Source organism: Mytilus californianus, unplaced genomic scaffold, assembly GCF_021869535.1.
Source record: "Mytilus californianus isolate M0D057914Y unplaced genomic scaffold, xbMytCali1.0.p SCAF_15, whole genome shotgun sequence".
Classification (NCBI taxonomy): domain Eukaryota; kingdom Metazoa; phylum Mollusca; class Bivalvia; order Mytilida; family Mytilidae; genus Mytilus; species Mytilus californianus.
This window is the reverse complement of record NW_026262637.1, coordinates 8509169-8581257: the sequence shown is the minus strand read 5'-3', so window position 1 is coordinate 8581257 and position 72089 is coordinate 8509169. Positions and strand designations below refer to the sequence as shown.

General features: G+C 33.6%; 2 protein-coding genes, 1 long non-coding RNA gene and 1 pseudogene across 3 annotated transcripts; 1 reads left to right on the top strand and 3 right to left on the bottom strand.

Moving 5' to 3' along the window:
• Nucleotides 1-8033, top strand: part of LOC127725953 (A disintegrin and metalloproteinase with thrombospondin motifs 18-like) — a 19988-nt pseudogene extending 11955 nt beyond the window's left edge.
• A 19789-nt stretch (nucleotides 8034-27822) lies between these two features.
• LOC127725322 (serine/arginine repetitive matrix protein 2-like) lies at nucleotides 27823-35541 on the bottom strand. The gene is made up of 10 exons (XM_052232251.1): nucleotides 35479-35541; nucleotides 34711-34836; nucleotides 34103-34144; nucleotides 33822-33890; nucleotides 33260-33328; nucleotides 31532-32344; nucleotides 30731-30900; nucleotides 30325-30389; nucleotides 29215-29309; nucleotides 27823-28365 (listed from the first exon to the last, which is right to left on the bottom strand). The coding sequence occupies exons 1-10, from the start codon at nucleotides 35537-35539 to the stop codon at nucleotides 28247-28249; spliced, it is 1629 nt and encodes a 542-aa protein (XP_052088211.1). The 5' UTR covers nucleotides 35540-35541; the 3' UTR covers nucleotides 27823-28246.
• Nucleotides 35479-42897, bottom strand: LOC127725321 (uncharacterized). The gene is made up of 4 exons (XM_052232250.1): nucleotides 42600-42897; nucleotides 40424-40513; nucleotides 36069-38045; nucleotides 35479-35680 (listed from the first exon to the last, which is right to left on the bottom strand). The coding sequence occupies exons 2-3, from the start codon at nucleotides 40451-40453 to the stop codon at nucleotides 36069-36071; spliced, it is 2007 nt and encodes a 668-aa protein (XP_052088210.1). The 5' UTR covers nucleotides 40454-40513; nucleotides 42600-42897; the 3' UTR covers nucleotides 35479-35680.
• Nucleotides 42898-45123: 2226 nt separating this feature from the next.
• On the bottom strand, nucleotides 45124-63298 carry LOC127725331 (uncharacterized). Its single transcript, XR_007992928.1, has 5 exons — nucleotides 63189-63298; nucleotides 55769-55834; nucleotides 52948-53217; nucleotides 47574-47742; nucleotides 45124-45673 (listed from the first exon to the last, which is right to left on the bottom strand). It is a non-coding gene; the product is annotated as an uncharacterized LOC127725331 (long non-coding RNA).
• Between the last annotated feature and the right edge of the window lie 8791 nt (nucleotides 63299-72089).

Genomic DNA, 72089 nt, shown 5'->3' with positions numbered 1-72089 from the left:
ATTTTTTGTGTTGAAAAAAAACAAGGATTTACCGACCTGAAATAAGAAGAGGCGAGGTCGTAATTTTACGTCCCAGGTTTTATTGGTATTAGATTGAAATAATAACTATGACGCTCGTCTTTGACTTGTATATAAAGCCATGATGTAATACCAATAAAACATAGAATGTGCGTGCGTGTCATCACATTTCTTATTGATACGTCAGTTGTATTTGTAATACGCCTAAACTGAAAAGGTGTAACATGATAAGAATCACATAAAAATTTAGTAAGTAAGTTTACACTTCAATTAACCGTGTAACAGTTAGGTTTCTAGAACATTTTTGCTTCGTTAAATCAAAATGAGTATCTTTCAGACGTGATTTGACTGTAGACTTCCTTCAAAGTAATGTAGTGATGTATTTTTAAGCCGGGAATTTGAATGTATATTAAGTCATAATTTTAATAAACCAAAGAAAGGAACAACGTTTCGATTAAAGAAAGCTCCTCTACGTTTTAGACAGATAACCTTTATTATATTTTATATTTGATCATTTCTTACTGTTACTTATATCTAAGAGTATTCGAGTATTTATGGAATCTTGGTTTTCCTAATTGTTGTTTGGAAAACGCTCCACACATGCTAAATACATAAAATAGACTGCTTGTTTCCGAGGGTATTCGTCAGCTCAGAAGCACGTGCTTCTGTTCATCCATAATTTCTAAATTTCAAAGTTGATTTTGAAAAAAAACAACTTATTTTTCGATTCCTTCATGCAGAGATGAGCTAATGATGATTCAGCTATCCATCTCTCTTGATTATGTATTGGTCCTTAACAATTTTGAAGAATTTCTGTATACTTAGCTTTCAAATGTTGGGTTTGGAGTTCCTGATTAAGGTAACCCAAGAAAAGCCATTCGTACGCACTTATTTGTAAAGTTTTATTCTCATACTAGTTCATCTTCGAACTTTGTCCTCTTTTCTTTATAGAGATGACCTAACAGACCCAAATGGAACACCAGTTGGTATGTGTCACGTGTCTTGACAGTTATCTGTCTGCCTTTAATTGTGTATCCCGTGTGTTCTCCTTTGTGCATGATGAATGATATACGAACAACATGTGGAATCAAAAAACACTCATACACGATCAACGAAAGCTGAAAACTGACCACGATTGACAAAAAGCTACAACCAACGAATCAATACACGGCACAATACAACTGTATCGAAGATCAAAACTTGAACTTTATTTTTGTAAAGAGCTGAACTGGATTTGGTATGTTGTTCCTAATTAAGCAATTGTAATATAATGGAGTATTCAACGAAACTGCATTTCCTGCTATCCATACATCAAATTCATCTTTCATTTACAAATTCTAATTTCATGATTACGGAATTTATTGGATAGTGCTAAATGTTGCGCTTCTTACAGTCATTTTCAAAGACGTTTTTATCAACAATAGTTATTGGTTGACATAACGATATCAAAACCCATAAGTCTTTACTACCACCTAGCGTGAACGTTAAATGAGCAAAAAATTACACATATGGTTATGTATATTAATATCTGCCTTTATTTTAGCATTCATGTCCAGTGTACAAAGTAGTACCAATATTGTCGACATCGCAAAGTAGACAATGTCGACACAATATTGTACAACGTTGTCGATATCGTTTCATACTCTTGTCTACATCGTTGACATTGGCGATATCGCAAAGTAGACAATGACGACACCATTCATGTCCAGTGTACAAAGTAGTACCGATATTGTCGACATCGCAAAGTAGGCAATGTCGACACAATATTGTACAACGTTGTCGATATCGTTTCATACTCTTGCTTACATCGTTGACTTTGACGATATCGCGAAGTAGACAATGTCGACACGATGTTGTACAACGTTGTCGATATCGTTTCATACTCTTGTCTACATCGTTGACTTTGACGATATCGCGAAGTAGACAATGTCGACAAGATGTTGTACAACGTTGTCGATATCGTTTCATACTCTTGTCTACATCGTTGACATTGCCGATATCGCTAACACATTACTCTTGTTTACATTGTTAATTTTGAATAAAACGATGTCGATATTGTGTTGTACTACATGTACCTTGTCGATATCCTTTCATCATCTTGTCTCTGCATGGTTGGCATTGCCGACATCGCGAAAAAGACAATGTCAAAACACTGTATTACAACGTAATCTATAATGTCAACATCGCAAAGATGTTGAGGAGGAGGAGGAGGAGGAGGGGGACGAGAAGGAGAAGGACGAGAAGGAGAAGGACGAGGAGGAGGAGGAGGATAGAGATTTGCAAACATTAAAAAACTGTCCAAATAAGTTCTACTATTAAGAACATCGACACAGGCGTAATATAAATACATTATTTGAAATTGAAATTGATAAACTAAACACTTCTTTAGTTAAAAAAACGATGTAGGCGATGTCAACAATGTAGACAGGAAAGGGGGACGATGTAGACGATGTCGTCACGATGTTGTTAACATCGCGATATCGGCAATGTCAACGATGTAGACAACAAGAAAAACATGTAGACGATGTCGTCACGATGTTGTCAACATCACGATGTCGGCGATGTCTACGATGTAGACAGGAAAGGGGGACGATGTAGACGATGTCGTCACGATGTTGTCAACATCACGATGTCGATAATGTCAACGATGTAGACAGAAAAGGGGACGATGTAGACAGCAAGAAGAACGATGTCGGCGATATCAACGATGTAGACAACAAGTAAGACAATGTTGCGAGCAGGTATAAATCATAAACGAAGTTGACAATATCGGCGATATCGTCACTACATCGTACACTGGACATACCCCCAATATTGTACAACGTTGTCGATATCGTTTCATACTCTTGTCTACAACGTTGACATTGACGAAATCGCAAAGTAGACAATATCGACACGATGTTGTACAACGTTGTCGATATCGTTTCACACTCCTGTCTACATCGTTGACATTGACGATATCGCGAGGTAGACAATGTTGACACGATATTGTACAACGTTGTCGATATCGTTTCACACTCCTGTTTACATCGTTGACATTGACGATATCGCGAAGTAGACAACGTTGTCGATATCGTTTCATACTCTTGTCTACATCGTGGACATTGCCGATATCGCTAACACATTACTCGTGTTTACATTGTTAATTTTGAATAAAACGATGACGACATGGTGTTGTACTACTTTGTCGATATCCTTTCATCATCTTGTCTCTGCATGGTTGGTATTGCCGACATTGCGAAAAAGATTGGCCTAGAGTTATAGTTTCATAAACTAAATAGACAAAATACGAAGTCGTACAATGCCAATTATGAAACATATACTGAGTGTATCGTATAACTAACACAGTAATATCGGCCTTAATTGTCAAAATGTAGACAGCAAGTAGGACGATGAAGACGATGTTGTAACAATGTTGTCAACTTCGCGATGTCGGCAATATCAACGATGTTGACAGGAAGGGGGGGGGGGGGGGGGACGATGTAGACGATGTCTTCACGATGTTGTCAACATCGCGATTACGGCGATTTCAACGATATAGACAGCAAGAAAAACGATGTAGACGATGTCGTCACGATGTTGTCAACATGACGATGTCGGCGATGTCAACGATGTAGACAGGAAAGGGGGACGTTGTAAACGATGTCGTCACGATGTTGTCAACATCACGAAGTCGGCGATTTCAACGATGTAGACAGGAAAGGGGGACGATGTAGACGATGTCGTCACGATGTCGGCGATGTCATTGATGTAGACAGGAAAGGGGGACGATGTAGACGATGTCGTCACGATGTTGTCAACATCACGATGTTGGCGATGTCAACGATGTAGACAAGAAAGGGAGGCGATGTAGACGATGTCGTCACGATGTTGTCAACATCACGATGTCGGCGATGTCAACGATGCAGACAGGAAAGGGGGACGATGTAGACGATGTCGTCACGATGTTGTCAACATCACGATGTTTGCGATGACAACGATGTAGACAGGAAAGGGGTCGATGTAGACAATGTTGCGAGCAGGTATAAAATCATGAACGGAGTTGACAATATCGGCGATATCGTCACTACATCGTGCACTGGACTGTGTCCTTTACTGATGACATTTGCTCCATAGCAGATGGGAAATTCTCATCTATTATTGAGGATCAAGGCGGGTATAGCTGTATAGGAACATTTGTACATGAAGTGGTCCACATGTACGTTGGTACAATGTTTTGATCAAATGAAAGTTATCTACTGTCTATGAAAAGCTTAAACTTTGTTTGTACTTTGAAGAGAATACTGGGTACATCATATTTTACTTATAAACGTCAATTAAATGTTAATAGGATGTAAAGTTCAAACTTATTAAGGGATATAGTGTACAATCTAGGTACACATTCCACATTGTTCTATCGTTTTTGTCATTGTTCTTTCATACACAGATCCAATGTTCAAGAAGTTCAATCATACATGTAAAGCTTTAGATAACTATGTCAAATAACAATTCATTTCTTTCAGATTAGGATCTGACCATGATGGATATTTTCGGGGAAAGAAATGTGATCCTTCTAATGGTTTCCTGATGGCGTCAATTAATACACTTGCGAAAACTGCGTTTTATTTCTCTCAGTGTACTGTTAATTCTATAAAGGAACACTTACTGTAAGTTAACTTTTAAATGATTAACTGTAAAAACACGTCTACTGCGCGAGACATCATAAAAAAGTGTGTTCATAGGTTACCATGCCCCGCTTGCACTATATATAAACTGTTCAGGTGACCATCAAATCGAGGTCAAATCCCGGATTTTACATATTGAATATAAGATGAAATGGTATTATTGATGTGATTATAACATCATTGTTTACTACTTTAAACAAACCTTTATAAGACGAACAAGGACGAACTCATTAATCGGAAAAGACAAAATCGTTCTACAATTGACATGTTTCATTTTCAATGAACTGTAATGTAGTGACTTTCTTTGAAAAGTATCGTTTTTGATGATATCTCTTGTAGAAAACCAAACGCATCCTGTGTATATGATACACCGCACATCAACCATCGATACCAGTCACTATCTACATAATTACCTGGTCAAATATACAATGCGACGATAAATGTCGACAAATATATGGAACATTATTCTGCTTGGTAAGTATTCTATCAGCTGAACTACTAATGAATATAGTTATCGGTAACGTTATTATAAAGTCACTTTTTAGGAACGTTAATAACGGTCGAATTATTTATCAAATGTATCGCCAGCGATCTTCTAGTCATAACCTCAAGGCCAAAACCGATATATTTTCGTTGATATATTTTAAAAATAACACAGAGTATTTGAAATATGTTTATTGTAAAACTTGCAGGTAATCTCTGTCTCATAATAAACAAATTTAACGTACAGCAAATTCAAATGCTTCCAAAATAATTATGTTACACTTGATTGATAAAGTATACCGCTGTTCGAAAATCATATATCAATTGATAGAAAACAAATCCGGGTTACAAACTAAAACCGAGGGAAACACATCAACCATAAGAGGATAATAACGAAACAACAGAAACACGGAAGTGCAACAAAAAACAAATGACAATGCAACACACACAGAAACGAACTATAAGATAACAACTGCAATTTTCCTGACATGGTACAGGGCATTTTAAGAAAAAATGGTGGGTTGAACCTGGTTTGATGGCTAGCCAAACCTCGCGCTTTTATGGCAATGTTAAATATAACACTAAAATGACAACATTACATGACAGGACTATAGAACAAATAAATGCAAGAACATTCAGGACAGAGAAATACACAAATAAACAATACAATAGTACATTTCGACATGCTTATAGCTATCAAAGGTACCAGGCTTATAATTTAATACGCCAGACGCGCGTTTCGTATAATTAAGACTCATTAGTGACGCTCAGATCAAAAACAGTAAGAAAGCCAAACAAGTACAAAGTTGAAGAGCATTGATGATCCAAATTTCCAAAACATTGTGCCAAATACGACTAAGGTTATCTATGCCTGGGATAAGAAAATCGATTAAAACACGCAAAAAGTCTTGATTCATTTTACACAACGTGTTATATTAAACGATTTGTGCAGGGTTGAGAGCATTGTTAAGGGAATAAAAGTGTAAACTTCCGGTGATTTATATTTTCTTATATGCAATGAAGAGTTGTTTGAAATTGTGTCTAGTACTTGACAGGACAACCCTTTATTCAAGCCAAGTATTTATTTGAAACAAAAATAAATTCTGCACTTTTTTGTTGTTGAAAAATGCCAATTTAACAAAGACTTGTAGGGGATCAACAGTGATGTTGTTACCTCTAAATGAATTACTGTTGAATAATTTGAGCAGATTATTCGAACTTCACCTGAAAATATCTTTTTATAGGATATACTTGGGCATTGTTGTTTCGCTTGTTTAAGATTATCGGTATTTTATCTGAAGATATGTGTTATCCGGGGATGATTTTATAGAGTAGTTTCCTTTGTTTAAAGTAACAAATATGTACTATATTTGAAGATACGTGTTATATGATGAGTTAAGCAGATTTGTTTCCCTTGTTTTAGAGTATCGGTACTAAACTAGAAGATACATGTTACAAGATGTATCGTTGGGATCCATACTTGTCAAATGTTTGTTCCACGTAATCATCTGCGGCTTCGGGTATCTCATGTGGACATAAAAGGGTATGTATAACAGACGGAGGTTAAGAAGGCATGACTAAAAGATAAATGTTTAAGTAAAGAATCGACGCAGGATAATTATTTCGGCAATTCACTTTCCATATCTTTTTTTTTCAAATGAGACTTTCAACAAGGGTTCTACAATGATCCCAAGTCCCCAAGATTTCATTTGATATCAAAACTACCCAAACAGTTTACTTGTTGACAAAGATACAGCTATGTGTAGGAACTATTTTGTATAAAATATGAATTAATTTCTTGAATGTTCTTTCACACCGGGTCCGCAGTAGTGGTCTATTCCAAAAGTATCAATCAGTACACATGAAAGTTCCAAGGGATTTTTTTGTAAAAGAGACGGTATTCCCCATGGAACATTCGAAACTGATAAGTCGAAGATAAACTTACAAAGCGACGTTAAGACAATTAAGTTGTTAAATACAGAGCAACGCAATCTCTACAAAACACCAATCTGATATAAATAAACATTCAACCTTTTAATTTAAAAATGAAAAGAACAGGATGTTCTTGATCTTTTATTGTTTAGTTTGAAAACAACACTCAATACTGTTGTGTTTCTTGATGGACAAACTAATTCAATACTAGTAAGAATGATTTTACGCTAGGAATTCAGGTACCGCTTATAACTATAAAAAAGAAAATGTGGTATGAATGCCAATGAGACAACTCTCCACAAGAGACCAAATGACACAGAAATTAACAACTATAGGTCGCTCTTTTCATCAATGGAATCATTGCAACAACTTGCAGATGGGTTCTGGGGTGGCTGTTGCCAGGAAAAATAACACACCTTTCAAAAGGCAGTCCAGAGTTTCCACACTTAATAATAGACGACCAAGCTTGCAGAACCTTACTATCTCATTAAATTGTGATTGCATGAAATAACTGCCACTAAAGCTTAGGCAAGCAACAATCAATCAACGATTCTGTCATCTGGTCTGGTGACAACAACCCATATACACAATGATGAGAAGAAACATCTATATACTACTCGTCAAATATTAATTATATTTACATTATGCATGTTCGATTTATATTTGTGAATCATACTTATGATAGCAGAGTTCAAAATAAAAGATAAACAAACTATTTTCTAAACTGTCTGCAAAAAAAGATACAATAGAAGCAAAAGCAATCAATGAGACAGTTGCATTGACAACATTACCATAGTATTTAATAGGTAAACCTAAACCAATATGTATTTGTTATTCATCATGTAACCTTTGTGCTGGTCTAATTTTTAGATATGTATTATATGTTTACAGTGGTGTTGAAATGGAGAATGTGTTTATGATGGACGCGCACCCTGATGCATACATTGCTTGTCCCGTTTGTATCTCCTTCCTCTTTTTTATGTGCTGAATAAAAGACTGTTTTTCTATTTGTTTTGTTTGAAAATATGTTTGTCATTTTGGAGGAGTCGATATATCCCTGGGTTTGCCACTTTCTCGGGAATGTAGGTTAGAAACCTAGTAGTCAATTATCGTTAATCATCTTAATAACCATATTTTAGATATATATGTACTTGAAAAGGCTTATAGTATTACTTTTATTAAACATAATTTTATAAACATTATTCATCTGTTAAATTTTACATTATCAGAGTTTGATTGTACTCGATGTACATGTATGGCTCAATATTTTTTTTGTATTCCCGATAAAAATGTACTGTTGTGGACGGCATAATACATGATTTCACCCCGGTATTTGGAGGGATTTGTTTTGCGCAGTCTTTAGTTAGTGTTTTCTATGTAATGTTTGTTATAATGATTTGTGTTTGGTCTTTCGTTGATTCAGGATCTCCGAAAGTTAATTTGTCGCGCCATTTATTCACCACCATGCGCCTGTCCCAAGTCAGGTACATCATCAGTACTTCTTATATGCCATATCTTTGTTATTTAGATAGTTTAGTTTTGATGGCATATATTTGATTGTTTTGATGTTGAAGAGCATTGAGGACAAAAAATTCATAAAAGTTTTGCCAAATTCAGCTAAGGTAATCTATTCCTGAGGTAGAAAAGCCTTAATTTTTCAAAATTTCAAAGTTTTGTAAACAGTTAATTTAAATTATAAATATGACCATATCAATGTTAATTCGTGTAACAAAACAAGTGCTGACTACTGGGCTGGTTATACTCTTGGGGAATAAAATCTCCACCAGCAGTGGCATCGAACCAGCGGTGGTTAATAAACTCATCATAGATACATGTACAAGGATTGACATTTTTTTTTGCGCCAGACGCGCGTTTCGTCTACAAAAGACTCATTAGTGACGCGCGAATCAAACAGTGTTAAAAGCCAAATAAAGTACGAAGTTGACGAGCAACATAAAATATGTTTTATTCTGCATTTATTAATCTTATATTCATTTAATTGAAACTCAGTCTCTTCACAACAGACACCATCTCCAAAGAGTTCATTTTCCTGGAAACATTTTGGACATCTTATTTGCCCTTCGCTGGTCACTGGACACACCGAAGGGATAGTGCAGCCAATATCTAAAAAAATTATTCAAATATGCGTAGATATTATAGAAGTGATAAACAATTTTTTTTTCTTTGCATATTGACATCAGATGTTCAGCCGATGCAAACGATCACGCAAACAATTGTTTTCCAACATTTTTACGAAATAGTTTGCCTTTTCTCAACTAAATATTGTTTCAAATTTATCATTATTTTCATTAATTATTTGAAATTTGGAGGCACATTGTTAATACACTTTTTTTAAAACAATACATGTAACATGATTTAAACTATGAACTTACCTGGTAATTGCACAAAAAACTAGATTAAAAGTACAGTTATTAACATTTCTTACTTCAATTTTCTTCTCCCAAAATGTTGAAATACGATGGAAGTATTCATGTGATTTGTATGTTGACTTACGCATGCATGCACTGCATTATCGATGTTCACCCCAACAAGGGTATTTGAATACAATTTGTCTTTTTTCTGTGTGGTATTTTAGTGTTTGCCCTTTTTTACCCTTCACATGGATGCTTGGTCATTTTGTGCAATTTTTGCATTTAATCAAAATTCTTATTTCAGCATTTTTTTAATTTTCTTTAGTTTGTAGATAGTTTAATATATGTACCACTGCTTTATAACATTGATGAATGTTAAGATGCCAATGCGCTGAATCGACGATAATATTAACTCAAATTCCTGAATAGTCTACTATTTCAGGAAAAGAAGAAATAAGCAAAAAGTGAAAAAATACAATTGTGGTATACAGTAGTCCAAACGTTTTCGCTCTTCTCTTTTTAAAACAAATATCAAAAAGACCAAAGGAACAGAAAATAACGGTTTCACCCTGTTTTGATAGAAATACCTACCGACTTTGCAATCTAAAAATACAACATAACGTAAACATATGTGTGTGCCGTTCCCTATAGGAACATTTTATTACAATTGCACTTAGCTGGTTTTTTTTATTGTTAACTTGTGAGGTTTTATAAGTTTCGCTAAAAAGCTGTTTTTTTTATTGTTCACTTGTGAGGTTTTATAAGTTTCGCTAGGTACAAATTGAAAAACAATCAATATGTTGCCAAAACAACAGACACAGATAATTTCCCATTTAAATTAGCTCCTGCTATGCACAAATAATGATAACATAAGATTGCAAAACTTTGGTATCATGTTAAAAATGTTATGACTGTACTGCATCATGTTTTTAATAATTTACAACTTGCATGCGAAGCTATACAATCACAGGTCTTCATTATAATGAGGTATTTTAACTTCTTAATAAAGAACTGAATGCAAACATAAAGTTGATTGATAATTGATTGATTGTTGGTGTTTCATGCAACTTTTCACCAGCATTGACTACAACCAAGCGGTCAGTTTTAATTGGTAAGGAAAGCAAGGAGAGAACCACCGACTTTCGGCTGGAAAACTTACAATCCTAGTCAATTTGAAAGATTGAATGAGGACGCACTTGCCAAGTGCGAGGTCAGAAAGTTGAAATAATTTTTCTCTAGCCATTAAACTCAACTCCGTCGTTCTATAGTTAATTTAAAATTTGAAAAAGGTTATCATTTCTTAAATTACTTCTTTTTTTTATGTTGACAAACAATAAATTTAACCCAAATGTTTACTTACCAATAACGATGTCTGAAATTATTAAAAAATATCCGTTTCAACATAATTTAATCAAGGTTAAAACACCGATATTTGACAATAGGTTTCAAGATGTATCAAATGTATCAAACTGTGTATCATTTTCTCTGTACGTGGTCGTTCAATAGTCTGGTTTTTAAGCACATTGCCAATTTACAAAATTGTTTGCCATTCCTTGGACAAAAAGCGCAAAGATAAAGAAAAACGTCTGACAAAAAGCTATGTTTACTAAGGTACAAAGATTACAGATTTACATCTGTGATTTGCAGAAAATCATAAATATATCAAATGTCATTGCCAATTTGACCACATTTGATAAATCATCAATCAGATGTGTCTCAATGGTAAGAGAAGTGAAATGCACCTCATAGCCACACAAACAACATCGAGAATATTATGCATCGTGATTGGTTCATAGTGAGTGTAAAGTGACAAACGACATACAAGCGGTATGGAAAGAAAAGACATTGTACAGATATTGTATCACTACACTATTCTACTAGTTTCGTATGCTAATTACATTTTGTATGTGTGACCATTTTCACAATGAGTGTCAGTTGTAAGTTCAGGAAAGCTGTACACTATTTGAACTAAGCTTTACAGAGTTTTTTTTTAATCAGAATAGAAGACTTTCATTTACACCAAAAACACATCGAAGCTTAATGACATCAAAAACATTATGCACTTCACTTCCTGATGAGTAGATCATTCGCGCGCGAGAAGTACAACATGTAGTGATACGTTTGATTTAGTGTCTATTGAGTAGGTTAACGGGTTAGTGTAATCAATTATAAATAATAATTTTATAATTTTAAAGTATACCTTTAACTAACTGTAAAGAAGGAAAATCGCCATCACATACATCACACACAGTTTGAGGAATATCAAAACGCTCTATAACATACATAAGTTTGAAACTCTTAGTAAAATATACATTGTAATTAATATATTCAGAATTACAATATTTGCAGCATGATCTATGACGATTATACTGGATGTCTTTATTTAGTCCTGCTTACACAAAGTATATATTAGTAAAATGAGATATCAATTTCAAAGTGTTTTTTTTTTAAAGAATATTTGCAAACGTTAAGTCGCAAACATGAAGGATTTGGATACATTTACAAGTTTTATTATATTTCTCAGTTTCATACCTAACAGAAACAATTCCTAATCCCTTCCAAAACTTAAAGATACTGAGCGTAGATTCATCATAGTACATGACTGTGCTGGTGTTTATTTACACACTCAAATGCATCTAATTTGATGGACTGCCATACAAGTCAGAGGTTTAGCTAGCTAAACAACCAGGTTTAATCCACCATTTTCTACATAAAAAAATGTCTGTATCAATGCAGGAATATGAAAGTTGTAATCCTTTCGTTTGATGTGTTCGAGCTTTTGATTTTGCCATTTGATAAGGGACTTTCCGTTTTGAATTTTCCTCCGAGTTTAGTATTTTTGTGATTATACTTTCTTCTGATTTAAAAAAAAAATCAGTATTGTTGGTTAAATTGTACAGCGCCAGTTAAAATATAAAAAAACCATCCAAACCAATTCCATCCATAATAAAAGGAAGTGACAATCATTTTGCTTGTGATAACATATAAACGATTTAACTAAAAACAACCCAACAGAAAAATTATCAAAAGGCTTCTGAACGGCTACATGTATATTCGATCATTTCTCTATAATACACTGTGATATGTATAGTACATCAAGTTATTATTCGTCTTATTTATTCTGTTAAAGATGTAATTGTCACGGTTTTGCATTTAACTAATAAAAATTAAAAAAATATTGGTTGTTGCTAAACAGTTGACCATATATGTAACTGTCTTTTCAAATAGTTCAAAACTGCTATTTATAAAGGTATAATTTATAAAATATTTTTTCGAAAAATTTTGAGCAGTTTACATCCAAAAAGTATTTGAGAAAAATATTCTGAACCAAAGTTTCTAATGAAAATAAATAATATATTATCTTTCAAGCATAAACTACATGTAATTCATATTATATTTAAAAAAATCCTACCCGTCAATGTGCAATTTTACAATAAATTGCAAAATGGACAACAAATATAAACAACAATATAAAGTGCAACTTCCACTAAATGTACTAACAATTTACTATGTAAAACATGTAAAATTTGAATGTTAAAGTGTAAAATTCGTATATTACATGTTTGTTTTATATTCAAATTTAATTAAGTTAGAACCTTGATATGGACACAAATAAGGAGGAAATTAAACCTACCACCTTGTACAAATTATATCTTACTTAGTGGTTTGACAAAAGATACCAGCACGTCCGGAAACCCATTTGTTTAAATATTCTTACTACATGAGTAGAAATTCCCACTTGCAAAAGTCCGTCTGGAAAATATTAAATACTAATCTTTACAAATGTGTTTCGATACTCTTAACAAAGATGTTTTCAAATTTTACGTGTTGTATTTGACCTGAAATAATAGATATCGTTTTTGTTTTTAATATTTGTGTATTTGTACATAATGTATATGTGGTTTTCATAGTTTTAAGATCACAGATGATAAAATGAGCCAGTCACAATTTTGATACCAGAATGCGTGAAATTGCACTTTCTCTATTTTCTATTTTATATGTCATTAACATTTTGTTTTAATTCAGTCCTCCATTGCGTATAACTGTCTGCTAGATTATGTTTCGTTGTCTATATATATATATATATATATCAGTAAAAATAAGCAAATGACAATTTGTCGTGTTAAAAAAAATATTTAGAATAATCTATGCTTGATAACTTTTACATCACAAGTATTAACAAGCAAATTGAATATCATTATTATCAGTGAAGACTCGCAATATAATTAATGTATATAATATAGAATATAAATACGTATCGAACTTATTATAAATACATATCAAACTTATTATAAATTCATATCAAACTTATTATACATACTTAATCACAGTAAATGGGCCTGATCTCGCGTAACATTCCTGTGTAAAAACAGATATACCGTTTACCGAAACTTCTGAAGTAGTCCGATTAGTTTTACTGACTGCGCCGACAAAAAAGTCATTTCCGTCTTTGTTTATTCTTGCAAATCATCGGTTCTGCTGCCAACATGAAAAAGCACATATTCCAAAAGCTGCAAAACAAAATTGTTGAAAATTCTTAGTTATGTTATAAAATTTTGCAATAATTCTAAATAAGGAAATTTACCTTTATGTTGATGTGCAGATTTTTACAATTCAGTAAAAATTATATTTATGTTTTATCAATTAAAAATAAACTTGCCATATTGAAACATTAACGATACACAAATGATGTTGAAAAATATTTCCATTTCTTGAATAGTATTTCAATTATAGTTTACAGCTATCTGTTCGGAGTCTGGTAAGATATGGTATCAATTATTAGCGCTTGCGTTGGTGTGACATTAAACTATTATAAACATGAAATCGAATTAGTGTTCAAAGTAATAGACGTAAAAAGATAAGAGAATGATTGGTGACGGCTGACTGGTGAAAAGATATCTTTATAGAAATTAATAAATAAATGTAAATATCTTCAACATGTTCAAGGGATTTTAAAATATGCATTAAAGATACAATTGTTTGAAGATGTCATAGTTGATTGTAGTTGCACTCCTTTATGTTTGTATCCGTGTCAAGGCAGTTCCAGGTGTAACAAGGGTAATATTTAATGTTGCAAAATAGAACTTTATGATGTTGTTGCAAAGGAGTCTATATAAAAAAAAAGACGGCGTATGGTTGCCAATGACACAACTCTCAACAAGAGACCAAAAGACACAGACATTAAAAACTATAGGTCACCATAGGCCGTTAAATGCTTTTATGCTCCGAAAAGACAATTCAAACGAGAAACTAACGGCCTGATGTATGGACCAAAAAAGGAACGAAATACAAATTTAAACAGGCACATACAGAATGTGACGGGATTAAACTAGTTTATTCATATGAAGAAGAACTAGAGGCTCTCAAGAGCCTGTGTCGCTCACCTGATTCTACTTTGGTTTTGGAAATCATGTAAAAATAGATTAAAATCATAACAGATACCCTAATAATGAGTGAGGCCAAATTTGGTTTAATATTGGTCCTGTAATTTAATGAAAAATCCTGGTGGCCATCTTGAACAGTAAATCGGCAACAAAGTAGCAACACTTCATCAGCACCTCATTAGAAACATTTATGCCAATTTTGGTTTCATTCCATTCAGTGCACCTCTAGAAGAAGCATTTATATGTATTTCCCATAGGGTCTTATGTTAAAGGAAGTCCCCCCATTGGCGGCCATCATGGATGAAGGATCAGCTTCAAAGTAACAAAACTTAGTCAGCACCTTATAAGGAACATTCAGGCAATGTTTGGTTTCAATCCATTCAGTATGTGGTTCTCTAAAAGAAGACATTTGTATGTATTTCCCATAGGGTCCTACGTTAAACTAAGTCCCCCGCTGGCGGCCATCTTGGATGATGGATCAGCTTCAAAGTAACAACACTTGGCCAGCACCTCATAAGGAACATTCATGCCATGTTTGGTTTCATTCCATTCAGTGGTTCTCTAAAAGAAGACATTTGTATGTATTTCTCATAGGGTTCCATGTTAAACTAAGTTCCCCGCTGGCGGCCATCTTGGATTATGGATCGGCTTCAAAGTAACAACAACCGGTCAGCACCTCATAAGGAACATTCATGCCATGTTTAGTTTTATTCCATTCAGTGGTTCTCTAAAAGAAGACATTTGTATGTATTTCTCATAGGGTCCCATGTTAAACTAAGTCCCCTACTGGCGGCCATCTTGGATTATGGATCGGCTTCAAAGTAACAACACTCGGTCAGCACCTCATAAGATACATTCATGCCATTATTGGTTTCATTCCATTCAGTGGTTCTCTAAAAGAAGACATTTGTATGTATTTCCATAGGGTCCAATGTTAAACTAAGTCCCCTGCTGGCGGCCATCTTGGATTATGGATCGGCTTCATAGCAACAACACTTGGTCAGCACCTCATAAGGAACAATCATTCCATGTTTGGTTTAATTCCATTCAGTGGTTCTCCAAAAGAAGACATTTGTATGTATTTCCCATAGGGTCCCATGTTAAACTAAGTCCCCCGCTGGCGGCCATCTTGGATTATGGATCGGCTTCAAAGTAACAACACTTGGTCAGCACCTCATAAGACACATTTATACCATGTTTGGTTTCATTCCATCCAGTGGTTCTCTAAATGAAGACTTTTGTATGTATTTCCCGTAGGGTCCTATGTTAAACTAAGTCCCCCGCTGGCGGCCATTTTGGATTATGGATAGGCTACCAAGTAACAACACTTGGTCAGCACCTCATAAGGAACATTCATGCCATGTTTGGTTTCATTCCATTCAGTGGTTCTCTAGAAGAAGTTCAAAATGTAAAAAGTTAACGACGGACGACGGACGACGACGGACGACGGACGACGGACGCCAAGTGATGAGAAAAGTTCACTTGGCCCTTCGGGCCAGATGATCTAAAAAGAATAAGAGAAATACACTTGAATTAGACAACATTCCAACAAGAAAAAAACAACTAAAATGTGTTAAAGTGAGCAACGTACAGTCATCAGAAATATATATGTGTCTTTAAAACATGTTTAGTTTTAAATCGACTAAAATGTGTTATAGTGAGCAACGTACAGTCATCAGAAATATATATGTGTCTTTAAAACATGTTTAGTTTTAAATCGTGGCTAGTCTATACAAAATGTAAATAAGATACATATTTGAATTTCTTAATTCTCAAAGTAACACAACATATCAAGATGTTACAGAAGACATTTAATGACGAGCTTATTACTCAGGACATAGTATTCTCACACATATGTATGCTCTTTCATGTAGTTATTATTTTCCTTTCTCAAATGTTTTATTATACGAAATTGATTTTGCTCATTCTTGCAGGCCATATGGTGACCTGTGATTATTCATATCATTGTTCTTTGATATATTGTTAGTTGTCTCTTTTGCGATAATACAAATCTACGTACTACTACTAATATTACTGAATACACAGCGGATTTAAACTATATTTTGTTACTCAATTCGCAAATTGAAATGATAAAACACATGGATTCAAATGTATTTTCAAAGTAAATTATTCAGTTAACCTCGATATTTTCGGATTTAATTAAAATCCTGAAAAATATCCATTCATATTTTGTTACGTTCACGTGAAATTCACGTGAAAAATGTGATGTGATCTAAAATTCATGTGAAATTCACGTGACATCTTTTGCCCATGTTTCATGTATAAGCTCGTTTGAAGTGAATTTCATGTAAACGTTTAATGCGAAGGTTCACATGAGCAAACGTTGCCTGTGTACTTGCTTGGTTTAAGTTTTATTATGAGCATGTTCCTTCATTTGCTTTTGGTTACATTTCATTTATGACATGCTTCAATACTTGCTTGGTTCAAGTTTCACTTTAAGCATGTTCCAATAATCACTTGTTATCACTTGTATTAAGTTTGGATATTGTTATTTATGTCATCATTCCTGCTCGTTTTTAGTTTGACTATCACTATGTCGACATAATTACTAGGTTTTGATTACTCTATTACGAGCCACTAGTTGCTTGGTTTAATTTTCACTATGGCAATGTTCCCATTCATGCTTGCTTCGTTAGAATTTCAATATTATCATCTTCACATTCCTGTTTATTTTGTGTTGCACTTCTGGCCGGTTTAGCTAGCTATAAAACTAGGTCCAATTCGCCATTTTCTACATAAGAAAATGCCTGTACCAGGTCAGGAATATGACAGTTGTTATCTATTCGTTTGATGTGTTTGAGCTTTTGATTTCGCCATTTGATTTTTTTTGAATTTTCCTCGGAGTTTAGTATTTTTGTGATCTTACTTTTTTCCAATAGTTGCCAGGTTTAAGGTTTACCGTTGTTGTAAACCCTTGCGTGTTTGGTTTGATTTTCACTACCGTCAATTTATCCAAGACTTGCTTGATGTATGCCACACTATTCTAATTTTCCAATAGTTGCTTGGTTAAAGTTTTACTTGTTATATGTTTACATTTGAGCTTGGTTTGAGTTTTACTATTGCGTGTATCCAGTAAATTAAATTCTCACTATTGTCATGTTCCAGTAGTTACCTGGTTTGAGGTTAACTATTGTCATATTCACATATTTGCTTGGTTTTAGTTTTATTATTGCATATTTCAATAGTTGTTAGTGTATGTTTCAATATTGTCATGTTCACATTTGTGCTTGGTTTTTGTTTGATTATTGTCATATTCCCACAGTTGCCTAGTTTATGTTTTACTATTGAAATGTTCCAGTAGTTGCTTGTTGACGTTTGTTTGACTATTGCCATATGCATGTTCATGTACTTGTTTAGTATGAGTTTTACTATTGCAATGTTGCCATACTTACTGGACTTTGTTTTTATTATTGTCATGCTTCCAGTCTTTGTTTTAACTGCTTAAAAACTAGCATTTAAAAGAACAGTATCACGAGAACATTCAATGAAGGTGAAAGCCTCCCTCAAAATGTCAAGTTGCTTGTAAATAACTACAAGATGGATTCCATTCATAGCATAAAAAGTAAATCCACAAAAATACACCGAGGAAAATTCAAAACGGAAAGTCCCTAATCATACCATTACCGTTCACTAGTACTGTTATGCATTTGAACAAATCCAACGAATGATTCGACAGAAATATTTTTACAAAATCAGTTGATAAAAAATAGTTTGTAGAAATGCCATCATTCTAGACCATATTATTATTAGTGGTTACTTCTTCAATGGCAACAACTGGTATGTGGAAACATGTCTTAAGCTTGTTTTTGATTTTTGCCATGCAAGAATTCCAAGATTAGACAAGCTTCAAATAGATGTTGAAAATCTGTTTCTTGACCAATATTTTAGTTATGTCTAATTTTTTTCATTACAAAATCGGTAAAGTAATGGTAAGACTTTGACCGTTAGAAAGTTTCACTTCGAAATTACCTAATATCAAAACCCAAAGTAATTTTGATGTTTAACACCAGTTATAGTTAATTAAGCAATTGGATATGAATAAATTGAATTAAAACGTATATTGTATGTTTAGAAGGTACAAGAGGACACCAATATGACATACAACAACTATTGATGAGGCTTTTTACTTTGGACAGTAACATCAAGGTGGTTGAAGTAATTTTTGTTTTAAATCTTTTGAACTCGATCGTATACTTATGAGTTTGAATGTCCCTCTGGTATCTTTTGTCTTTATTTAGAATCCTTTTTTAAAATGCAATTTTACAGATACATTGAATTCAAAATGATTGATTTTGAAAGCTCTTCAATAAAGGCTACAATAGTATACCGCTGTTCAAAAGTCATAAATCGATATGAGAAAACTAATTAGGGTTACAAACTAAAACCTAAGAAAACACATTAACTCTAAGAAGAAAACAATAGTGTTTTGTAAATGAAATAGGAATAAATGAGCACTCAGGTAACACCACATACAAAAAATATATCATTTGACAAGGATGAGATTTTGCCGAATCATAAGTCCTTCATGGCTTCAATAAACATTACATTGAACAACAAATCAAAGGACTTACCTTGTTTGTATTGGAAACCTAACCTTCACAAAATTCTGTACAAGCAACGGTACATTGCTGGCTCATCTGCATGTACAAACAGAAGAAGTGTCCATTAGATTGACAAAAATTCTGTCCGCAGTGAAAGAGGGTCTTCAGAAATACTGTGAAACTGTTAACTCGCGTAGTGGTATTAACTATATGTGGATTCTAAAAATCCCTTAAAGAACTTCTGGATAATTTTAAATCTCAATCTTTTTCTGAAATTAATTCTATCAAAACTTTTGATTTTTCAACCCTGTATAAAACAATCTCCCATGTGAAATTAAAAAATCGTCAAAAAGATTTAATCCGCTATGCTTTTCAAAATAAAAATGGTAGGATACGCTGTAAATTTATTACTTTGGGATATCATACGGCGTATTTTGTTAATAGTGAACAAAAAGGTAAAACATGCTAGTAGGGTGCCCAATCAACGAATTTGATCGATTTGTGTTTACGGAATAACACACGCCTATATTTTATATCATTGGAAAGGGGAGAATAAGCCTCATCGTAATATCGTTGTTGTCGTTGTCTGCAGTGGTCACGTTGTTTTTTAAATCAGGGTCAAAAATCAAAACAAAAAATTCCAGGAAAATGCAGAGTCACATTTAGATAGCTTGTTACTCCTACATATATGTGTTTGGAGCAAAATGAATACAACTAATTTATAGAACAATATCTTTTGTTTCTACATTTATAACGTATTTTATATTGTTATCGCCATAAATGACTTTAGATTGATAATTTTTACCTATAGGGTGTAAATTTGAAATTTTCAAACATCTGTTAAATAACAGTGACCTTGACCCATTTCAGTTTCAAAACTTTGGAATTTTTATATTCAATTCGTTACAAGTAAGATCTTAAGATTGTTTTTAGATCTTAACTTTAATAATTTGTCGTAAAAAAAAATGTTTGTTTCACGTCTTTTGATAGTGAGGTGTTTGTCAATTTCTAGGTTAATATCAAATTTCTGTTATTGAGTGTGAAGGCGTATATATTATTGATTTGTTTCGAAATTCGTGTAACATAAAGGTCGAACTTAGTTGAATATATAGCTCTGTGTATAGCTTTGCTTTACAGAAGTAAAGATTACTGCAAACGGAGTAAAACGAGGGGGTAAAGTTCTGAAAACAAAACGTCTGTTAGAAACAGGTAAAACACCCAATCCTACATATACAGATCACTACATGAGCAACAATTGACTATAATGTTTACAAGTATTCAAAGAATATAATCCGGGAGATGGTTATGCACAGCACCGATGTATTTTACAAACAAGTACACACAAAAAAGGCGTGAGATACCAAAGGGACATTAAAAACTTATAAATTAAAGACAAGCTGACAACAGCATGGCAATAACACGAAAACCGACGAAAGAAAAAACAAATACAAATAGAAAATTATGATCGAAGCTGGTATTAGACACTACGTTCTATGGTCTCCTGTTAGTTTGACAGCCCACCAACCACGTCAAGGTCAGAGACCATATAGCAGTGTTTTTTGTTTGTTTTTTTCACATATCTTTCCCCACTAGATAGATGATTACTATATTTCCCACGCTTTCAAAATTGAGTAGATATTTTATTTATTGTATGAAAAATATGATGGACTGCTTAATTTTCATTCGATTGCTACCAATGCTAAATAAGGTACAAACAGAAAATTGAAATCGTATACATCGTCATCATTGTTTCTAACTGCAAACAGACGAGTATTTACATTTTGACATATGTCATTTGCTTGACATGAGCATAAATCTGTACATGATAGGTTTTGTTCGAAGCAAATGCAACCCTTTGAACACACAGATTTCCCCTTACAAGTGCAAACTAAATCTTGCAGAAATTCGGATGACATCTGACCATAATTGGACAGGAACAAGTCCATTCTTCGTTTCCCATCCGAACTGAAGAGGAGAATGTAAGTGTAGTTTTGCTATATGTAAAGACATCCAAATATATGTCTGAAGTGAAGCTCATATTGCATGTTGTTTAATGGTAGATTCACAAGGAGGAAGTTTGACAAGGGAGACATTTTTAATTGTAGCCAATTTTACCCTCAATTTGTTTAGGTCACTATGATCTGTTTTTAGTTTTCACTTGAGATCATGCAACCTAACAACAAGATTTCGAGCTTCATCTATAGATTCATCGATGTCACTATTCGAAAGGTTTGACAAATCGGTGAAAGTATCTGGGTTGTCCTTCAAAACTTTAAAACAGTGCGCTTACCAATCACTTAACAGGGATGACGTTGTATCGCATCCTGCTACAGAATGTGCGGCTGGTAGAATGTTACAGATGACAGACCCGAGACGTTTACATATTTCGTGGAGAGGTATATAGCGGCGCAAATCTTGTGTGCAAGTTATAGTGCCTGTTTGAAACCATAGCTCATGCGTATGCTGCATGGAGGGGAAGTAATGAACGCATAAGATAAGTACATCTGTATCTGGTGACTTTATTATCATCCTACCCTTGATTCCTTTCATACCGAACTCTTTGTCTACATTAATAGCATGTTAAAGCATGCGAGTATCCGCTTCATCGTGCGTATAAAATACTCCTTCTGGGCAGATTTATAGGCAGTGGAAGTGCCAGCTAGATAAATGACTTCCTCATATGTCATAGAAACTGTTGATCTACCATGATGCTGAACAATCGATTTGCCAAGAAATATGAATAAGGCCTGCTTGTTTTCACCGACTCCAAGAAAGTTTTTCCAGTCAGGAATATGACGACCTTCTATATATGACACTTTTACAGAAGAACAAGAACTTGATTCAGCTTTAAAATGACTGCAGTTGTGTCTGCTAGTGTTGGATTTATGGCAAGAATGGTGGTACAATATTTTGTAATCAGCAGTACGAAGGTGATCTAGGTCGGAAGCATCATGCAATATACTAAAATATACATGATCTTTCCGTGCTCCCATAGCCTCGATAAAGTTTTTTTGGGTAATTCCTCGCATACTAATAAGCAATTCAGTAAAAGATCCCTGACATATAACACACTTATCCCATTGTAGTTCATTCCTACTTCGTTTAGGGCTTGATGGGCATAGTTTAACAGGAATGTGAATGTGTGCCATATTCCGGGTCTGAAACGTGACCGAAGGATTGGATTTGTATATAACAATTATAACAAAACTAGCAATTAAAAAACAATGAAAGTTATAAACAACCAACAACAAAAAATATTTCCTAAAACAAAACAACTATCTTCAAACTTACTGGACTATTCAAAACATACAAATCGACCATACAAAAAGCAAAAAAGAGAAATGAAGTGAGTGACAATTGTCCTAGTTAATGACCTGATAGTGTAAGCTACAAAACGATTAACGGCACGAGATAAGGCGTATTTGAATCAAGGCAGAAATGTTGACTTAATTTGTGTTTTAAATTGCTATTTTTTTCGCATTGATTAACATTACACGGAAGATATTTGGCACACATATGAACCATGTCTTATTGCTTTAATCACGATAAAAATCCCGTGAAAGTAACACGTAATAAATTTTCTTTCGTTCAAAATGTGGTAACTTTCAGCTTAAAAAATAGTCTTACTAAAATCATGAAATACTTGTTCTTAAATTATATAAATATTTTCAGCTTTCGTTAAATGATTAATTAAATTTTAAGCTAAATTCTTAGTATAGTTTGAACAAATAACACAAAGAACAATATTTTCATTGTTCGTGTTGAAGATGGCCTGTATGGTGCGGTATCTTTGGGTACCTTAAGAAACCACAAAATTTTGAAAACCGTGACCACGGGTGCTTACGACGACATTCATGATTGGAAAGTATAATGATTTTCCAATAGTTTGCATATAAATATAGCCGTGTGTTATCCGTTAACTTAAACTCGTTAACTAGACGTCTTCTTTGATACTGGACACCCTATTATGCTACACAGAAGAAAAAGTGATCAATATGCTGGAAATTTATATTGACAACATATTTTTTGAATTTGGAGGTAGAATTTTTCAACAAATTGTCGGCATTCCTACTGGAACGAACTGTGCGCCTCTCCTTGTCGACCTCTTCCGAATCCGAATTCCTTCAGATACTTATCAAAACAAGAAGATCAAAGACGCCAGGTCATTTAATTTCACATTCAGATATATTGATGATTTTCTTTCCATTAACAATCCAAACTTTTCCATTAATATAACCACCAGAACTAGAAATTAAAAAAACAACAGACACGGCTTCCTCCGCCTCAGTTTTAGATCTATACCTGGAATTTGACATACATGGTCATCTCAGTACCAGAATCTATGACAAACGAGACGATTTTAATTTTGAAATTATCAATTTCTCCCACCTTAGTAGCAATATACCAGCTTCATCTGCATATGGGATATACATTTCTCAACTTATTCGGTAATCAAGAGCATGCAGCAACTACTCAGACTTTGTAAAACGGTTCCAGTGTCTGAGCAGAAAATTGATGAACCAGGGGAATGTCAAAGAACGTCTCGTCCTTTTTCTTAAAAAGTTCATCGGAAGGTACCAAGACCTTGTTGATAAATATTCGGTATCAACTTCACAAATAATACACGATGGTCTAGAAGTATAGATTCTTGGTACTGCTGTTGTTTATCATCTTAATAACGTGTTGTAGTATTCTTTTATGAATATTACTTAGAGTGTTTAGTCTGCTTTTGGTGGTATCCATTTGACGTGGCTCTGTACTTATACATCCCGTTATTATGTTATTGTTCTATGATTATTTTTGTATTCTTGTCTTTCCTTTTTGCTAATATGCTTTGTCTATATGCTTTATTGTAATTCTTTGTTACATATAACGTGGCTCTGTACTTATACATCCCGTCATTGTGCTACATGTTGTATTTCGCCATGGTTAAGTTTGTTACTATATTTGGTTGTTTCTAGAGTGATTAAGATGATAGCACAATGTTGACTGCTGCACCCCTATTATTGACATTTTTACCTATTGTGTCTGTTTGTTTTGTTCAGACATCGTCGTCAATATAATGAAATTTTATGCGTCTGTCATACAAGTGAGAGGTTTAGCTAGCTATAAAACCAGGTTTTAATCCACCATTTTCTACATAAGAAAATACCTTTACCAAGTTAGGAATATGACAGTTGTTTTCCATTCGTTTGATGTGTTTGAGCTTTTGATTTTGCCATTTGATTAGGGACTTTCCGTTTTGAATTTTCCTCGGAATTCAGTATTTTTGTGATTTTACTTTTTACAGTACAACAGAAACACATAAGTGCAACAAAAACAAACGCAAATGATACATAAATAGAAACGAACTATTTGGTAACAACTGCCATATTCCTGACTTAGTACAGGGCATTTTGAGAAAACAAAATGGTGGGTTGAACCGGGTTTAATGACATGACAAACCTCCCGCTTTATGACAATGTTATGTGTGTTGGCGTTTGTTTTTATTGCGAGTAAGTAAGTACATTTTCATTATATTGACATGTGTAATAACAGTTTAACTTAATACAAATATATTCAATAAATAATAAAACACACCCGACCCATTGGGTCTAAAAGTCACTTTCAAAATCGATAATCGCATTTCTGTTATCACGAATTTCAAACAAAATAATGAAAAAGATTTAGCTAAATTCAAAATAATTAATTCAAATTGAAGAATTGAAAATTAAATGAAAATGAAATAATTCAAAGACTTCTTCAATGTCCTGTTGAATATATAATGAATTAATATTTATAATAAAGAAACGGAAATTATTCCTATTGACTATGAAGTAACCTTTTTACATTTTAATATTACAAACAAATACACTTGTCACTGTCAACTACATGATCAAAATGGAAATTAGAACACACTGTTATTAAGTTTTTCATATGTATATAACTACACGTCGATGTCAGAACGCTTTCACTGTATACTTAGACAGCTTTCTAGGAAAGTTTATCATCGAAAAGAAAATCTTTTCATCGTCGGTCATATTTAGTAATTCATGCTAGAAAAGATATTATTAAAAGTACTTTCTCTAAAGTCATTGTATACGGAGCAGTGGTGAATAAGACTTAGTACAGGACATTTTAAGAAATGGTGGGTTCAACCTGATTGTTTAGAACAGTTAAGTTCTGTCGAGATTACCTCGACTTTACTGGTCGAGCACAAAATGTTTATTTTCAGACTCTCAGCAGTTTGTAGTGTATGCACTAGAGCCCATTTTTCGTGCTTGAAGCAACTTTGGGTGACTGTTTGGCCTTCAGCCGTTAGGGAAATTCATACCGTACAGTCAGTCTTCAAAGTAAAAGTCCCAACATGACACAATGTATTATTAACCCAATATTAAAACTAACAGCCGGATTCATGACATAACAATACATTTTAAAAATGACATATACAAACCAACATTAACCACAGAAAAACAAGTCCCTGATTTCGAAAGGCACCAAGAAGTAGACAGGGTATATACATGTCTTTAAACGCACAATCCTGCTATGCGTGCATCACTCGCCATATAATGATTTTGCCAGTCAAAATGTTACAGCATCGGATAATGAACAGACCAGACTTCAATTCTGGTATTTTAAACCAATCTGGAAAAACATGTAACTAGTGTGCAGAGAACGAAATACATGTGTATGGTATCGTTGAACACATATCGACGAAAGGTAAACTTTCCTTGTTGAACAAATCCGTATAATGCCAATATGAAAGAGTTGGTCCTGCTTTGTTTCATATAAAAGAATGGACAAGTGTCTTGTCTTAGGAAGGCATAAATCTTACTTTGAAAAAAAAAAGTCTGATTCAAACAAACAATTCTCTGAAACTGACATTATCAGAGATGCTTTTTTGACAAAATATTTGTTACAATTGGAAACAACAGTCGACATTTCCCTAGGAACAAACTGTGCAAATTTGCTTGCCGACTTATTCCTTTATTCATATGAGGCTTGCTTAATACAGGAACTTCTAAGGAAGAAACAAAATAAGTAAGCAGTATCTTTTTACTTTACTTTCCGCGCTATATAGATAATTTTCGCTCTAAATAATTCAAATTTTGGCGACTATGTTGATTGCATCTATCCCATTGAACTTGAGATAAGGAATACAACAAAGTTAAGTCTGCCTGACATCTCAAAATTGACAATGAGAGTCTGTTGAAAACAAAATTGTGCAACAAAAGATATGATTTCAGCTGTCCAATTGTAAATCTTCTATTTCTATGTACCAATATTCCAGTGTCACAGGGTGCCTTTATTTACGTATTTGTATAATTATTTAGATTGGTCAATTCTATTTCAATTTGACCGTCAATACCTTATAACGTGTATATTCTGCAAATTTCAGTGTACAGTACATGTTCACATTTTACATCTAACTAATTAGGTGGTGGTGTCCACTTTTTTACTTGAGCATTTACCTGTGTACTCATCGAAAGTGATACCTGTTCCTGATGAGCTGAGTAGTCATAATCAGGAAACACCTTAACGAGTTAAGATGTGGTCAGTGTACATATGTTTGAAATTTAGTTTGTGATACGGCGTGAACGCACACACTATATTTATAAGGTCCCAGTCAGAGGGCTGAGTAGTATGATGTAGGTAGTAGTATTTAGTATTGAGATAAACAACCTACTGGTAACCCACCAGGCATTTCAACGTTGTTTCAACGTTGAAATAACGTCGACTTTCAACGTTGAAATGACGTTGATTTAACTGTTGATTTTGAAAGTTGAGATGACGTTGAAAAGGTGACGTTGAAACAACGTCATATTTCGACGTTGAAACAATGTTGATTTTTGGTTGAGAATAGGTTGAAAGGTTGACGTTGAAACAACATCATATTTCAACGTTGAAATAAGGTTGATTTTTGGTTGACAATATGTAAATAACAATTATTTCAAGGTTTCAACAAGGATGATTTTTGGTAGACTGACTGAAATTGAATAATCGATGAAAAGGAAAACAGTTGATTAAGGTGAACAGTATAAATTAGATGTGGTATGAATGCTAATGAGACTAACTTTCCATCCAAGTCACAACTTTGTTAAAGTAAGCAATTATAGGTTAATAATTGCCTTCAACAGGGAAAGACGTCTTGGCTCACACAACAGAAAGCTATCAAGGCAAAAATATCAGTGTTAAACAATGCAAACAGGAAAACCAAGAGTCTCATCTATATATAAAATGAGAAATAAAAAAATACCTATTACAGCCATCGGACTTAAAGTGTAGGTAAAACCAAACTGTTTGATTAGCTTCCATGCTACATGAACCACAAGGTCATTATTAGCTCATGTACACCTTCCAAATATGGAATGAGTCTTGCATGTGGATTCTAAATAGGTAAAACTGTAGTACAATGTTTATGTTTACACTTTTTTATTGGTTCTCTGACTGACTAGACTCCGCCCAAAGGAGGTATTAATCCGAGCTAGTAATGACTTCACGGTTCAGCTAGCAAAGAAACTACTGTAGATACTCGCTTATAAGTCAATCTGCCTATAAGTCGGATGCCCTTTTCAGTTTGAAAATCTGAGGATTCAGGCTTGACCCGCCTATAAGTCGGTCTGAATTGAGGTTATTTATTTTAAGCAGCAAACAGTAATTTATCGTCGGTAAATCAAGTTTTGAGTATTTTTCTGTAACTGTAGTTACACACAGAAATAGTGAACTGATAAAATAAGTTCTTTCAGAATTTCACTGATGTCTGCTCTAATTTTGGACACCTTTCTTGATTGAAGTAAGTGAAATGAATGCAATAAATTTGTTTAAAATTGAATTTATTTTTGTAATTTGGATTAATCTTTGCTGGTCCTTCCCCCTCCTCCAGCTCTCTCGGGGGCATATTTTAAAAACTTCCCAATATCTTCCTTTACTTTAGTTTCTGTGATCTCAGGATACACCATCATTACGCATCCTGTAAACACATATACATCATGGTAAGTCTTAAAATATGTATACTTCAAATCAATTATTGTGAACAGTGTCATTTGCCAAAACTTTGCACACTCAATAAAATATAAATAACACAACAAGTACTTTGCTGAAAATGGAGGGTTGATGCAAATAAAGCTTACTGTAAGGCTTCTAGTGAAGTTTAGAATTAGTTGGTAAAAAAAAACATACATTGAGTAAAAGAAATGAAAAATATCATTGTTTATAATTTATATTCCTTGCAATAAATTTATAACAATTTCTAGATAGAAATATGCCACCAGGCTGAAAACATTTTGTTGAAATTTCAATTTGTTTCTATACAGGTCACATTCAAAGCACCCATCAAGTCCCTAAGAGCCTGAAATTGCTAACCCTTCTATCATCACATACTTATTTACACTTATTTATCAAAAATAAGAAGCCCAAATTACAATTCAAATAATATTCCTTGGAGTTTGTAAGTAAGCTTGCAACTAATTTCATTTTTGATTGATATCAATGCTAAAAAAATCCTGTTCAACAACATAAACTAATTGCTTGAATAAAGTGAATATTTTTTTTATTTTCTCTTTAATTTATATATAAAATAATCAAATTATATCAAAAAGATAATATAAAATATATATATAAATGCTAGATAATAGATCATCTTTACAAACCTTTTACCTTCCATGGTGGCAATTTTTAATTTTGAATTGGCACCTGTTCAAAGTCTAGTTTCAATCCATTGAATGCATGGTTTTTTTAAAGTTTTTTTTCAAAAGTTCAGCAAATCAAAATGTCTATAAATTAATAATGTTGTCATGTTTATTGATTTATCAAAGCTTACCTGAGATCACTTTGTAAAGCTTTGTTTTTAGGAAAGCTATCTTATTCTTTTTCCCTTTTAGGTTCATTCTTGCCATGACAATGTTTGACATCATTCTGGAACACAAAATATAAATCTGATACAATATGACCACTTAATTTCAACCTAGTTCATTTTCTTAGGATTGAAGTTTAAATATTTGAATACAGGTTTCTACTGCTAATAAAAACAAGTGGACACAGATGAGTGTGGATAGTATTATGCATTATAAGAGTATTGCATAAAACTATGAGTTAACTCACTAAGGATACCCCCATCCCGTTATGCCACATATTGTGATATTTAAATTAAGTAATTGCAATTTCTCCCTTGAAAAAAATCAGATCAGAAATATCCTCCATCATGCACATCTTCGGGTTGTGTACAACAACTGTGTAAAGTTTCATCAATATTGATTAATTTGTTAGTAGTTGTGCTTACAAGACTTGTTGCCATTTATTGCAATATTAACTAAGTAAAATCAGTTATCTCCCTTGAAATTCTGACAAGAAACATTTATCATATATATCCCCTAAATTTTGTTTTTTCAGGGTATAAAAAAAAACAAAATTTGCATACATATTAAAAGTGAATATGCAGTTTCAATATCTAACTACATTAAAATAAAATACCCAGTATAACATTTTTTCTTCAACCTGGTTACAAAATATGTCAAAATAAAAGACAATTAAGGAAGTGCAATTGACAATTCTATTGAAAGGTTGATATTTCTTTCTTTTCAATATTAACTAAACTTGCTAAGCTCATACATAACAAATGCCAGTTAAGGGGCAAATTGAAGTTCAAAGTAATATGAATTTAAACAAGTGAATTATTCAGTTTCAATTGAGTAATACATTTAGAGAATTTATTAGCTCATTATGACAAAATGTAAACCAAACTGACTGCTAATAGCGAAATATTATTTTAAAATTCCACATAAATGTTTGCCAAAAAAATAATTTAATTTTTATAAACTCCAAAGCTAGTGCCCCTTAAACACAATGAATTACTTTTTCAACTGGCATTAACAGAATTATTTAATCTTTTCGACAGACTTTTGTAAATAAATTGTAGTCTCTTTCAACTTACCTTGTCATGGCTTTCTTCATTAGGTCACTGCTTCCAGCACCTCCAATTCTTCTCAAATATTCTGTCTATAAACAAAAATGGTTTTTGTATACTTGTATGCATTGACTGAAATTAACAATGACCCTTCAAAACAACAAATGTGTCTGTGAGAAATTAAAATTCTTTATGTGCTTATTTTTCCGAAAAATTATCATTGTTAATATGTATCACTTTCCTGTGCAAAGCATAATTTTCATCTGAAACTAATAAAAACAAATAAAATAATTTAAAGGAGAATCATAGTAAAAATGTCTAGTTTCAAAAGAATCATTATCAAGCATGTATTCTGATAATTATTTTTAAATATTATATGTCAGAACAAAACATTATATTTATTAAAAAACATAAACTGTAATATAAAACTAACCAATCTTGTCTGCTGAGCTACATCATCCAAGGCATTTTCCAATTCAAAAAATTCGTCTAAGGTTTCCGCCCTTTCAAGTTCACAGTGTGTCTGTGCAGTTGTGGCACACTGATCTTTTTTCAGCAGGTCTCTTATTTCTGTTAGTAAAAACAATACTCTTCTCTGGAAACCTAAAATGATAAAACCAATGTATGATTAATGCAACATTACAATGCCTTGTCTTAAATACCCAGTATATTCAATACATATATATAGTAAGGGTGTAAATGTGACATGTATTATATGTAAACAAGAATGTGTCCATAGTACAAGGATGCCCCACTCGCACTATCATTTTCTATGTTCAGTGGACCGTGAAATTGGGGTCAAAACCCTTATTTGGCATTTGAATTAAAAATATATCATAGGGAACATGTGTACAAAGTTTCAAGTTGATTGGACTTCAACTTCATCAAAAACTACCTTGACCAAAAACTTTAACCTGACACAGGACAGACAGATGAACAGACAAACGGACGCACAGACTAGAAAACATAATGCCCCTCTACTATCGTAGGTGGGGCATAAAAACAATTTCTATGCAGAAAGCTCTCATAAGAAAAAAATTAGTATTTTCAAAACCTTTCCTTAATAAATATCAAAATAAAACTGAAACATCTAGGGTTAACCAACAATTGAAGTAGTAGTTGTGTGGTGCAGGTAAATATCAAAATAGTAAGGCATGTTGAAGGTATTTCCTAGTGTTTGATTCAAAATTTTGTGTGATATCATTTTGAAATGCAGATGTAAATTTACACTTACGTTCATCAGACATTGGAAATGTCTCTGAATTGTTACTCGTCTTTCTGCCAGATGGTATATTTTTTGCAGCTGGTGTTGAAGTATTTTCCCTGACATGAGACCTTGAGCTTATGTTGCTGCTGAATGACTGCCAATCCTCTAGTGGTGATCTAGACCTTGCTCTGTTGTTGTTGGTAGAAACTCTCTGTGGTTGAGATTGTGAGCTTGGCAGTAGATAATCCTCAAGAGGTGAGGAAGATCTAGACCCTTGACTGTTCCCTGTTGAATGTGACCTATCTTCACTAGATTTTGATTTCTGAGTATGGAGACTATGTGAGGATCTTTTTTTCAATTCTTGTAATATCTCCTCTATTGAAGGTCTTGTGGATTTTTGAGTTGTGTTTGACGGTTTTCTTTGTGATGGATTCTGTGTTGTTGGTGATCTTGTTGTGGACTTGGACGAATAGGAATAAATAGATTTTAGTTTTGAAAAAATATCTGTCGGCGGTGAATAGCTTCTTGATCTAGATCTCCATGTCTGATTGTTTGGTGGAGATCTAGATCTTGACCTCTGAGATAATGGTGGGGATCTTGATCTTGATCTGGACCTCTGTGTGATAAGTGGTGATCGAGATCTTGACTTCTGACGAAATGGTGGTGATTCTTGCCTGGTAGATGGTCTTGTTGTGGACTTCAATGTATTTGTAGACTTCAATTTTTTTGATGGCGATCTAGACTCTCTGTGGTTAGAAGTCTGACTGGAACTCAATTTTTGTGATGGCGATCTAGAATCTCTGTGGTTAGAAGTCTGACTGGAACTCTTCTTCTCTGTAACTATGGAGTTAAAAAGAAGGCAAACAATTATTTCTTTTTCCATTTAAAGCAATCATATAACAAAAGCACATAAAAAAGACAACAGGAACAGTTTACGTCATAAATAACATTTTCTATTACAATTCATCGAAACATGCCTTTTTCTCCTAAAAAGCAGCCTTCACAAAAAACATTTTCAGATTATTTCCTGCTCCGAGGTTGCCACTAGTCCTATGAACCATACTAGTAAATATTGATTTGGACTAGTACCAATTTCAAAAATTTAATATAGGCATATAGGGACAAATTTTGATATTTAGATTTCGTACAAGTAGATGAAAAAGTTTTTGGCACAGACTGTGATAATATAAGGCAACACCAAACAGTAGTTTTTTAAAGGTGGCCCCGTATGGATACAAACATGTACAGTGAAACCTGACTAAACCGAACCCTGACTAAACCGAAAACCTGTCTAAAACAAACTTGTTCTGAAGACCAATCATATCACATTTTATGCATTATGAACCTGATTAAACCGAATACCTGCCAAAACCGAACAACATATCAAGTCCCAAAGAGGTTCGGTTTAGTCAGGTTTCACTGTACCCTTAAAATGGTTTATTCAACAGGCTTATTCTACTAAAGGGCCACCAATTTATTTTTGGTAAACAGAAGTAAATTTGATTGAAAATTTAACAACTTCATATTTATTGATACCCAGATCTAGTTTTCATAAAGATAATTTGAAAGCAATGGACTCATTAGACAGCATACTTCCACAAAAAAGAAAACACAATCCTCTAGGCATCATTTTGAATAATCTATTCATTTAATAATACACCTTTTTTATCTCTGGTGGCAACCAATATTTCACAGGAGTTAACAAAAAAATTTAGTTCAATGTATATTTTAATTAAAGCTATTTATCAAACTCACCCAATTCTTTGCACTGTGCGTTTCTTTCAATTAACTTTGTGGGAGGCTTCGGCATTGATGAAGATTTTTCTGAAATTAAGTGAATAACTTAAATTATGCTTAAAATAACATCTTGTATGGTGTGTTATTCTTTGTTGAATTGACATTAAAGGATCTTGTACATGCATGTATCATAATTACAAATGTATAACTCTATGACACAATTTAAGAAATGAAACCATACACTAAAGTTACACACATAACTACGATAGACAGTCATCAAACTTCAAATCAAATGCTTTAGACAATGATATGACAAAACCACAATTATACTGCTAGTTAAAATTAGTAAAACAGAAACCCTTGAACTGATTAAGATAACCTTGATTTTTCAATGGCTCAAGTCTCGTAAGTTTGCATGTCATGAAAGTCTAGATTTTAATTTAAAAAGCATTTTTCTTCAAACTATAACATTACTCAAGCATACATGTATATGTATATATGTACTTATAACATTTAAAGTCTTTAACTTTAACAAATATATAATCATGCACAAATTTTAAGCTGATTTTGTTTTCCTTACCTTGGTTTCTTGGAACAGTAGCTTGACTTTCACCCTTATCCTTATTTTTTCCATTTTTAGATGCTCCAACTACAATAAAAGCAGTTTTACAATGTGGTACATTTTAAATTAAACAGAAAAAAAACAGGGTTCAACATTAACTTTTCTCACAACTACTTGTTAGATAGAGCAAAAAACTTGTCTGAATATTATTTATAACATTGATTTTAAGCAGCTATTTGTTGACATAAAATAATAAATTAGGTAAAAACAAATGAATAGCGAGAGAGTATTTTTTGTACCTGATTTATCAGTAGCTTTTGTGCCTTCTTCATTACCAATTTCTGAAATATATAGAAAATATGGTAAAATTATTTATAGGTAAAAAAAAAAACCTGGCAAAATGTTTAGGGACATCGGCTGAAATAAATGGAGTCCAAAGGTCAGCAAAACATTTTTTGTGTGATCTGCAATACAGGAAATAGCCTTTAATCTGGTTCAAAAATTGATCCAGTATTGCATTTATATCCTCTTTGAGAAAGAATGATCATATTGATCCTTATTGTTATATATATAGCAGCATCCATATATTGATTTACAGCTCCAGCACTTTTAATATGTCTGATACTTAAAGTACACAAAATAAATTGGACTGACAAACACATTCTCAGCAAATGGCAGACAACTGGAAATTAAAACTAATTTATAACATCATAAGTTGAAATAATATCTTATCAATGAATAAATAATTGATGGACTTCTTAGAATGAGACACATAATTTTGCTCAGAAGAAAAACATTATTTTTTTCTCTATTAGTTAATAAGTATCAATATAAATACTGGAATTGTTTTTATTGTTCAAAAGATATTATTTGATTTATGGCGACATCTATTGGTAGAAATTTATACCTGTAATAAAGTCTTGGAACACTTTTTTCTTAAGTATCCTTTTTTTCCCATGATCACTATCAGCTTCATCAGGAGATAATTCAGCTGTAGTGGTAAAGTCATAATCTTCACATTCTTTTCTTTTGTCTGTAAATATATCAAAATATAAAGTTCAACATTTTTTAATACATAAAATTTTCCAGAAATAACCAAATGTTTAGATCAAAATAATTACAATAACTAGTAAAAAGTGCACCCATCTTTTAAAACAATTTTTTTGGCATATATAAATAGTTTGTTAGTTGTGTATTTTTTTCTATTTTGCTTCGAGTGGATCAATCCTCATGGTCTGGTATACATTAGTGTTTCCAGGCCTGCTCAAGCCCAACTCTGGGTACAGGTTTTCAAATTGGTGGTCTTGGGTTGTTTTATTTTGGTAGAGTTGTTGTCTTTTTGACATATTCCCTGTTTACATTCTTTATTCTAATATGGTTTAAATTGAAGTAGACGAACAGAAAAAAGGAAATTCTTTTTTTAATGGTCCTTTCAAACATTCTGATTAAAATGTAGTGTTGGTACTTTCAGATTTATAATTGACTACTAAAATAAAAGTACATGTATAACAGTTTTTGAAAGTTTAAGGTCTACAGAAGCCACTCAATCAACACCTTAATCAGCATTGTAAAATGTTAAACAGATTAAAAAAGGACAAGAGCTTTCAGAATTGTGTTTATTTGCAAATTTGGTATATATATATGCATGATATAAATAAAATAAATTTATACTTACTAGATTTAAACTTGATTTTTACCAACTCAAACTTCATCCAGTTGTCACTTGGTTTTTTCATCTCTTTCATTTACCTTTTTACATTGGTGCCAGGTGGCCACATGATGTGTTTCTCTCCAATCCAAGAGAGTGGTAAAGTTCCCTCCTCCTCTTCACCCTGCTCCTTCCAAACAGCCAACGCCCATGTTGCTTCACTATTTTCCTATGAAAAAGTTGTAATATATGAATTAACAATAATATTGTAACCTAATGCTACAACATGCGTGAAAATGTACCATGATGCTTCATGCACTAATTTATCATGCTTGAGGATGCACAAAATTAAAATTATCACATTTTATAACATGAATTTTATTATATTTTGTTCTTTTAAAGAGGGTGTTTTTCCAACTCTCTAATGTACCTTAAATGCATTAAAAAATGTTTAATATTTCACAAAAGGAATTTAGGCCCATTCTAGTATTAAAACATTCTATGTTTTACATTCAATAAACCTCTAACATGCATTTTGTAGTATTAACTTGTAAATCTATTTACACCATTACACATTAGCTTAAAATATGAATGTGTATATGTTATTGAATCTTTACCTAATGTCTCTCAATACCATGCAACATAGGCATCAACAGGTACCCTCCTTCATATGGCAAGCAAACAACTTTTCTTTCAATGTCAGCTTCTTCCACCATTTGCCTTGAAGCATATCTTTCTATGTTTTTAGCAACAGCAATGTTAATCAATTTGGAATCACATGGCTCCTTGAAAAATTGTTCAGTATATTGTGGCTTTAATATATCACAAACATATTTTTTTCCTGGGCGTCGTTCTCTGACAAAGGCGAAATTCTGATTCCAGAGAAGAAAACAACCATCCTTTTTTTTCATGGATACATACATAAAGGTCTTACTATGAATACGACGAATATTAGACTTTTCTGCCTCTGTCAATCGCTTGACTACTTGCACAATAGGGTTTTGTCCATTTTTAACCTTCTTTTTAATCTGGTGTAAATAATTTTCAAACTGAAATGCACTCAAATCGTTGAGTGATGTATCATAGTTTTTTACATCATCAGTAACATGGACCAATGCATGAACATTATAGGAAACAAATGTATTTCCATATAGAGTTGTGGCATTCTTCACAAAATATGTCATAAGTTCTTGGGCATAATCCAAGTAGGCATTTCTGGTTTCTTTAATTGAGTCTAAAAGAATGCTTAAGGCCACGGTCAATGTTAAAAAATGGTTGTACATAGCCCTAGAAAGAACAGACTTCAGCACTAAGGGCCCACTGTACAAGACAAACTGTCTGAATTCTGTTGCTTTCCATTTGTCCAATTCAAGAGAACGTGGCTGTCTAGCAAACTCCCTTGGCATTTTCCCACGGAGGTTTTTTAGTTTGTCTGATATCAATTTAAGTTGTTGTTGTGACAACTTGCACTCCCTTGGACCTTGCTTCAGGAACATAAGAATCCTCTTCACTACACCTAGACAAACTAAATGCATGTAGTCAAGTGGGAAGGTATTTATGCAAAACAGTCCTGCATCTATTAATGGTGAGCGTGATGTTTGATGGTTGCTGTATAGGCATGCTCTAAATTCCTCCTCAGTTCGCAATGGAGGACTGTTATCAGATGAATTAAAAACAACACGGCCATTCCACTCACCCCTAATGGTACATCTTTCACAGCTGTAGTAACCATTGTGACCTACAGTACATTTTATGAAGGACCTGGCTGGAGCATCACATATAAAAGCATTTAATTTGACGGTGTATAAAATTTCATTAAAAGTTATTCCATGCGTTTTTAAATTTTCCAACTCTCCTAAAAAATCTGACAAATAAGCCTGCACAGAATTTGGCTTGGAATTTCCACAGTATAAAGCCACTATAAAAGGTTCATATTTTGACAAACTGCATAATATAGGCCAAAACTGTGTGTTTGATGATTTAAAAAGTGGGACACCATCAATGTTAAAATCTAACAACAGCTCATTATTTCTTGTAAAATGTCTTGCGTTTTGAGTCAAAATTTTTAAAATACCACTTTCAATTCCTAAATATATATAGTCACCTCCACATTTTTTATTTATATCGATATGTCGAGGAGTTTTTAACAGTGTTCTAGAATCCTTTGGAACGCGGTGTCCATATTTTCTAAAGATAAATAACAAAGAATTTAAGCCATCTCTTGATGTTTTGTTCTCAGTGGCCCATTCAGCTAAATCTTTACAAAGATCATTATTATCAGAATCAGATTGTTCATCTTCACTTGATACTCGGCTACTTCCAGAACTATCATTTTCACTACTCTGTTCTTCTTCACTACTTATTTCTTCATCATTACTGCTTTCGACATTATCACTACTCGCTTCATTTTCATTGTTGCCATATTCATGATTAATATTAATGTTACTGCTCTGACTTTCAGACAATTCATGCATTCTTTCTGAACCTTCTTGTACAGCTGATACATGGCTCGACACACTTTCCTCATCATCACTTAGGCAAGCCAAGTTTTCTACCTCAGTGTTATACATTCTCCATCTTCTAAGATATGAGCGCTGTAAAAGGTTTGAATTTTGTTACATGCATATGTTTATACATGTTATATGTTGTGTTAAAATTCCTGAAAGTTGATCATGCATTTCGTTTGCATTTTAATATAAATATGATAATCCATTAGGCTAGACTTTTTATTGTTTTTCAACGACATAAGCCTACCCTAAGTTTTGGAAAACCAAAATAAAATAGACTTTGTCAACGTTTATATTTACTTTCCCTCCTACCTGCCTACCCTATGTTAAGAACCAGAAAAAAATAATCTGGAATGAGAACCGTTAGTTATTTTGCAGGTTTTTTTTTCTAATCATAATTAATTGTATTTTCATTTTTGGAACCAACTGAGCACAACTTTTGACTTTTATTTCTATTTCGCCCAAAATTTTCTCTCTTAACAAATAATAAAAAAAGTCTGGCCTTTATTAAGTCTGAAAATTATCTATTTAATTTTAATTATTGTTTCTTTGTGACATAATGTTCAGTGGCGGATCCAGAGGAGGGGGGGGGGGGGGGGGGGGGTTCCGGGGGTTCGCACCCCCCCTTTATTTTGGCCGATCAATGCATTTGTATCGGGACATATATTTTGCACCCACCCTTTTGAAAATTCCTGCATCCGCCCCTGATGTTTCATAGATTAGGCAAAACAAAATAGGGTATACATGTAGGCTGGGCAGAAATTTTAAAATTAATATTCTTTTTTATCAAGTTTCAGATTGATATTAGTATATATAACTGACAATTCTAAGATTATTCTTGATAAAACCATTTTGAAGATATGCTCACATTTATTTTGTCTCTTATAGATCCACACAATGATAATTTTCCAGCAGCATTTAAAATTTACAATAAAATGAAGGGGGGCTTTTGGGTACATTTTAAAGACTTGGGTAACCATTTTAATTTTGACTAATATGTGGACAATTGTTGTTATTAAAGGATGACTTTATAACATATTATTTTTTATATAGTTTCCTCAGAGATTTTCTTGGTTTTCTATACTCTGGCTTCAATCATAAAAGTTTCCAAAAAATACAGCAATCAAACAAAAAACTTGATATAAAAAATGGCCCATGAGGCTCTGCTGCATGCATGCATTTAGGTTTACATGCATAAGAATAGAAAACAGTGATTCTGAAGTAAAATATATAAGAGAACATAGTTTCCATGTTCCCCACGTTGCAAATAATTCATTTATCAAATGTTACAAATACAGATGGCATCACTCTTTTTTAAAAAGTCAAATGGCAACCATTTTAGAATTGTTAGAGATATTGCTGATATTATTTTATATAGAATTTGTTTTATAAAATTCTTGAAAATTTTCTATTAAAAAAAGTGATTGGTACCAAATTTTGAAGTTGTCAGAGTCATGTGAATTGTTGATATAAACCTATGACATAAGTTTCATAAAATTCTGGAAAGAATTGTACAAGTAACTATAAACAAGAGGCTCTCAAGAGCCTGAATCGCTCACCTTAAATTATTTGTTTAAATCTTTCATCAATGATTATTTTGGCTTTTTAATTTATATAAATATATTCTTGAATCTGGTCATATCTTCTTCAAAAGCAAAACAATGCATTTTACCCCTATGTTCTATTTTAGCCAATACAGGCTATGTTTCTTGACGTACAAGGAAATAAATATAAAATTTATACTAAATACTCTGAAACTCGTTTGGCTGAAATTTATTCAGCAGTTTCAAAGGAGAAGATTTTTTAAAGTAAGCTAACAAGTAAAAGAAATTAAGTAAAATATCTTTAAGTTTTAAGGGCAATAAATCCTTAAAAGGTCAATTGACAATTTTGGTATTATTGACTTATTAGTAGATCTTATTTTGCTTAACAGTTTTACTGTTTACAGTTTCTCTTTATCTATAATAATATTCAAGATAGTGATCAAAAACTGCAAAATTTCCTTAAAATAACCCCCATGTTCTATTTATAGCTATGCGGTCATGTTTGTCAATTGATCAAAACTTGTACAATTTATAAAATAGATACTCTAAGGAACATTATATTAAAGTTCCATATATATATAGCCTAGTTTGTTTATTCTATGGGGTCAAATATTTCAAAATCCTTAATAAACATGATTGTGACAAAAACATGTGACATGCATTCTCATGCAACATGCCAAATAGCAGTTATCTCCTCCCTGTAGGCTCCTCTGCAAAATGGATTCATCTCTGAAATTGAGAAACCATCACAGATGAATTTCTCTCTGCGAGTGCTATATTTTTATAATTGATTTAATTTAATACATGTATTTAATTTACAGACTTTTATTATTGATAAGATATCAACATCCAACGCTTAGTGAAGCCATGTTTTTCGGTTTTATAATTTAATGCTTAAAAAAAGTAATTTTATAAACTCACAGGTAGATCTCTTCCATTTCCTTCTGCCATCCTATTTTATAATGGTATATCCAGACTACTTATAATCAAATAACCAACAGACTATAAAACCTGTAATGAAACAGTGAAAATAGTTATACATTTTTTAATCATTTATTGCTAACTTCAATGTCAGTTAGCTATATAGTTGGTAAAAAAATTTAAATAAAATTCAAACCTTTGGGTAAAAATTTACATAAATTTATAAACTGTCGATTATATATCCCTCTTAGGAGACCAAAATATCTTTTCTTGACATCTATCTGACCATGCTACATGTAGCTCCTGGAGACATTTTGTATACAATGCATAACTTCAAAGCATATACAGGTACACATGATGGTGACATCTGTAACTAAGTGTGCACCAGCCCCTATTTGTAGTTACTTATTATTTCAAACCGCCAGGATTTGAAAAAGTGTCACTTGTTGTTAAAAGCAAAATACCAAAATAATGAAACCACACCCATTAGTACATTTTTACCTTCTTAAAAAGGTTAAGAATGACCATCTGAGACAGACACCAACCTTGTGAGGACCTTGCCACCCATCATCATGAGACAGACAAAAGTAAATAGTGTATTCACTACTTCTGTCAATTACAAGTGCATGGATACAATAATGATGAATCTGACTAAATATATACAATTAACATGAATTAAATACATGTACAATAAATCTTCGATTAAGAGTCTAATTGGCACTCATACCCCATCTTCTTTTGTTCAATTCATATTATTTACATGAATTTTAAAACAGTATTTGTTCACTCAATTTTATTTGAAGTGGCCAAGATATACAAAAGCATCACTCGCTACTAAAAATAAAATACTAAGATTACCACTACTGCTATTTTGTAAGAATCAAAAAGGAAAATCAACCCAGGTTTCCATATAACATGGTGTATACACTTACAATGTACATTATTTCACTGCATTGAGTCTTGGACATGATGGATGGATTCGTTGTCTCATTGGCATCGATATATACCACTTCTTATTTTTATATGTACAGGATATTGAGTACAGTAGAAATAAAACTCTGTATTATATATCTTTATGTATATTTTACGTGGTATGGGTGTGCCGCAAAACAGGGTCCCTTTTTCTTTCATGCCATGCTTTTAGAACAGGGTCCTTTTTTCATGTCCTGTTGTTAGAACAGGGACACTTTTTAAACATACAGTCTAGAACAGGATCGCTTATGTAAAATAACAGTCTAAATATCTTAAACAGGGTATAAATGTTCTGAGTGTGTCTAGAACAGGGTATGTTTTTCAATATTTTCTGGTTAGAACAGGGTCTCATTTGGCAAGTGCTATCGGCACAGTTATACCCAAAAAGATGGTCAGTAGGCCCCCCGGGTGGTGCATTCAATCTTCAACACTGAATTTTTGTTAATGGCTTTATCTCGGCCGCACTGTAATAAAAGGGACAAAACAGACTACAATGTGATTTACTGCATAAATTACATTTGTTTACAAATGCAAGAATATATGTTAATTTTTCAACTAGAGAAGTCATGGTCACTCTTCAATAATGACTACATGTAGTCATGACAGCTGTACAAGTTCCAGGTGATTTATGTTATACAGTTATATTCATTAATTTCTGAAAAAAAGTTTAGGATTCAAAACGAGGTCCTTCATCTTACTTTTTCATTTTTTTACATCATCTGGTTAGAATATATTAAGCTGGTCCTCGACCGACTACTACACTCAATGACTTAATTAGTTCAAAGACAGCGTAAATACGAGCGTTTTATATTTGATCATATTTAGCGTGTCAAATTTTTGTTTATAAATTTACCTAAAATCCTTACAAATGCGAACATACTTCCGGTTTTTTGTTCCGTGTCAAAATTCACCTCGTTTTTTTAAATTAAAACATAATTTCCATACCCAGAAGCAATCTTATCTGAATAAATATGAATTGATTTAATTACGTTTATTTAAACTGACAAATTGTGTTGGCTAATTAATAATTTCTTTGAATGTTCAGTTGATTCACCTCAAAATGTCCACCATGCAATAATATATATTTCCTGTCGCGACTAAACAGTTTATCTAACTGATGTTGAAAGAATAATATATAATTTAAGTATGATAAAACAAAATTTAAAGTATCCATATATTTGTAGACAAGTTAATATATACTTACAAAACTTCTAATACAATCTTCTTCTGGGTGATGTGCTGTTTTGGATTTAGGAGTGACTTGACCAACGCGCGTATGCAGAGAAATGCCGCCAAAAGCCGCGCACGCGTGCTTTCGTTCTATTTGATAATTTCCGACTATCATTTTTGTCAATATGACGATATAATTATATTGTGGACTTAATTAGTTAAAGTTGGTCATTCGTTTGGCATTTATATACAACCTGAACTTGAAAAAGTCACCATTTCTGCTATTCAGTTTTATCACCGCTTAGTATTCATAGGCGGATCAAAGGTGTGTGTGTGTGTGTGGGGGGGGGGGGGGGGGGTAAATTATAAATGGAATCACTGAAGCATGACTAGAGCGGACCCCTATATATTATAGGTTATAGTCAGTGCCCTTTTAAAAAAAATCTGGATCTGCCACTGTAAATTAATTGTTTGTAATTAACCAAAAAAAGTATATTGAGACTTTTTAAGTCGTATCGGGAGTCGTATCCTATTGAATAAGAGGGAAAATGTATAAAGTAGAATTGCATTTAATATAAAAACTGTTGAACATGCACTTATAATTATTAACTATAAGCTAAATTGAGTAAAAATAGGTTGAAATATGAAAAAAAATATTGTCAATTAAATAAAAGAAACACAAAAATAAAAAAGGGGGTCCACTTCACCAGCGCTTATAACAATTTAGCTATTTCTTATTGTTTTTTAGTTTCTGTGTGTAACCACAGCCAGTGCCTTGATTTGAACATAAAAGAATCAACTTTTAAACAGCATTTTTCAACATATATATATATACCTTCAACATTAAGGATTCAACCAAAATTCAGCAAACAATGTACTTTCTGTAACCTAAATTCAACGTTGAAGAATCAACCTATATTAAACGTTGAAATAACATACTTTCTGTTACCTAAATTCAACGTTGAAGATTCAACCAAATCCAACGTTGAAACAACATACTTTCTGCAACCATAATTCAACGTTATAGAAACAACCAAAATCCAACGTTGAAACAACATACTTTCTGCAACCATAATTCAACGTTGTAGAAACAACCGAAATTCAACGTTGAAACAACATACTTTCTTCAACCTAAACTCAACGTTGTTATTTCAACGTTGAAACAACGTTGAAACAACGTCATGACCAAACATCAATCATTTATCAACGTTGAAATGACGTTGAGTGCCGGGTGGGAAAGGTAGTTAGCAGTATGGTATAACATGATAAAGTAACATTATTGTATGACAACATAAACCTTATGAGACGTCAATAGGGCAGCCGTAACCTGCACGTTATGTTGGGTCTTTGGTTAAATTTCGGCTATATATTTTGAAAGTGTTAGAATTGCGATAAGTATGTTAAAGATAATATATATAAGAATATATGGTATGAGTGCCAAGGAAACAACGCTCAATCCAAGTCATAATTTGTAAAAGTAAACCATTTTAACACTCCAAGGGGTGTCAGGATTGGTCAAATGAAAGACCGGGTGTAAGGAGTTCTTTCTTTGGGCAATCCTGACATCCCGAGATGTGTTATACGACAAGAAAAACCTTAAAATATGCATTATCTGACTTATATGCGATCAACAAATATTATTTTTTGCAAAAACATTTCAGTACTTTCATTCTATTTTACCGACCACACTATAGTTGGATATTATTTGCTGATGTGTTCAGGTTTTAATATGCCCTACGGCTCATTTATAATGTGTAATAAATCTCACTAATTAATTTAGATACATAAACATTAGAAATCATTATCCAGTTTCAATAGAAATATTGCTTTAACAGCACAAAGCAAGACGCACATTAATTGTTACGGTGTACAAATGATACAAGTCACTTTGTAAGTAATTTATTGTATCAACTTTTTTTTTATGAAAGAGGGATTTATGTTTTGTTTTGTGTATTTTCATGAAATTTTATCGCGAAAAGGCAGATCATTTTTTCAACAATTTTATAAACGAATAATCATTCGGAATAATTGTTTTCTCTCTTATGTCTGGTACTACCACTTTTTTTTAAATTTTAATACAACTTAAGAATCGGGATGAAATATAATATCCCCTCCCCATTTTAAAGTACGTGTGTGTGATTCTATATAAAATAGGAATGTTTGTACACTTGTTCATTATATAGAGTAAAAGATATATATAAAGATGTACAAAAAAAGTCTTGCATTAAGAGAGCACGAAATCATGATACATGTTCATGTAACACGAAAAACGAATATCCATAGGTGAAATTATATTTTCCTATAGTATATGAATAAATAAGATTTCCCAATCCTACTCACGAATGTGTTAAATCTGGCTTTTTTATGAAAAGTTTTGCATAATAAAATTCATCTCACATAGTATCCTTTATCGTAGCGATAAATTAAGTTAACTTCACATTATTTGTTTTGACAGTTAAACTGTGCGTCAACGGCAAGTTTCGGTATTTCAGACCAATAAACGGAGGAAAGATTGTTTCTGCCTTACAAAAGCGAAATATAGAAAATAAAAAAATGGCAACAACACATGATATTTATCAAACGAAATACATGATTAAGTAATTAAAGTTTGCATTTTTATCAAGAAAAATATGACATTATACAGGTAAATGTCATTGAAACTTGGTATCGTCTGGGTTGATTCTTCGAAAGAATAACCTGTCGTTCTGAAAGAAATAACTACTTACAAACAATGAAAGAGGGAAAAATGGGTTGTATCGAAATCGTATAATATGCGTTACAAACTGGAAATTACTTCATTCATTAACTTTCTCACCACAATGTCCATCCTTTCGCAAATTATTTTCCTAAACTTTAATTAAAAGAATGTATTGTATATAAAATTAATAATACATACATTTGCTTCATTGAAAATATGTATATTGGCAAATGACAGTGTACATCGAAACAAATAAGAGTTGATATCATATTTAAGAGTTTTCTGTTCCTTGAAGGAACAGTTGACTTTTAAGTGAACTTTCATATATTGGCTTTTGGGAATCGCCATTGCTGTCAGCATACCATTGAACATCCCTGTGTACTTTCTTCATCAGATAATCAATGTCACGACTGAAAGGTATATAAACAAAATAATCATGCAGTATAATAAACATCATAAGTATTGTTTAAATTACAACATGAACAATTAAGCTGGATTTAAAATTAGGGAGTGATATTATGAAGGGTAGCATTAAGAAAAAATGCTGTTTTAAGAAATGACATTTAATGAATAAAAGAACATGTTGTAACGACTTTTATATTATTTATGTATGCGTTTCTCTGTGCTAAGTGTTCTTGCGTTTGCTTGTACTGTATTCCTGTCACGTAATGATGTCCTTTTGGCGATAATTTTTAACATTGCCATATAAGCGGGAATGCTTACAATTATATTAAACGAGATCAACAAATTCACAATTATTTTCAAAAAACTCAGATACTAGTCCAAATAACTATCATTATTATGACGGTCTTGAAAGGCTATTTTATATTAATGCTGTGACGACGTCATAATTTTGTTGGCTTACACAAAACCTTATCCACAGAAAATTGAAATTAACTCTACTATACTGACAAGTAAGACATATGTGAAATGTACCGACAATACAGAATTCAAACCACAAACGATAAGACATAACACAATATCAAACCGAACCGTAGTTTAGGAAACGGATTAATATAAGTTAACAGCTAGTTTCCGGATCCAATTAATTATTCAATTATGTATATATATATGTAAATGCCAAATTGTGTACATTCATTAACTTGAATTTGATTAATAAAATATGTTTACACTAACCGAACCGAATGAAGAAACATAACCAAATACATGAATGTTGAAAATCCACCATTGTCTAAGAGGTATGAGGAGGAAATATTAAAAATGACACTCCATAAATTTTATGGACACCATCACAAATTAGTTGATACAATGTGTCGGTGTTTAAACTGACTTACGACATTTTTACCAAGTCGTAGATTGTGGTTTGACATCTATGTCGTCGGTCTGTTAAATATCGAACGTAATCTATTCCTGAATATGACTGTTGGGTGTTAATTTGCATTGCTATACGACGTGTTTCGGTATTTATACATCTAAAAGTAAAATAACAAAAATACCGAACTCCGAGGAAATTCAAAACGGAAAGTCCATAATCAAATGGCAAAGTCGAAAGCTCTAACACACCAAACGGGTTGATTACAAGTGTTATATTCTAGACTTGGTACAGGCATTTTCGTATGTAGAAAATGGTGGATTAAATTTGCTTATATAGCTTGCTAAACCTCTAGTTTGTATGAGAGTTGCATTCAATACCATTATATAGACGACAATCTGTGAACAAACAGACAGACATAATAGGTAAAAATGTCAAAATTGGGGTACAGCAGTCTTAATCACTATAAGAACAATCAAATATGTAACAAAGAAACACAAAAAGATGTATAGACAAAGCCTACTAGCAAAATGAAAGACAAGAATACAAAAAGTTACCATAGTACATAGATATAAATAGGCATTGCTGTATAGGTATTGTTGTATAGTTAAAACAACTTACATTCTTCATCCCGTAGATAATGTATACAAGTACCTAAATTTTCAGCAATGAAGAGGGTGGTGCTTTTTTCAGACTAAGTTTGTCAATAAAACAAGAACTATAAAAAAACTGGCATACATTATGATGTTTAGCTTCGATAAATTGCTGTATCAAGTCAAGAATATCGTAGATGTTTTTCACGTATTTATTTTTTTTATGGGCTTCCCCTTTTTGAATTTGCCTTGGAGTAAATGGTATACCATATTTTGCTTATGTGTATTAGTCTTGTAATTGGCTTTTAATTTGTTTTTTATTACCCACAGAAAAGGAACTTTTAATATAGCGGCACATATTCATTGAGTTTGGTGCATTCGACGACATATGGTAATTTTTGTCTGGTTAGAATATATAATGAATTATCCAAAATTAAAGCTTACACGTAACCATCGCCATAAGCAGGGAACGCAAAGCTTTCCTTAAATACGTTTGCTATGCAGTGAAGATAATAATCTCCTACATGATCATCTGCCATACTTTCAGTGTAAGCAAGAGATGACATTCCAACAAAAAAGTTGTCATCCGGAATTGCTGGTCTGCTTCCTCTACCTATAATGCAAAAAAGGTACGGAATTTTAAAAAAAGATATAATCAAAATAATATCAAGTTTAATTCACTGATTACCACTTATACTATATATTCAAGAATTGTGAACATGTAGCTGTACAAGATTTTAAAAACTCCCTTTCAAATAAAAATGAAATCTTGCATATTTAAACGATTAACTTTACTACATTTAAAGAACTTGAAAGTTTGTAATAAATAATGAATTATTTATTTTTGGAGTGTAAATAATTTTTTTAAGGTTTTTTTTTCATAAATTACGTGGTGTTGGTGGTCGGCGGGGTTAAACATGTTTTGTGAAATCTCAACCCTCCCCCTATACCTCTAGCCAATGTAGAATAAAAAACACACAGCAATACGCACAGTAAAACGCAGTTTAAAAGAAGTCCGAGTCCGATGTCAGAATAGGTAACACAAGAAATTAAACAAAATGACAATGATAAATAAATAACAAAGGACTACTAGCAGTTACTGACATGCCAGCTCCAGACTTCAATTAAACTGATTACAAGATTATGTCTTCATCATATGAAAATCAAGAAGAATCCCTACCGTTAGGGGTTTAGTATCATGCTATCATAAAATATATGAGAGGAACATCACCTGTATAATGCATATGTTTTAGAATAAATTTGTTTATTTCCTATTCAAAGACCCTATGAGTGAATCAATAATAATACCAAAATATGTAATCTTTAATGAACACGAACTGACAACAGTATCGTAACTATATCCCTTCCTAAAAAGTCTGTTTAAAGATTTCGATAGCTTTTGAGGTGATTGCCGACATTTTTGTGCCTTATAAAGAATATTACCATAAAAGATTGAATGTGAAATACCTGAACGTATAAGACGTCTGCATGTTGATTTCTATTTACGAATGATGTCCTTGTACCGATGATAAAATCTAGTAAATGTTTTGACTAGTTTGTGATATCGAAAACCCTGGTGTAATATTTTTTTCAGTAATACAGAGATTGTTTTCGTTGTTACATACACGACCGAATCGAACAAGTTGATATATAAACACCATGAGATGGTGATAAGGGAACGTCACCATTTAAAAATGGATAATTAACAATTGGAAATGAAAAAAAAAACATCTCTTATATCATAGAATTTGGTATAAAGCTTCCCGTCAAAGATATAGATATCAAGATCCAGGAAAGGGCAGTGTTCATTGTTAGTATTAGCTTTGTTTTAAGTCTGTTCGGCAGGATAAATCTCTTTAATGTACATACTGAAGTCGTCATAATTGAGGAATAAATTAACAAATCGCAAGAATTGCAAATTATAAAGATATGTGGTGTGATTGAAATGATGGAACTTTACACTACACACCACAATGCAAGGATGTAAACAAACTACAGGCTCTAAAGAGCCTGTGTCGCTCACCTTGACTTGGTATATGTGCATATTTAACAAAGGACACTCTCCAACATTGTAGACAAGAATAGACTTACTGACAAAATTATCTATTTTGTTGATCTTGTATTACTGATTTTTCAGTCTGTTTAGTTTCTTTGACTTATTAATAGATCTTGCATTACTGATAATTTTTGTGATTTAAAGTGTTAATTATCTATTTTAATTTAAATCATATAATGCAGAACAGAAAACAAAATGTTTCTCTTTTTAAATATCATAGTTTTTATGATAATAGGCAAAAATGAAATACTTTTTTTTAAATTTCATTTATGGGCAATGACTCCTATAAGAATTTTTCTAACAATTTTGACGTTTATTGACAATTGGTAGAGCTCATTATTCTGAAGAAATTTCCTCCTTTCAGATTTTCTCTATTTATAGCGTTTCAAATATTAGACAGAACTTGTATTTTACCCCTATGTTCTTTTTTTAGCCATCTTGGTTGATGGGCGGGATAAAGAGATATACTTTTTAAACACAATACCATATGAATGATTTAGGCCAAATTTGGTTCAATTTGGCCAAGTAGTTTCAGAGGAGAAGTTTTTTGTAAAAGTTAATGGACGACGACGGACGCCAAGTGATGAATAATTGTGAAAAATTGACTTTAAAGAGCAATAACTCTTTATTGGTTCAATTGATCATTTTGGTCATGTTAACCTATTTGTGGATTTGACTTTGCTGAACAATTTTGCTGTTTACAGTTTATCTTTATCTATTATAATATTCAAGATAATAACCAAAAACTGCAAAATGTCCTGAAAATTACTAAGTCCGGGGCAGCTACCCAACAACGGGTTGTCTGATGCATCTGAAAATTTATGGGAAGATAGATCTTCATTTGATAAACATTTTTAATCCTGTCAAATTTGCTATAAATGCTTTAGTTTCAGATAACTGCATTTTACCCGCTTGTTCTATTTTTAGCCATGGCGGTCATTTTGGTTGACGAGCGGGGTCATCGAATACATTTTTTAAACAAGATACCTTAAGGATGATTTATGCTAAGTTTGGTTTTGTAAAAGTCAATGGACGACGACGGACGATGGACGCCAAGTGATGAGAAAAGCTCACTTGGCCCTTTTGGGCCAGGTGAGCTAAAAAGTCAATGCACAGCCTGCATCAATGAGGAAAAGCTTCATGCATAAAAGGTTTTTGAAACGATAAAACAAAGAAATTTAACGTTTGTTTTAAGCTAGTGACATACATTTGTAATTTTAGTTTCTTTGATATATTTTGGAGTTTAGTATGACGTCCATTATCACTGAACAAGTATACATTTTTGTTTAGGGGCCAGCTGAAGCACGCTTCCGGGATCGGGATTTTCTCGCTGCATTGAAGACCTATTGGTGGCCTTCAGTTGCTCTTTGGTCGGGTTGTTGTCTCTTTGACACATACCCAATTTCCATTCTCAATTTTACTGAAAATCAAAAGATTTAACGCTCCTATATTTAGATTAGAAAATAACGAATATAACTTTTCTTGGATAACTACCAACAGTGTGTTATTTTGTTGACGCAAATGCTTGCTACACTTAATTTCGTGCGATTCATAAAAAGTAAAATAGATAAAGATCGTAGTCATTACCACTTATCAGCGTCATGTCTTCTTTTAACATAAACCCGTAAATTATCGTTTCATTATCGGATTCTAGTATGATATGTCTGTCCTATAGAATGGTTCCTTTAAACTATTAACGTTGATGCATACAATGGCATTATAATTTTGTAGTACAAATAGTTCTTATTAAATTTCATGTAAACAAAAAATATTCACGTTCCTAACAAATCAATTAATGGGTCATGTATGACTATGCGACTCTCTACACTAGTTGCCCCTCGATCTAATCAAACGTTTTATAAGTTTTTAAGTTTATATAGCCAAAGCGCTACAAAAGTCTATTTTACAAAAGGTGAATATGCTAGACATACTTAGAAGTTGTCATCCCTAGATTATGATACTTCAATTTTACGTATACGAATCAAAACTTTACGACAAAAGGTAAAAGACATCATGGAAAAAATTTCACAATGAATTAGTGTCATAACAGCCAGTATTCCAAAGTGAAATATTTTCATGGACAGAATTTCATAGTGAAAAATTGTCATGATAGGAAAAATATTTCATGGACATAATTTCATATTGAAATATTGTCATGGACAGAATTTCATAGTTAAATATTGTCATGGACAGGATTTCATATTGAAATATTGTGTAGAAGGAGGTGACGAATTATAATGGACACAATTTCACAGTGAATTAATGTAATAATAGACAGTATTCCGTCAATGACATAATTTCAAAGTGAAAAATTATCATGGATATAATGAAATGTTGTCCTGGATATTATTTCATTATGAATTTTTTTGTCCGACTAACAATATTTTATGTTACAATTGCACTTTGAATATTTTGTCATAAACAAGGGCTTCATTATGGGAAATAAACCTTAAATCTTTAAATCAGTTTTGTGTATTGATATTTAACCTACATTTAATGTTTAATTTGTCAACATCATCATTGAGTACATGTATATACCATTTCGGAACACGTCCATTAAGAGGAGTATAGGTAATTATGTTAAAACTACATCTTCTATGTATTATCCTATTCTGTTAAAATCTAGATTAATATTAAATCAATATTCTACAATGGCCACCTTTATATTGAATGAAAATCAATATATATAATTGTGAGAAATTATTATTATTATTGAGATTTGAAAGAACTGAAAGAATTTGAGCTTGCATATCGACATACTTGTTTAGAAAATTTAGTTTATTCTGAATGAAACAATTACCATATTAGTCCATGCATAATACTATGCATAAACGCGACTTCATTATTATTCATAAAATACATAAAAAATGACCAAATCGTAGTTTTGTCGAAATATTTTCTGACAAACATGGTTAATGGCAAATGATTTAGATAGATATCATAGATAATTCAAGCACATACTGTAATCTGTATCTTGCCAAAATATTTTAGAAGTTTACAAAGCTTTATATGCGAAACTTTCTTGAGGAAAGGAAATAATGTAGACTAACACAGAAAGTATCCTTTAAGTAATCTTAAAACAAACTGTAATTTAAATTCCCTACAAAAAAACCTGCAGGAAGAGTAAACTTGTATATTAACCCCAATGGTGGCTGGGGAATAGACATTTTGCCACTGTGGTCTTCTTCCCATCCAAAGTAAAACACTGGCCAAAATTTGGCGTGCGTTTGTTTGTGTGGGATGTATAAGTACGCATCCAATTCCGGTCACAACTGGGATGTTAAATTCGATACCACCGCTTTGCATGTTAAAACCATTGCAGCAACTATTTAAATAAAGGCAACAGTAGTATACCGCTATTCGAAATTCAAAAATCGATTGAGAAAAAAAAACAAATCCGGGTTACAAACTAAAACTGAGGGAAACACATCAAATATAAGAGAAGAACAACGACACAACAGAAACTCAATCCTAAAATGCAACACATACAGAAACGAACTATAATATAACAATGGCCATTTTCCTGACTTGGTACAGGACGTTTTTAAGAAAAAATGGTGGGTTGAACCTGGTTTTGTGTAAGACAGGTCTAGAGTTGGCCTGTGTGAAAGGCTGAATTCATTACCACTATAACATGTTCCTCCTGTTGTATGCATTGTAAACTTGTTCCCCTCCTATCAATGCAGAAATATTTGCCACTGAACATTAAACCATCTACAATCAATCATGTATATCATTATCGATTTTTGTAACTTAACTTACCTGTGCGACATGCATCAATGAAGATACATTTTGGTTGTCCTTTAAGCTGTACTGTGTTTGCTTTTTTAAGGATATCTTTTGTTTCAACACATTCACCTCCCATGCATTCAATTGATGAGAAGTCGCCATGACTGCTTATGAAGCAGACAAAACACTTCGAATCGGCTTTGGATGCGCATGCCTCAACATGTTGTAAAAGCTTGTCAGCGGAAACATCTTTGTAATATCTAACATTGTAATGATATTCTTCAAAGAGACTTTTAAGATTTTCTGAAAAAATAGTATGATATTTTGTTTCTTTCATCCTCAATAATGAACCTTTTCGCTATGAAACCATAAACTTATTCTGCTCAATTAATGGAAAGTGAACTTGAGATGAGTTTTGCTATTTTTTTTGCTATTTTTACTTGGTCAGAAAGCTAAGGTGTTAGCATTTCTTTATATTTGTTAATCTCCTTAACGGAATGCTCATACTGGACTTTAAAGTGGTCGGAATTATCTCTTTTTGTAAATTGTGATTCATGTTTCTCCTATTTTAACCTACGGTACTGACCTGATTTGTGGGATGTACATTGAGAGTTTTTACTTTTTCAGTGTGCAAATAACGCATTTAATTCATTTTCTCCCGATTAGCACAGTCTATATGTATTCTTGTAAGGTTGGGGATAACCACTCCCTTAAAAAATCTAAATGTTGACAAGTTAGTCAGACAAATGCCTGTTTGCTAATGTCAACATGCCTATATATTTATAGATAAAGGATACAACAGATACAGTTGAGTCTGCCACATATCTCGACTTACATCTAGAAATTGACAATTAGGGTCGGATGAAAACGAAACTTAACGACAAAAGAGATGATTTCAGCTTCCCAATTGTGAACTTTCCATTTCTTTGAAGCAACATACCAGCAGCGCCTGCATACGGAGTATATATCTCCCAATTGATACGATATTCCCGGGCCTATATTTTCTATCATGATTTCCTTGATGGAGGGTTGCTGCTCACAAGGAAGCTTTTAAACCAAGAGTTCCAAATGCTGAAGTTGAAATCATCCCGTCGTAAATATTACGGACGCTATCACGAGTTGGTTGGCCGTTATGGAATATCCGTTTCACAAATGATATCGGATATGTTCCTTATGTCGTAACTACAATCCCGTTCCTTTTTCACGAATGTGACCTACCGAATTAGACTATTTACCAGGTTTGTAATAACATGAGCAACACGACGGGTGCTATATGTGGAGCAGGATCTGCTTACACTTCCATAGCACCTGAGATCACCCCCAATTTCTGGTGGGGTTTGTGTTGCGTAGTCTTTAGTCGTCTATGTTATGTCTTGTATACTATTATTTGTCTGTTTGTCTTTTTTTAGCCATGGCATTATCAGTTTATTTTCTATCTATGAGTTTGACTGTTCCTTTGGTATCTTTCGCCCCTCTTTTATAGCTACTTTTAAAATACGTCAACAGCTATGATGTTCTGCTCATGTCGGAAAATTCATGCAACACATCTAAACATATCCAAACTTATCCGCATTTTAAACAATCCCGAACAATTCACTTTTTCGAATCGATGCGAGACGTCATTTCCCCTCAATTTAAACTGTTAAAAGTAGCCTGTTTTGCTAGATATATCTTGGTTACTAGGTTTACAATTGAGTCAACGGGGAAATGACGAGAAAGAGTACGAATTTTACGAATCTCCAGGGACGTAATTTAATAAAAATTAAACTGTCAGGTACATCATTTTGGAGTAGAATTATGTTTGCATTCAAAGGGTATAGCTGCAAAAATTAGATAAAGGACCCTTAAATATTTTTACTCTGAGTTGGGGTACTTTGAGGGTTGTTATAATGTTGCGATTAAAAAACAAACTAAACAAGCAATACAACAGACCAAAAAAAAAAAGAACTATATTCTATTATGACATTCTTCTTTTGCTTTGGAAACATTGCCATGTTCTAGTTCCAACAAAACATGGGCTGCAGGTAATTGACGTCACTACTGAAATTGCACCGTCTGCTGTGCTTTGAACTATACCCCGGATTTGAAATCAGAAAAGGAAGGAAGAAATAGACGCTGGTGTTCAATGCTTCGATGGAAAACAATTGCTCATTATCAATTAATGATCGGATGAAAGCAAAATATGTACAGTTATTCATGTTATTCACCAATACAATTATTAAAATAAGTAAAACAACAAAACTTCTACATATGAAATTGGCTTAAGAATTTCGAACAGATTGTTCCATATTCAGTTGTTTTCAGTCGATGTAATGTTTTTATACATCCCACTCTCAAATATTGGTACCTTGTGGTATCAGTTAAACAACATATATATTACAACTAAAACATGCATTCTTATTTTATTATCGTAGGTTTAGTATGAATGTTGAATTTTGGAAATGTATCATTTATATTTGAATATGTAGGAATATGTAGGAGCAAAGGCAGACACATAGGTAATAATTTTTATCCAGTGATAATTTTAACAACGCAAGGCTTGTGAGCATTAATTTGATCTACCAGATGCCCGATTTTAAGTTACTTTTCGATATAACGGATCGAAACCAAGCATATTAAATTCAACAGTATATAACGGATTAAACAAAAAAAAATACACGATCGAAATCTGATTCTTACTTTTTAGGTCTGCAACTTCTTTAAACGTAAAGCATGAAGTTATTGTCAGAATACTGGTGTCGCATCCGGATGTACCAATTCCTTGAACTTCATTTTGGTGTTATATTTTAAGCATAGAATATGCTATATTTATTTTATAGCGTCATACAATGATAGAAAATATATGTGTACATACCAACTTCACTTCCAGATGGCAAAGATCTCTCACCAAAATTTGTATTTTTTATTATGAGCACCCATCCTAAAATGCGTGTAAAACTTATTACAATTATATTCATTGTAAGATAACAGTTTTTTTACAGGGACGTTTAGGTGTCAGACCACCAATTCACTCCCTATAATTTAGACTGTATTTAAAAGTAGCCCTACTCTGACACGAATAAGTGCTTTTGATGTCATTATTTACTTAAACAAGAAATGATTGTAACAGGATGCTGTTACGAAGTCTCCCAAACGAAGCTCCCATAATTCGTAATTCCCAGGGTCGCCTGACATTGGGCAACGTCCAGTGAAAATTAGTTTAATCCAGTAAAGTTATATGCATTAGTGATGCCTGGGGACTAACCTTGTATATCATTCAAATCATCTTGGCATGACAAACCAGAATATATATGGTTTAGGGGTGGGGATCTCGACCATTTACAAAATACTAGAACTTTCTCAAATGGCAGGGGGTCGGGATGACCCCTGGGGACTAACCCTGTTTATCATTCAAACCATCTTCGCATGACAAACCAGAATATATATGGTTTAGGGGTGGGGATCTCGACCATTTACAAGATATTAGAACTTTCTCAAATGGCAGGGGGTCGGGATGACCCCTGGGGACTAACCCTGTATATCATTCAAACCATCTTAGCATGACAAACCAGAATATATATGGTTTAGGGGTGGGGATCTTGACCACTTAGAAGATATTAGAACTTTCTTAAATGGCAGGGGGTGGGGGTGACCCCTGGGAACTAACCCTGTATTTCATTTGATGTGCTTTATCATGACAAACCAGAATATATATGGTTTAGGGGTGGGGATCTCGACCATTTACAAGATATTAGAACTTTCTCAAATGGCAGGGGGTCGGGATGACCCCTGGGGACTAACCCTGTATATCATTCAAACCATCTTAGCATGACAAACCAGAATATATATGGTTTAGGCGTGGGGATCTTGACCACTTAGAAGATATTAGAACTTTCTTAAATGGCAGGGGGTGGGGGTGACCCCTGGGGACTAACCCTGTATTACATTTGATGTGCTTTATCATGACAAACCAGAATATATATGGTTTAGGGGTGGGGATCTCGACCATTTACAAGATATTAGAACTTTCTCAAATGGCAGGGGGTCCGGATGACCCTGGGGACTAACCCTGTATATCATTCAAACCATCTTAGCATGACAAACCAGAATATATATGGTTTAGGCGTGGGGATCTTGACCACTTAGAAGATATTAGAACTTTCTTAAATGGCAGGGGGTCGGGATGACCCCTGGGGACTAACCCTGTTTATCATTCAAACCATCTTCGCATGACAAACCAGAATATATATGGTTTAGGGGTGGGGATCTCGACCATTTACAAGATATTAGAACTTTCTCAAATGGCAGGGGGTCGGGATGACCCCTGGGGACTAACCCTGTATATCATTCAAACCATCTTAGCATGACAAACCAGAATATATATGGTTTAGGGGTGGGGATCTTGACCACTTAGAAGATATTAGAACTTTCTTAAATGGCAGGGGGTGGGGGTGACTCCTGGGAACTAACCCTGTATTTCATTTGATGTGCTTTATCATGACAAACCAGAATATATATGGTTTAGGGGTTGGGATCTCGACCATTTACAAGATATTAGAACTTTCTCAAATGGCAGGGGGTCGGGATGACCCCTGGGGACTAACCCTGTATATCATTCAAACCATCTTAGCATGACAAACCAGAATATATATGGTTTAGGGGTGGGGATCTTGACCACTTAGAAGATATTAGAACTTTCTTAAATGGCAGGGGGTGGGGGTGACCCCTGGGGACTAACCCTGTATTACATTTGATGTGCTTTATCATGACAAACCAGAATATATATGGTTTAGGGGTGGGGATCTCGACCATTTACAAGATATTAGAACTTTCTCAAATGGCAGGGGGTGGGGATGACCCCTGGGGACTAACCCTGTATATCATTCAAACCATCTTAGCATAACAAACCAAAATATATATGGTTTAGGGGTGGGGATCTTGACCACTTACAAGGTATTAGAACGTTCTCAAATGGCAGGGGGTGGGGGTGGCCCCTGGGGACTAACCCTGTATTTCATTTGATGTGCTTTATCATGACAAACCAGAATATATATGGTTTAGGGGTGGGGATCTCGACCATTTACAAGATATTAGAACTTTCTCAAATGGCAGGGGGTCGGGATGACCCCTGGGGACTAACCCTGTATATCATTCAAACCATCTTAGCATGACAAACCAGAATATATATGGTTTAGGGGTGGGGATCTTGACCACTTAGAAGATATTAGAACTTTCTTAAATGGCAGGGGGTGGGGGTGACCCCTGGGGACTAACCCTGTATTTCATTTGATGTGCTTTATCATGACAAACCAGAATATATATGGTTTAGGGGTGGGGATCTCGACCATTTACAAGATATTAGAACTTTCTCAAATGGCAGGGGGTCGGGATGACCCCTGGGGACTAACCCTGTATATCATTCAAACCATCTTAGCATGACAAACCAGAATATATATGGTTTAGGGGTGGGGATCTTGACCACTTAGAAGATATTAGAACTTTCTTAAATGGCAGGGGGTGGGGGTGACCCCTGGGGACTAACCCTGTATTACATTTGATGTGCTTTATCATGACAAACCAGAATATATATGGTTTAGGGGTGGGGATCTCGACCATTTACAAGATATTAGAACTTTCTCAAATGGCAGGGGGTGGGGATGACCCCTGGGGACTAACCCTGTATATCATTCAAACCATCTTAGCATAACAAACCAAAATATATATGGTTTAGGGGTGGGGATCTTGACCACTTACAAGGTATTAGAACGTTCTTAAATGGCAGGGGGTGGGGGTGGCCCCTGGGGACTAACCCTGTATTTCATTAAATGGGCTTTATCATTTAGAACATTTTCAATTAAAAAGATTGTGTCTATCACAAACGGTTTTCAATTTATAATCATTTGAAAATTTCAAAAAATAAAATCCCATAGGGTTCTATAGTAAAACCCTCTTTTCTTTTTGCCCCTCAAAGTACCCCTTTATAAACCCCATTGCACAAACAAAACCCTGATTGCACCACTAGACATGTTAGTCTAACATATTGTGAAACCCTAAGTTAATCTGACAAGCGGTTTTGGAGAACGGGTGCGGACAAGTTCAAATTTAAAAGCGGCGGAAGAAGAAGAAGAAGAAGAAGAAGAAGAAGAAGAAGAAGAAGAAGAAGAAGAAGAAGAAGAAGAAGAATAATAATAATAATAAGAACTGAGCAAAAACAATAAGTCTTCCCAAACTTCGTTTGGGAGACTTAATTAACCATCACATTTGGTGAAAGCGAAATATTTTTAAATCATTTTGAGGCAAAATTTACTTGTTAATGAGTTTAAATTAAAATTGAGGATTAATGCGCTCTATAGTATACTAATTTCCGTTTTCCAGATAACCAGTGGTTATTTGGTAAAACTTGTGTTTCGGAGGTAAGACTTGAAAGGTAGGGTGAAAACTGGCATGTAGAAAGATGATACATATACAAAATTCGTAAGGGTTCAGCTTCTTGCCTACTTTATAATTCTAATAAATGTTTTACGAACTTTAACTTCAGACTGTATGTAATGTTAACTGGAAGAAAAACTAAGTCCATATATAAGTAACGTACGGAAAAACTGGAATTATTTTTACAAAATTTCCTTCTAGATACCTGTTTTTTTTTTTATCATAAACAAGCCTCTGTCCAAGTTATATAGAAATCCAGGATAGCTTAATAAAGTTATTAAAACTTTAAAAACTTTAACCACAGAGTGAATGTAATGTTAACTTGCAGAAAAACTAGGTCTACTTATAAGTAAACATTTTTTTTTACCAAATTGACCTCCGGATACCATCTTCTAATCATAAACAAGCTTCTGTCCAAGTTTTATAGAAATCCAGGATAGTTTAATAAAGTTATTTAAACTTTTAAAACTTTAACCACAGAGTGAATGTAATGTTTACTGGCAGAAAAACTAAGTTCATTTATAAATAAAATACTAATAAACAGAATTTTGGTTTTTAAATTTATTTCTGGATACTATCTTATGATCATAAACAAGCTTCTTTCCAAGTTTGGTAGAAATCCAGGATAGTTTTAATTTAAGAAAGTTATTACAATTTCCAAAACTTTAACCACAGAGTGAATATTTGTGGACGACGCCGACGACGGAATGTAGGATCGCTATGTCTCGCTTTTTTGACTAAAAAGAAGATGTGGTATGATTGCCAATGAGACAACTCTCCACAAGAGACAAAATGAAACAGAAGTTAACAACTATAGGTCACCATACGGCCTTCAACAATGAGCAAAGCCCATACCGTAAAGTCAGCTATAAAAGGCCCCGAAATGACAAATGTAAAACAATTCAAACGAGAAAACTAACGGCATAATTTACAAACAATGAACGAAAACAAATATGTAACACATCAACAAACGACAACCACTGAATTACAGGCTCCTGTTAATTTCTGTGTCATTAGGTCTCTTGTGGAGAGTTGTCTCATTGGCAATCATACCACATCTTCTTTTTATATATATATATATAATTATAAGCACTTTTTAGTTAGTCAATGGTCAATATATATATTAGGAAGGGCGGATGACGAGAGTCGCCGCTACAGGTACTTGCAACTTTATTTATTCGTTTAGCCATGTTTAAATGTTTCAATTAAAGCAAAGATATTTAAGTTATTCAAATAGAGAATTCAGTTAGGCAACAAGGCCGCATTTTGATATATTAGTAAATGTCAGAATATAGCTCCGTTGTATGTAAACTTGGACGACTCGTTTCATGCAGAAAATGGTCCTCAATTAATACCACACCTAAAGTCTTTGAGGTTTCTGGTGACTTTATCTTCACCCTGTTTGGCGATAGATTTGTGTCCCATTTTTCATTTTTTCGACATTTTGGAGGTTCCACCGAGATAGTCCAACTTTATATGGTTTTGACAACGTAGATTTCTACATTTTATAACGAGAATGGTCTTGTGAAGTCCAGGTCCGTCATTACCAGTATTTGGCGTTTGCCGTTTATATTATTATACAGTCAAGTCAAGAATGTCGTTCCAGAACAACGTACCGCTACTTCATGGTGAGACAACAAATATTTGTCAACTTTGATGTGAGCAACTGCTTTGTATAAAGTGAATTTACGATTGTGAAACCCTGATGTTTGAAAGGTATATTTGAAATTCATATTTCTCATAATGCGCATATCTACCGGGAAACTCATACTACATCATGTAAATATGTTTGATGTTATTTAATATTAGTGAAAGTGAATGTGTATTGCTTTATCACGTGACAACTTAGACAACCGAAAGAATTTAATCATACGAATCATGTTATCACTCCATTTTTTCTTTTGTACATAAATGTAAAAGTGGGAAATTTAGATATTTGTATCACATCTTACGTTTGATTTAGCAAGAATTTGGATTGATCTTTGTCAACGGGAATTCAAAGTAATGAGGGAAAATTTTGTAATTTTTTATTTGTATGTGAATCCTATTGAAGTGTCCTGAATTTTGGTCATTGCTATATGGTATAGTGGCGTTTGCCGCATGCGCATCTAGATTGTTCAAATTTCAAAAGTGTCATAGTTTTGATATATTGATTTCGAGATAGTTTCGAGACGAAACATTTTGCAGGAGGGTGTGTGTGTGTAACCTGATATATGTGTCCATTTTGTTCCATTTTTTAAACATTTTATGTTATTTGTGTTTTCAGTTTTATATGTTTCACATTCATATCATATTCATATTTTATATTCATGTTCCTTGATGATTGACGTCAAATAATTTGGCTTGAAGGCCGCATTTTGATATATTAGTAAATGTCAGAATATAGCTCCGTTGAACATGTGAATATATCAGTTGTGCATACTGTTCATATCTATTGGAACACATTGTAAACTTGGCTTACAATTTGTATATTTACAGATTCATATAATAAAGTATTATAACTTGGACGACTCGTTTCATGCAGGAAATGGCCCTCAGTTAATACCACGCCTAAAGTCTTTGTGGTTTCTGGTGACTTTATCTTCACCCAGTTTGGCGATAGATTGGTGTCCCATTTTTCCTGCGACACATACATAATGGGTTGGGGTTAAACATGATAGCGGGATCCCAACCGTCCCCCTAACCTGGGACAGTGTTGTAACAGTACAACATAAGAACAAACTATGAAAATCAGTTGAAAAAGACTCAACTTATCAGATGGATACAAATAGAAATACATCTAACAAAAACACAGAGTGAACGTGGCCGGGTACTTGTATATCCCACCAACAAAAAGACACTAAGTACTGATCTGAAAGTACTCGCAGTTAATGACAGCTAGTTCTAAGCCGTCATGTACACTTCAGAATATACCTGATTTCTATGAAGTTAAACTTAAGGTCAAATGTTAAGAAAGCTGTTACAAGTACAAAATTTGGTTGAATAGATAGGGATTTTGAATTGGTAGTCTGACACCTTCTCGGGGACCAAATATTTAAAATGCAAGATACATACAACGATTCTTTACAAAACATACAAGAATGAACTTAAACACAACAGCTTCAACTATATAAGGTGAACTGAAAAAGTAAACTGCAATTTCATAAACTACAAAAATGTATTATTTCACAAACAAAATGTATCATTCATTTCATCACTAGTAGAATATAAGTCGAAAACGTTCATTTCGATCTAAACATTATCTGAAAAGTCTGAACAATAAATTATATAGTCATACTCAATCGTTCACTCAATTTTCAGTCTTATCCACAACGGAAATTTCAGTACTGTTCAAACAATATGCCTGCAGTCAATTCAGTAATGTTCAGTAGCTTTTCCAACAATTCAATAAAATGTTGTACAATTCAAAATTACAGTTTCTGATCAGATATTGTTTACAAATGCATGCATTTGCTGACGCTGTGGCTACCTACTACATGCATCCATGGGACGGATTGTTTACTTAGGAAAAAGGTTTTATATGATAATTCGCAAGAAAAAAGTCGGAAACAATATAAATATAGTCCTCACAACAATATTGTCGTTTGTTAAAATTTGAGTAGACTGCAAATGACTTGATTCAAACAAAACAGTTCCAGCATAGAGTACTTACCTTTTCGGTGTTACAGACATATAAAGAAAAGAGAGATAATTACAGCGGTACATAACTACTAATGAATTACGTTTAGTCATATGACTCTTTCTTTTGTTATCTGCAGTGATAGAAACATTGCAGTAAAAATTATAAAAGGTGAAATAAGAAGTAGACTGGCATATAATGTATTTTTCTTTCATTTATAATCTTTCTTTTACGACTACATGCATACCTCGTTTTTTATTCGACTTTGGGTTTAACTTTAGAGCATTTAGATGGGAACAGACGGCATATTCTTCTAATTGTTCTTGTGAGCAATCAGGTTCTGGAATTAAATATGCAGTTTTTGATAACAAGAAATTCAATATTATTCCCTAAACAGTAAATCTGACATAAGTTTTAAAAACAAGAAATGAAATGGTAGCCTGTGTCTAACTAATTGATATTTTGTGTAAATAAATAAATAAACAAATAATAATAATAAAAAAATCCAGAAACAATCTTAATGTATGCAAAAAACAAAGTTATTGCTTTGTTTCTTTGCCTAAGATAATGCAACCTTGATATTAGTATACTTGCATTATTTGACAGGTAGGAATTCACAAATCAAATATATCATTAAGATAATCTTACATCAGAGGAAGAGCTTCCTTGTCGGATATGAATAGTACTGTTCATTAACTGAAAGTCAACAAGCATCGGTTTGCTTTGTGACTCAAAGATCAGAAGACCCGTAACGTTAAACGTTTTACAAATACCTAAAAAAAGTCTTTAATACATAAAAAACAAGGAAAAGTATATTGATATCATGCTTCCAAATTTCATTGCGAATTAGTGGTCATTCTGTTATTGTAACTTTAGGATAAAGATATTTATTGTGTGTTTTATTGTGACGAGACATGATCTAAATAGGCAACAGAGAAGTTTGTGTACACGTAATACACGTTATTCCTCAGGGCAATATGCATGTACCATATGCGATGCTACACGACAGTAATTTACTCTTGTTTAGAATAAACTATATGCTCTTTTTCTATTATGAAATATATAAAAGTGAGAACATCGCACGAACAATAATTTAGTCTACTGCTATGAAATTTTTACCAGAGAAACTAATCAAACCACATTCAATATTTCTAGAAAGGGAATAAAACACAATCAGTCAATTAACAAATTTCCAGACTTGGTTTAAACATGAGTTATAACCTACATATCCTAAATTATTCGTATATAAATTTGTTGAGCAGTTATGGATCCAATTCTCTCTCTCTAACAAAGTTGAAATAAGATGCATTTAGCTATTTGTCAGTCTTTGTTGCTGACATTTGCACCTATTGTTATCTGTTTTAAGTAATTATACACTCTTAGCTTTTGAATATGCAGCGATTAGTGTTTGTTGCTTTTTCTTGTTACGTTCATTTGTTTGTATTGATTTTTTTGTGCATAGGTTAAGATGATGAAATTTGTTGACATATTCTTCCAATCGTGTCATAAATAATTAATACGAATTAGTATAATAGTGCCTCGTTTATCAATGATGCTGAACTTGCTTAATTGAAAAAAAAAATATATTAAAAAGTCTCTGTGTTTTTTTAGCATTTAGAGTGATACATTTGGAGCAAAATTTGAATAAGATGCAGTACAATTACAGTTATACCAATTTGCAAAGAATAAAATCGTTTACGAAATATTGTACGACTTTTAACACGAAATATTGTACGACTTTTATTACATGAATTCTAATATTTATCAAAAACATTTCTTTTACCGTTTTGCATGGAGGAACCAATGCCACGGATCTAAAACAACAGTGCATATGTCAAAAATGAAAACGAAATATTGGCAATCTCCATTTGCCGACTAAATGTGAAATAACTGAACTCAAATTTGATGTTAGAAATATTCTTTTTGTATGGGTCTTGCTTAATTTGAAAGGCCGTAGGTTATCTGTATTTTTTTTTATCGTTGATGTCATTTGGTCTTTGGTGGAGAGTTGTATCATCTGCAATTATATCACATCTTCTCATTGTTATGCAAACTATATGACTCGAAACAATACTTATTACATATATTGACGTCTGAAAAATACAGATTAATTGACAACGGAATTCAACCTGTGAAGCTTTTGATATCAAGGAAATATGACAACGAACATAACAAATAATAAGTATACATAAATCTAGAAACACAGAAGCTTATTATATCATATATCAATGATTACCAACTTTAATGAAGGAAACAAAATTGAAAAGTGAACAAGTAACATACTAAATAACTAATGCCAAAGACAGCCTAAAATATGAAAGAACTAACTAATAAATGCTACACTACCAGTCAAACAAGAAAATCGAACAGTTTTAAAATTTGGACGTTCAAAATGCGGCTTTGCGAAAATCGAATTGAAGGATGTTTTTTTTTAATTCAAAAGTAGAATAGGAAAAAAGAGATCGACTAACGAAAGCTATATTTCTACATATAGAAATCTGTGTAAAAAAATATTGTAGTTGAAAAACCTGGACAGTATTTTTGTTTATATGTACGAATATCCTTACCGTTTTTATTCCTGAAAATAGAAAAAAAATAATGTTATATTGTAAACTTCTTTGAATGTTTTAAATAGGAACTTGCAATCATTTGGTTTTTAAAGTTGTAGATGTATAGTTATGACACTAATTTTATTCATATTGAGCATATGAGAAGCCAAGTTGCACTTTCACAGATGACACATAAGTTTATATCTGGTTTAATTCAATTTTTGTTACCCCTAAATTCTGTAATATTTGTTTCAACTATTCAGATTCAACTATTGTTACAGTTAAAGAACAAATAACATACTTAAAATATATTAAGCATTTGTTTTCAATCAAAAATAAAATTGCGAATATGTAAATTTTATCTTAGTAGAAATATGCCTCAAAAAACGAAAAATTGTTATGACCTGACCATTAGGTATAACCGACGATTGGGCTCAAGCAGAAAAGACTATCTGGTGCTGATACTTTAATTATGAATCAATCTAACAAATGGTAAAAAGCTGAAATACAAATAAAATACAATTTTACAATGTGTTAAATTAATGTTATGATAACGAAATGTCATATATGATTGATAGCACAGTCCATTGAATGCGAGAAAATATTGTACTTTCAAGAACAGTTAAATTTCCAGTATTTCACGGAGAAAAGGTCCAAATATGTGAAAAGCAATTTGAAGGCTTTAGATACAATGTTATAAAATTAACCCACTCTGTGGTTTAATAGCCACGAATTGTGTCCGAAATGATGTTTGTCCTTAAATGTTCTCCAATACTGGGATGACCTTGCAATTCAGTTCGAGATACGTGTAAGAAAGGGAAAAGGTAACGATGATACGATGTTTTAAAGTTCTTACAAGTTCTTATCGGGTTAAAGATGAATAATCCTCCTAGACTGGAACACATAAACAGATTAAGAATATAATTAAACAAACTATATAAATTGAGGAACTGCGTAAACTGATGTCTTTCTGATATCACTATTCCATAAATTAATCGCATATGAATATAAGAAAAAAAACTAAATCCCAACATACATTGAATATGTACAGGTGAAATGTTCACTATTGGTCGTGTGAAAAATATCAGGTCTCAACTTACGACTTTTCACTATAAAGTTTCATGAATAAATTAATTCCACGGGAAACTGGGTTTGGCACAGTTTCTTGTTCTTTAGAAGAAGGATGTATCGGATGAGATTGTTGTGTTCTGTAGAATGTTCCATTGATAATAGGAACTTTAATTCCTCCAACGTTGTTAGACGGCGATGACGGTCGAAGATGGTCCTCCGGTAAGTATGATGAGAGTAAGTACTTGGTCCTCGTCCGATTTGGCGAAATGTCGCTTCTTTGTGAGTATCAGACGAAATTAAGCGTTTCGTCCTAACGTTCCATCCTGCTGATCTAGTCGCTTTATCTGTGAAGTGGCGACCTCGATGTTTGATTTTGTCGTAGTAATGTCGAACAAAGGGTGTAACTTTGTGATGATGTCAAGAAAAGACCACCGGTTCCTTTTCACTAATATTCAAGTCGGACGTGGCGATACTGCTTCCTATTCGGAGTAGACGTTGATTGTTAAAAGGCACCTTGAGATTGGCAATCGGTCCTTCTTTCTAAATAGGTTTGTGAATGCGACTGATTTCCTCTCCATGAACTTCAGGTCTTCAATAGAAGTCACAGATTTTGCTTTTAGTGACACGAGTGCTGTCTCTCTAGAGAAATTCGTGAGTTTACCAGATTTGGTACTAGGTCCAGTACACTCAAGGAATTGTATGGAATGCGATTTTGCAACCTTGGCTTTGAATTAAAGTGTTGGTCGTTATCCTGAACAACAATTTGATTTTCGTCCTTGAAGGCTATTTCCGGTCTTGAGGCAAGACGTTGTTCTGGTTCCGTGATTGAAATGTTAGTTATCTTCGTGTTGACTTCAAGCGGAACAGTTTGCTTGTCAATGTATGTATTTCCAATTATGACCCAACCAAGTTTCAACTTTTGGACAAATGGAGTTCTGGATGGTCCTAGGTGTTGTTCAAGGACGTGGTGTGCCTCTATAAGGTCTCTTCCAATTAAGAGAAGAATTTGACAATGTTCCTCTATTGGTGGAATGCTTCCTCTGAGTTCTTTTAGATGCGGATGATGCATTGCGACTTCAGGAGTAGGAATTTCGTCTCGATTATTGAGAATATTATTACATTCAATTAACGTAGGCAGATGAAATTGTACGTCACCATGTACAGATTTTAAGACGAAATCTTTTCCTCTTTTCCCTGAAGTAGATACTCTGCCGAAGCATGTTGTTAGAGAGTAGTTTTCGCGTTTACCTCGAACGTTGAACAGACTGAAGAATTCAGGCGAGGCAAGAGACCGGTTACTTTGGTCGTCAATGATGGCGTACATCCGGATAATTTTGTCTGTGCTGTGCTTGTGGTACACATCCACAGGTAATATCTTGGCACAAGATTTCTCACTCTTAGGATCTTTGTGGATCTCTGTGCCGGTTGAACTCACAGAGGTTAACTTTATTTCAGCGGACTCTGTCTGCTCCCCGCCGTAGATTGTTCCAGAGGAACTAAATTGAGAATGTTCGTGCGGTTGCACCCTTGTTATGTGTAGTGCGGTGGTGTGTCGTTGACTTCCACACTCATTACAACTGATACTTGTGTTGCAGTCCCGACTTCTGTGTGTGGTTGACTCACAACACTTGTAGCACACATTGTTCTGTCTTAACAGTTCCTTGCGTTCCTCGATTGGTTTGGCTCGGAACGCTCGGCATTCGTTTAAGGGATGCTTTGTCTTGTGTAGGATACACAGATCTTGATGTTGACTGCTGTCTCCAGTTTGCTGTTCAACATCCGTTGTATGAACGTTGACTTTAGAGTACGTCTGAGGTGTGAACTTTAACGCAACACCTTTTGTATTTGGTGTGACTTTTGACTCAAAGATGAAACCAGGATCGTTCTTAATTTTATTGATTTCCCTGATGGAGGCAGATAATTCTGTGAAAGGTTGAAAGGCAACTTCGTGTTTAGACTTGTATCTTGAAGCCCTTGTTATTCACTTTTCTTGGCGTCCGTATGGCAGTATTTCCACAATTAGATTTATACCGGACGAAGAGTCGAAATCAGCAAACAAACATCCCATCTTGGGATTTTCTTCGTTGATACTCTATTTCTGAGATAATATGTGACAAATCGTAAAGGAGTGAGTTGTCCTTATTCGTCAGTGTTGGGAAGTTGACAAGTTTGTTGATTTGATTTGATTTGATTTTTTGTGTTTTAACGCCACTTTTAAGCACCGCTTTTGGGCTATTTCGTGGCGGCCAGTTTGTATTGGTGGAGGAAAGCGGAGTGCACGGAGAAAACCACTGACCTTCGATAGGAAAACTGTCAATCCTAGTCAATTAAGATTGGAGTCGAGTGCACCCATGCGACCGGGGTACGAACTCACAACCTCAGTGTTGACTGGCTAGTGATTACAAGTTTGTTGACGAGAGACGCCTCCAACATTTCTGGAGCACCATATCGGTCGTCCAGTCTCTCCCATAGTCTCTGTAGGCCTCTTGTTGGGTTATTGGCATTTGATGCCCGTATGCTAATTGCATGTCTAGCAGATTCTGGCCCTAGCCACTTAATCAGTAGGTCTAGCTGTTCCGAGTCCGATATTGTAATTTGTCTATGACGTTTTTAAAGCTGGCTTTCCATGTATAAAAGGATTTTGCCCGGTCGTTAAAGCTTGTTAGCCGGGAGAAAAGCAGGTCCTTGCGTAGGAGAAATCTGGTTATCTTCGACGTAGGACTGATTTGTTGCAGGTGTGGTCTCTTCTATAACGCATTGTTTATGGTGTGAGACAGGGATCTCTTCTATAACGCCTTGTTTTTGGTGTGAGACAGGGATCTCTGCTGAAACGCCCTGTTTTTCTATGCCAGTTACTGTACCCAGATCTGGAAATACTTTAACTTTTGGCGACTAAACATGTGTAGGTAAGACAGCAGGTGTCTGTGACGGCAAGTTCAATGCCACGGATGGTACAACTCAGGTGCTTAATGAATTAGCTAAGCAGGAGTTCGTTTTTTCTTTAGAGGGCCTGTCACTTCCTGTACGGCAGTTGGTACAGGATGTTTGTTTATGAAATCTTGCACACGTTGGAGCGGGTCTTCTGTTTCTTCACGAAGATCGTCTAACGCTTGGCTGTCGTCATATTCTCGGATACGAGCCTCGGCTTCTGCGGCTGCAGCTTCACTTCGTGCTTCTAGAAGGTTTAACTTGGCTTTCAGCCTTTGTACGCGCGGCTTCTTGTTCCATTTCAGCCTTTTTGAGTGCTGCTTCCTGTTCCATTTCAGTTTGTCTGAACAAGCCTTGTTCCTCTAACATTGCCTCCTGTTGTAGGATAAGTGCATGTTGTTCGACAAAGGTTATTTTTGATTTAGCGGCCTTTGCTTTGGCACGCTTCCTCCGTGCTAGGCTTGACATATCAGACACGTTAGAGCTACCACTATGTGAAGTTTTCTTACTCTTTGAGGTCTTTGTTTTAGTAGATTTAGCCTTTGTCAGGTCAAGACGATGTTCGTGCAATGTTTCTAGAGCCAGGTCCACTTTGGACAGACGAATATCTAATGTGAGATTACAATCGTCTACATTGTGTATGTCTTTTTGACTGTCCAATGTTCTGGTCCTTTTCAGAAAGACCAGGTATTCATCTGTGAGCCTACGATAACTCGTACAGGCTTTTACAAGTTTGTCCTGGACTGTTAAGAGTTGCTGGAGCTCGTTATGAGGCGTGGTGACTTCCAATAACTGGGATTCTATATCTGACCAGAGGGCCTCTAGTTCCTGACAGAACTTGTAACGTTTTTCTGTGAAAGCTCCTTTATCTTTTTCCGTGAGGTCACGTACTCGCCTGGTTAGCCACGAATTGTGTCCGAAATGACGTTTACGCAGGTAGGTTAAGGAACTTTGAAACGTAAATAGTGGCAAAATTATGATAATTCAAGAATAAAATTGTTTAAACCAAAATTCAGGAATCTAAGTTGTTGAATTTATATATTCGTGTAGTAAGGATTCAGTAAACCGAAATTTTGGTCATGATCGCCTAGGTCACGTGACTTCTACAGGGGTAAAATGCCTTAACCAAATTGGCAAAAAACGTGTTACTACACTGAATAAAAATCAACAAACTTTTTTTTAAACGAATCCTTGTGCTTTCCCGTTAATTAAAAGTGCTGCGCGATTTTCCAGAAGTGAACATATTAAATAAAAATAATATTTTTAGTTTACCCGGCAGCATATAACGTTACATTTGTACATAGTTTCGTTCCTATTTTGATTACAGTTTCATACTTTTCTGTTAGGTTTTATCTATAGCTTTCTATTTCAGTTTATTTTTTTGAGAAATATCGTCTCTGGTAACCCGCTTTTTGTGAATTTAGAATTGGTAACTATGGTTTCGATAAATTGTCTATGTTATTCAAGCGCACTGTATCTGTATCTGTATCGAGATAAATTCTGCCAATGTAGGCACACCTCAAATGGAGTTGAATATATATATCCTTCACCACACAATATAATAATACGCAATGAATGTCTAATCCAATTATGAATACTTAGTAATATATCAATAAAAATGACTTCTGTACCGCCACCGTTATGTACAATTAATATATGATTTGACAATAAAAAAGATAAATTTTATCTTTAATTTTAATCTGTATGCACCCATATAATAACCAAATGTATTATTGGTTGATAACCGTCTATTTTATTCGATTACAACTGATGATACCTGTGGAGATTCCCACCCTGATCATCAGCTTAATGTCATATATAGTTTACTTTATATTTACTCCTCATGAAAGATTGTTTTTCTTTTCACATTTTTGTTGTTTGGTTAGCAGTTCATACCGCTTCATATGCAGATTGTTAATAAGCTGTCTACACACACTCTCTAGTTGTCCAGTAATATTTAGAACAATTTCATTGTTACATTTATCCACAGTATAGTAGAAGGGATTAACTATTAGCTGAACTAAGTCTACTTCCACTACAAAGCAAGATTTTGCTAAAAGTTCACTTCCCATATCAATTATTATCTCCATCAGTCTTTTCCTGTCGGTTTCAAGTGACTCACATGTTAGTAAAAAATGTGACAAGATTTCAGGACTCTTATTACAAAGTTTACATGTTGGACTGACTTTGTTTTTATTGAATGATGCTCGATTCGATTGAAATATATATGTTCCTGTAGCAATTTTGGTTCTTGTAGGAATCCTTACAATGTCTCTATTGTTGGCTGTTTTTGTAGTGATCAATGGGTGTATTTTCCCAATAGAATATTGACAATTTATATACCGAAGAGTTGAGTACAACTTTGAGTCATCAATAATTTTATTGGTCCAGTAGCTTTGCACTTTATTGTTTATAAAGGATTTCCATTTTGTTTTTGTTAGTGGATTGTCCAGAAAGTTTTCTATATTTTCTATATTATATAACAAACAGAGTTTTTTAATATCAATGAACCAACTGTTACTATTGAAAGATTTTAATTTAAGCTGCCTTTCCGCTATTCTCCACACATTTGAAGTTTTTTCTGATCTCGTGATGGTCCC

Bases quoted from the DNA above. Each gene is read 5' to 3' on its own strand.
- LOC127725322 (XM_052232251.1), bottom strand. From the start codon at position 35,539: ATGAAAAAACCAAGTGACAACTGGATGAAGTTTGAGTTGGTAAAAATC. The intron at 34,837-35,478 runs GTAAGTATAAAT...ATATATTTACAG, and splicing joins AAAAATCAAGTTTAAATCTA to ACAAAAGAAAAGAATGTGAA. The intron at 32,345-33,259 runs GTGAGTTTGATA...TTAACTCCATAG, and splicing joins CGCACAGTGCAAAGAATTGG to TTACAGAGAAGAAGAGTTCC.
- LOC127725321 (XM_052232250.1), bottom strand. From the start codon at position 40,453: ATGGCAGAAGGAAATGGAAGAGATCTACCT. The intron at 38,046-40,423 runs GTGAGTTTATAA...AACCTTTTACAG, and splicing joins GAAATGGAAGAGATCTACCT to CGCTCATATCTTAGAAGATG.